This window comes from Choristoneura fumiferana, chromosome 4 (genome assembly GCF_025370935.1).
Source record: "Choristoneura fumiferana chromosome 4, NRCan_CFum_1, whole genome shotgun sequence".
In the NCBI taxonomy this organism is placed as follows: domain Eukaryota; kingdom Metazoa; phylum Arthropoda; class Insecta; order Lepidoptera; family Tortricidae; genus Choristoneura; species Choristoneura fumiferana.
In genome coordinates, this window is record NC_133475.1 from 8,051,432 (window position 1) to 8,109,870 (window position 58,439).

The window sequence follows — 58,439 nt, forward strand, 5'->3', positions numbered from 1 at the left end:
AACGTGTTCACATTGACTATCCTTTTATTAATACAGCTGTTGATTATGCCGGTCCTATTTTGATAGCGAACAGAAAGGGAAGAGGATGTCAGTTGATTAAATCCTACATATGCGTATTTGTATGCTTGGCTGTAAGGGCAGTTCACATCGAACTTGTCACCGAGTTAAGTTCACAGGCTTTCATTGCCGCCTTGAACAGATTCATTGCCCGCAGAGGCAAACCTGCCAACATTTTCTCGGACAATGCTTCTAATTTCGTAGGGACTTCTAATGAACTCGCTCGTTTATTAAAATCATCTTCGCTGGAAATAAGTAAATATGCGTCGGAGAACTCCATAAATTTTAAGTTTTCACCAGCTTACAGCCCCCATTTTAACGGTTTAGCCGAGGGTTCCGTGAAATCGATTAAGCATCATTTGAAGAGAGTATTGGCCCTTGCAAATTTAACATACGAGGAAATGAATACATTACTCGTCCAAATCGAATCAATCCTCAATTCTCGGCCTCTGACGCCTTTATCATCAGACCCCAGAGATTTAGTTCCCCTAACTCCAGCTCATTTTTTGATCGGACGAACTCTGATGATGTTGCCATCGCCTCAGGTCAACGACTCAACAGTCTCCGTTTCACGATACATGAGGACGCAGCAGTTAAAGACTCATTTCTGGAGTAGATACTATAAAGAGTACATTTCAGAACTCCAGAAGAGACAAAAATGGCACAAGGATGGCCGGCGCCTCAAACTTGGCGAGATGGTGGTTGTAAAGGACGACCGCCTGCCCCCCAACCGCTGGCTGCTCGGCCGCGTCACCGGCCTGCACCCTGGCTCCGACGGCGTGCCACGCGTCGCCGATGTGTACACCACCTCCGGGACTCTACGAAGAGCCTTTAATCGACTCTGCCCACTGCCGATTTTGGAAACTTCCGTTCCCAAGGGGGGAGCATGTTAACGCCGTATAAACTGCAAGCAAAGCGCTCGGGCATGCGACAAACACCGAGCGCCTCACTCGGCTTTACGACGTCGCACCTATCACACCTATGTACTTTTTATGTATTTTTTTATTATATACTGTAAAGTTTGAGTCAATTTTTAATCATCTCCTGATCTTCAACAAGCACCCTTGCATCGAGATTGACGCCTCAACAACGCTAATCAACCAAAAGTGGAGGTCAATATTACCGTTAATAACACTGCCAATTATAATTTGCTAGGACGCCCCCTGTTTTAGGGCCGACGCTAACTATGGGGGCACAATACATAAGCAAAAGGCAGTAGTTTGACTCAGCCTTATTCTTGAAATTTATACCTATAGTCAGTCAAAAAAGAGAAGAAATTAAAAAGTGGCAACACTGTAGTGTCCTCCTTTTTTGGTTTGACAGGGTTTGAAAGGGATGACACTACAGTGTTGCCACTTTTTAATTTCTTCTCTTTTTTGACAGACTATACAGCTTATATTGTGCTGGGGGGCTGCTACGAAATTCAAAGTTCGTATCGTTCATTCAAGGACTTTATACATGAGCCACCGTGGAACCCTTTCGGAGGAAAAGTCATTACGATTTTCCTTGTTTTTTTCTTTTTCGTCTCTTTTAAAATATGGCTTTTCTGTCCTAATTAAAAGGACAATTTCGCCAGTGTCAAAGTAAACTCTCTTTGGGACGTTGTAGGTAGGTACGGTAATTGTAGTTTTTGCAACTTGATAGTAAAATTCCAGAAACCACGTGGAGACCACATGCGCATTAAAAAATGTTAGACACGAGAGCAATATAGAATTTTGGGATCACTGTTCACTTAAGGTTAATTGCCGCATAAAACACTATCAAAATTATACTTCAACTAGCCAAAGAAACAGAAATAGGAAAATTAGATATTGTCTACATCCGATATCTTCGAATGCTACAAATCGAATCCGATATTCCTTATTAATTAATGCGATGTTACTGTGACGTTTACTTTGAAATGGTTCCATTGTGGCTCATGAATTAAAGTCCTTAACCGTCCCTCTCACTCTCGTACTAAATAATATTAGCGCCAGCGGGACGGCAAGATAGGTACGAAGTTCGAATTGTGTATTTTTTTACGAGGTATATACCTACCTACTAACTACCTAAGCTACTGCTATTTAGATAATTTTATACCTACCTACTCGCCGTTTTTGAATCTGTCAGTTTAATTATTTTTTTTCTAAAAACTGCAAAGAAAAACGGCGAAGCAAAACGAACAAGTACAAATTGTAAGTGTATATTTTTTTTTTAGAATTATTGACTTCGAAAAACTTACTATGTAATAATTTTAGGAATAGATAGATTACTAAGATATTTTAAGATACCTGTGTAAATGCGATAAACTAACTAAATAAAAAATAAATAATTTAAATTTGATTAGGTACCTACTTTGGGTTAGATTAGGCAGGTTTACTTATTTTATAAAAAAAAATCTGTGAAGCCCCTATCCTTCGAAATTATATCAAATGTTGTTGGCTGGTGGGGTAGATAGATAGATAGATAAAAAAAAATGTTTCTCCATATATACACCAGGGGCCTGACAGTTTAGTTTCATTCATCGACGTTGTAGCGCTGCCATTTGTATGATATTGTTACAATCTGTGGACCGCCGCCATTTCTTTGCTGTCATGTCCTTACCCGTCATTGTGTTTTAAACATTGAGTTGAGTGCGGGTATTCTCTTGCGTTCTCCTCCCGTTTTGGTCGAGTTGTAGTTCCATGAGTAGCCATCCTCCTCTGTTTAACAATACAATACTTTACTTGCGGTAGTGTTTAGTGCACAATTCAAGTGTTGTGTTGTTGATTGTAATTCAACAAGTGCCACTCACAAACTATTTTGCATGCCCAAAAACGACTATTTACATAATCTTTGGATGTCGTTGCTAGTACCGACTAGCCCTTATTTGCTGGCNAATAGCTCCATGTTCAAATTTTATTTAAAGAGACCCTTTATTGAATAAATGATTAAAAACACTTGGTCGTTTTATTTCATAACTTATACGAGTATGAATAAAAATTAAATTAGTACAAGACATCCGTAACTCCCATTTCTCGTAGAGCGCATCACTAGCATTGACTGGAGACTATCGATAGTGATTATATCGACCTGTGGAAAGCCCTACGACTGTCAAACAAGTACCACAGGCTGTAAAATTTAACAGCGCTACAACGTCAATAATAGGAAACAACAATAATTGACTGTCTTATCTGTAGCTAGCTACTAGTATTTATCTGTGTGGTATCTGGGCCATTCATTTCCGCCAAAGTTACTTTACGTTCAGTTTTTGATGTTTCGGTTTTAACTTTTAATTTAGTTTCATTAAAATTGTGAAAACAGAAATATCTAAACGCAATTAGTAATATCCCACTGCCTATATTTATTTAAGACGTGTATTATATGTACGATATATGTATTTATGTGTAGATGTATTTTTGTTGCGTTTTAATAGTCTGATCCACTGTTGATGCACCACCTGCTGTAAACTGGTCCTTCGAAGGAAATGTCATAAGAAAGAAGCTTCTGTTAAAAAGTTGCCTGGAAGAAATCGCTCTTAAGCGATAAGAATGATTATTGCTTACCTTGTAATTTTCTCTCTGTGTACCTGTTTTCTGTATCGCTTACTATTTCTGGTGTACAATAAAGTGTCATTGTATTGTATTGTATAATATTTTTTGAGCAATAGAGCTTTCAGTTCCTGCACTTAGTCTGCGGAGTGCTCTTTGTTAGCGTCTGTTTTTCTTGATTTAAAAAACTCGCATTATTAAGACCTGCATTTATTTAAAAAAATAACATCAGCAATTACCAGGTGTAATTTAGGTCAAACTAAATTACTATGCACAAGAGTTTTTTTTTTAATTCTCATTTATTTTATAAGCCATATTTTACAAGAGTTTTTCTAGATTTAACCTGTCCTCTCCCAGAGGCACAAATTTGTGCCCAAATTCCTTTATCCTGTTATCCTGGAAGAATGAAAGATTAATTTAGTTTAGGAACTAGTTTTTATTTTAGTTTTAAATAAGTTATTTAATCATCTTTTTTGTTAAATGTAATATTTAAGTGTAATTAATAATTCTTGGTCAAAATACCACAAACAGGACTTGTCCTGATCACGCTAAAACACACGAATTTATTCTTTGTAAATAATTATACTTTAAATGCGCGTTTAAATGCACGATCATAAAATCAAGAGCTTCGAATTTGAAGTTCGTATTATCGTGTCCCAATTACTATACTTACAAAAGGAGAGGACCATGTAAGTACTTCTAATAATGCTCTAAAACAAGTGTTGACGCAGAATAATGTCTTGAAGTCGACACAAAAAAGGTATATGCTTTCACAACGCAAGGATTACAATACAATACAATACAAAGACTCTTTATTGTACACCAGACATAGTAAGCGATACAGACAACAAATTATTAAAATTACAAGGTTAGCAATAGGCGGCCTTATCGCTAATCGCGTTAGGATTAATCTAAATGCACGTTCTCTTCTGCCTATAAGACACGGTGTGAGTTGACAAGGACAGTTACTGGATAAGGAACTATTACTTACCACCGTGTAACCGCTGGAGTGTATTATGTTATAATTTCACGCAAATTTCTCAATCCCTTAAAATTTTACTTGCTGCTAACTCTACCAATATCATATTAAGCACTTTAATAATCAAGTATTTTTACCCTCCTGTGGCGTTAAATGGTGGTCGTGTTTTATGATTGTATGTTTTACGTGTGGCATCTTCCATACCGATATAATATTATGATTGGATAGTGTCATCTGAGACCACTGATTTTCACCTATACTACCTTGGCAAATATCTTCTGCCAGGTGAGTTACTACCTACACAATTCCCTTAACTGTCTATTGTCAAGCAGCTCGCACCGTTTGTTCTAGCTTTAAGCAAGTCTCGGAGCCTTAGTATTAACATATTTAGGCTCAGCAAGACATCGCACTGCCTTTAGTCCAAAGTAACTGCGAATTACTTTATTAAGCAGCCAACGTCCTTATCTGTTTACGCAAGGGTCTGAGTAAAGTTTTAACTAGCGAAATAATGAGATGTGAACCAATTTGTGAAGTAGCAAACGTTATTCAATTCAGTATCTACTCGTAAGTTTAAAGCTACTTAGAAAATGTTAGTTAATGAGAATGTGAAATGTCTAACGTTTTTTTTCATTATTCCGTACCTCAAAAGAAATAGAAAATCATATAGGAGCACTTCGTTTTCTGTCCTTCTCTCTGTATTTTCTAAAAATGCGTGAAGGTGTAAAATTGAAATTGATTAATCAATACACAAATCCACGGCTGCTTGGAGCCGTGACAAATCGTTACAAGTGTAAGTTCACACGATTAAAAGACAGTAATATTTACTTTTATATGAAAACCGTGGGTTTTGATTTGAAATAGAACTATGAAATTTGACGAGAAAAACACGGAGTAATTTAGCCAGTGGTGGGTAAGTCCGTACGAACATCCCTTGCAAAGATTTATTATAGTGAATCTTTATTCATAGAGATTATGTTTTGGACACATTATGGACAACGACCACCTTTAAGAGGACGACAAAAATGTCAGTTACTAATTAATGAATACAAAAATTCTTCAAGTTCTAGGACTTGTACAGGAATGGTAAATTGAACTTATCCAACCATTGGATGAAATATCTAATAGGTCTGTGATTCTTAGTAAAATAACATAGAAGCGACGCGTCTTCTCGAGTACTTATACTTTTTCTTGTGATGTCTGAGAAAGCCCTTCATCCTTAAAACAAATTCTTTCATGTAATGTTTTAAACTCTTATGAGTATGACACGAGGTGCCGATAATAAATGAAGATCAAATGTGGGTAGATCTAAAAACTCCCATAAGTCAACGAACTTACACTATACTTTAGCAAAGACTTTAGTCTGTTCGTGACCACGGCTACTGCAATTCGTGCCTAGTAATATCAAGGAAATATTTCATTACGCAACGAGACATTAAGTCCCGGGATTGTTAGTGGTTATGAATCCCTTTTTCCATTCCGAACAAATGCCGGAGGTAAATGTTACTTACATTATTTACTGTAACTACTCTTCCAGGAACGTCGCTTATCTTAATTATTTCGTATTAGATTAGAGCCTTTTGTTTGCATCTAAGTTGATTTAAATAAAGCTGCTTTACTTCCGCCCCCTTGGATTAAAGTATTAGGGAACTCGTATTGTTATTGCTATCTCGTTCGTTTGCAGCTAACAATCCAGCGCTATTAACACGCAAATCAACATCAAACATGTGTTAATTTCGAAATGAATCAGGTTGAGCTAAATTTAATGTGAAGTTCTCATGTCACATGGACTACAAGTAATTTGATACACTTTATAATTATCGTGAATTCTGAAATTTTTCTTTTTATAATTATTTTTATAATGATGATTGGGATCGATTCCCAGCCCCATTGCATTGTTAGGATATTCTGCCTTTTTAAATGTTCTAAGTTTCTGTACAATTTAGAGAAATCGTAAAATAAACGGTTTTCTTGTCGAATTTTTTGAGCAGCCATTAATATTTTTTTCTGATTTTCATTATTAGTCCCAAGAGAGCAATATCGATTATTCTAGCTACAGTACTAACTAGTCCAATTTTTCCAATGATTAAGTAAACAAAAGCTTAACATGTAATATAAGTCGCTATGTTGATAGCAATTGCGAACACTTAATAACGCTTTAAGAGCTGAAGTAACTGGTTTAACATCAAAGGGGAATTACTTGCAAATTCTTCGCATTGATTTTAATTGTATCAGATTAGTGCCCAGATAATGCCATTCTAACATCGTTGGCAAACTTCGGTTCAAAAACTGGGTTATATAACTTGCAATTATGTACCTACTCGAGAGATCTTGATACTTTCGATAAGTAAAATTTTCATAACCTTTGTTCTTGTTATTGTTAATAAGAGTAGGTACGTATTTTTAACCAACGAAAAAAAAATGAGGAAGTTCTCAAGTTGACGCGTATATTAGTTTTTTTTTTAATATAGTATATGACCACATATAACTTTTTACAGAGTAGTCTAATATTGATATTTCTTTTCTTATTAAATGGGGTATGCCTTGAAATTGGTATTTTATAAACTTAGAAAAAAATACCCCAACGGTGGAAAAAAAGTATAAAATAAAAACTTATGAACGAAAAAAAAAACGCCGAAAAACTGAAAAGCAAAAAATAATAAACCTTTTTTATTCTAATAAGGTTGAAAAAATGCCTAGAGGTACCAGTTTGAAGTCGGTGCCTCAGCACGAACCAGGAGGAGTGATAGAAGCCCATCTGGTAGACGACTATTATAGTCGTATAGGTCCAGTCCTCCAGGCTAGTCTAGTACTGAGAGGCAAAACACGTCCACTGCTGAACAAAGGTCTCCCCCTTAGAACGCCACTAATGCCATAATGAACGACAACTCGCCTCTTGCATCCACCGGTTGCCCGCAATTCTCACGATGTCGTCAGTCCACCTAGTGGGAAGCCTTCCAACGCTTCGTCATCCGGTTCGCGGTCGCCACTTGAGAACTTTTCTCCCCCATCTGTTTGCCGAGCGATCTGGCCCGCCCATTGCCACTTCAACTTGCATATTTTTACAGCTATATCGGTGACTTTAGTTCTTCGACGGATTTCCGTATTCCGGATTCTATCGCGCGAAGAAACTCTAAGCATAGCTCTCTCCATAACTCGTTTCTGCTTTTATTTAGTACGCTCCGAATTATTCCGAATAGCCACGATTGACCGATTCGTCGAGCTCATGAACAATTGGTTGAATGTACTAGTTTGAGTGAAAGCGAGTCAAAAAGAAACGAATTGGTAAAAACTTAAGAAGATGACTTATTGTAAGTGCACCTTGTGCACAGAATTGCTATAGCTCTTACCATGAGTTATTTTTAGAAAGAATGGAACGTCGATTACCTATTTATACGGGGCCATATCGATGGCAAAAAGCGGAAACTTAGTAACCGCCACCTGGTAATTTTTTTTTTATTGCATATTCGGAATCAGCGAATTTTTCTGCGTCGAATGGTATGGGTTTCATAGCTCTGCGACGCTTAGAAAAAACTGACACACTGGACTGATTTATAATAAACAGTTTTTTTATGACATTTTTTGACCATTTCTACATCTAATTGATGTAAACACCAAGAAAAACAACAAATTTTTAACCAAGTAATTTGGATTTTGCATATTTCAACGAGTACGGCGGTTGCAACGATGCCGAAATTCTGTTCAGTGGCGAATACAGCGCAGCAGAGTAGTGAAAAAATGAATCAGGACACTTACTGCATTTTATCGTATAATATATTATCTATCATCGATGTTTACTGCATTTAACGTGAACTACTTTAGTAAACAAGCCATAGTTACAGCATTTGAAGCACATCGTGAATCGTGAAGTAGACACGACTTCACTTTACCGCAATTAAAATATGCGCTCACGGGGGTTTACGGTTTAGTGGTCGCATACTGCTTACTGCATACGAATCGGTCCGCTGGTGATCGCCGAGCAGGTCGTGCGTAGTGCAAATTTCGTGCGTGCAGTGTTTGAGTTTAAGGTTTAGTTCTAAAATGTTTTTGCAAAGGTTTAATCGTTATTTTTATTGTTTATTGTTGGTAATAAGCTATTTATCATCATATCAGCCTTAAGACTTCCACTGTTGGACATAGGCCTCCCACACATACCTCCAGTTACTTCGGTTGGAAGTGGTCTACATCCTCCGTGAATCCATTTGAACTAATGTCTGTGTGTGAGCGGTTGCAGAATGTGTGTGTGTGTGTGTGTGTGTGTGTGTGTGTCTAACACATTTGGTAGCATAGTGAAATCAACACTAGACATTAAGTTTTGTTTCTTTGAGAATGACCTCTGTACAGTCGAGTTCAAAAGCATCGCGTGGTGTAGAGGTGAAGGTGCTAAATGAACACACATCTTCCTGCATAGCCGTAGGTATGCATGCAGGTCGCCGTGGTGAGTAAGACAGCCGGTGAAATTACTGGCACGTGAGGTATCCCATCATGGCCTTTTCGCAACGCGTCTGCAATACCCCTGTGCAGATTTTTATGGGCGTGAAGACTACTCATTTGATCGAAATTGCCATCCAGTCGAATAAAAAAACCACATCCAAATTCGTTATGCTTATAAATGTGCACCTTATTGTCAGTGTTAGAGAGGCATGTAAAGATACACTTTTTTAAGATGTTCGCCGATGGTACTTTACACATTCTCATGTTTAGCTCTATAGATCGAATATAGGACAGATTTAAGATCAGTATCGTCAGAAAGTTCTAGTAAGTATAAAAACTTCACTTTATTATTTGACATGTATTTTTTTTTCATACATATTATCTAATGGGAATTTTTACCAGTTTGATCTAGGCTTTATAAAAATTTGCGTGCCGTTGTTATGGTAACGTCACTATTTTTTTATTATTTTCTATGTCACATAGGTTAAAATTCGCGACCCATCTGCAATACCCCTGGTGTTGCAGATGTTTATGGGCGTGGTGATTCTTACCAAATTTGCTCGTTGCCATCCGTTGGTAAAAAAAAAAAAAAGGTAAATGAAGTTGTGATTTTTTTCTTAAAATCAAAAAGTTTTTTGGCTCTGGTGTAAAGTTTGCATTTTGGTGGTTACTACGTTTCCGCTTTTTGCCATCGATATTGACTCTCATAAAATTCTTATTCCTATTTTTTATTTTACTACCCATTTGTGTTCATAATAATCACTTCATATTTTTTTTCCTCACTTTTTTATTTATAAATTTTTATTACTAATATCGGAACTCATAACAAACAGTGTTCATATATTTTTTTACTCATGTCATTACCAAGAGCACATCCTTAACTCATAATGTTGTTTTTCAGAAAATTTTCCTTCTTAAAAGACGAATATCATAATTTTCTTATTAATAATGGCATTAATAAGAAAACATTTGAACTCATAATATTGTTTTTCATAACGGTAACTACCTATTCAAAATAAGAATATTAGTATTAGTTGAAAAATATTTTCGGTCCTGGCGCTTCGCCGGTCGCTGCCGGCAAATAAGAAAAAACAGGCAAATAAGATTGTAGATTGGATAAGGTAGGATTGTAGGAGTGTGGTGCCTTAGTGTGGTGGTAGAAGGTAGAGTGGACATATCTGAGTTTGAAGTTTAGCAATCAAAATTGGATTTCGAGGAACCGATAGTTACCATTTGCTTTTTGCGAAGTTTTAAAGCAGTTCATATACCTATAACATATGATTCACAATAAGTAATTATTTTTCAATTTAACTATCTACTCATTCAAAACTTTAGGTTAGATATTTTTAATATTAAAACAACAGATAATTATCAGTGTCGTGTATTCAATTTCGGTTTTTACAGTTATACTCACTAACATTAAGTTTAATATCACAGTTGCAAAAGTAATTTACAATCCCTTTATTTTATTTACAAAATTACTTAACAAGTACCATTACAATGCTTGGCACATAAAATAACACCTAAGCAACTAACCACCATACTTTGTTACATCCATTGTTTTACCATAGAGCAAAGATAGTTGTGGTCGAGGATTTCTCTCCAGTTACGTCCACAACTCAACTCAACGATGTGGTATGAACTGGAATAGTTCTGTTATTACACAAAATTCACCCGTACAAATCTATCCTCAATTATCTGCGGCACAACAGAATCTTCCGCTTTATATTTAATTATCTCCACATTTATTTCGAGTCAGTTATATTATCAACTCGCAAAATCTGCTATGTGGTGCTAGTTTTTTCGTCGTCGCATCAAACTCTCTTTCACTTCCATTTATGACACATTTTAATCTTAGGCGTCAAGATATTACAAACCTTTCAAGTTTTTCATTATTGACTCATAAAAATATTGAAATATTCTTTAGATGCTCAGTAATGATATCAGTAAAACATTTTTAATAAGTAAGTTTCAGTAACGTTTTATTTATTTTTTACATTACACGTTTTCCTTGTCGAATCTGTCTGAGAATATAAAATGTGTTTACGTCAATCAGATATAAATTCTGTACAATTTTTTTCTTTTTCCTTAATATTATATTTTATACATGTACCACCAGCGTAACCAATATTTGTAAATTTGGGCAAAACGAAAAAAGATAATTGTAATTCAACAATAATAAAAATATTATTATGTACAACTCAGATATTATCTTAGTAGCATTAGAGACATATTTACATCCATATTAGGTATAAAAAAATTGAAATATATTGATAGCTTTTTAAACATTTCTAACATCTGCCCAACTATCTGAAAAATATGGAATAGGAGAAAACGAAGCTTGCGATTTCCAATTCCTACAAAATGGTCAATTTCACAGCCAATTACGTCATCTGCTACCTGTAACAAACAGATAAAAATGAAATATTGTATCCAATAAACCCTGTAAATCTTTTACCATTCTTTTGACGTTCAAATACAATTTTCCTCCCCTTTGTTTCACATTGGCACTTACTCTGTTTTAATGCATTGAAAATTGTAGGTAGTTCCCGGGATTAAAGATGAACGCTAAGCAATTCATTCACTAATATAACATCATTTAATAAGAAACCGAGGAACTTTCGCATTTTAATAAAAACGCTTGCGTCATGCCATACAATGACTTTTATATCATATGCACGAAATTAACTTTGCCTAGTAGCAGAGGCAGTCAGCCACAAAGTTCACGCTTAGGTACAAACATGATTAAATTTCAAAGTAAACGACGTCAAACGCAAATTGGCCGTGTTGCCAGCAAACATAAATACTATCAACGCAACCATTTGTGCTTCAAATATCCGCCGGCCGCAGGTGTTTACTATGCATAGACTGTATCGGGGTCCAAAATAATACACGTCATGTGCCAGTACTGCTGATACTGCGCCGTGAATAATACCCGCGTCGGGCGTAGTATAGAGTGAGCCCATCTGCCCTAGCGGATGTACCTACACCATATTTTGCTCTATTTTCTATTGAAATGGAACAACGAGAACGCTCACTTAATTCTAATTCTGTACTAATTCCGAGCTGAACGACTTGCTGAATAGTCCACGGCTGAATAGTTAATGCCTTACTCAATGGCAAATCCTAATGGACTATAGAGATAAATTAAGTACAATTATTCATTGCTGGAAACAAGAATAATGGAGTCATAGGCTGAATTTACGTGACGTTAATGGTGAATTCGTTAATGGAGTTGTGGAAAAGAATTCGTTGTAACATTTATTACGCGGGTTTAAAGCAATACCTAAACATTTGTGGGAATTGCGAAATATTTGTTGGTAGGTACCATCTACGCAACTTTTAATTAAACCGGAATGTTTCGGTTTTCCTTTCAATAATTTCGTAGCAGATCAACGATAACACCGTTTGTGTTTGTCTTTTTGTTTAAAATGTTGCAGAACATTCCGTAATAGGTACTATAATTAGTGAAAGATTGGCATGTTCTCATTAAAAAAAAATTGTAACTGGTTAAACTTAATTAAATGTATAATAAGATGGTTGAGATTTTGTAGCTTGGATTATTTGTAACTTCATTACCTACTCGTTCATGCTTTGACACACCCATATACTCTGCAATCACATTATGCTACAGTTTGAGTTTGTGGTAGCAATTAAGTTCCTCCCTCAGGCGTCTCGATATGCTCTGTTCAAGTATGTTATTACTTAGATTAAACATTCGCAATATGAGCCACAAATAGGTCGAAGCGATCAACTCATTATTAAAATTAACATCAAAGGTTTGTTGATGGTTTAGTACCGAATCGTCTACGAATGAAAACTTGAGATGGTAATAATAAAACACCCAATTCGCATAACGTCTATGAAGAGGCACGGCCAGATAGCACCAAGTCTAAGTATGTATGTAAAATGTCCAATGCTTAAATCGTCCGAAACGTAAATTACAATATCGCCGATAAAACTGAACGTCAAAATCGCAAAACGTCCAAAACATGTGATGTCACGTGTATCACGATGTAAAGAGATTGAGTTTACTTAATAGTTTAATTTTTGGACGCTTTGCTTTTTGTCATTCTGCTACTTGCTACTCCGATTAACTGCTTCCAATAAGATTTGATGATTTTATTTTTTGGTTGACAGCGTTTTTGACAATCTGTAGTTTGGACATTATGTTACACGAACTAATTGCTATTTTAATGTTATACGTTTTAAATGTTAGGCTAATGGGGTTTGCGTTGCAGTAAATTTTGTTACATCAACGGTTCGGTACCTACAGATTCGCTGGAAAATTTTCAAATGATAAAAAGGAAACACGAAATAAGTTGCGATATCTATAAACTTGAACTACTATAAAAAGAAGGCCACGCTTCGAGTTATTCGCTGATCCCTTGTCTCCTTGTTGAGTGCTTAATTTGTATGCTAATTATATTCTGATATTATACGGCCGCCACATCTAATCGCTGTGCTCAATCGATTTCATCTACGTAGAACAGTGTTTAAGGTTTCAATTCAATGTCCTTTATAACAGTTACGCAGTGATGATTAGTATAATTAAGGTTTTTTTAGAAAACTGCGGCTTATTTATATACAAGTTAGGCAACATTATAGTGAAAATGTGGTTCTTAGTATTTTTGTACCGTGTTACACGCCCTAACGACTAAACCAAGAACATGGTTTACATCCATAAGTGTACACGGTGTTTTATAATGTATCCGGAGTATTTAAACAATTATTTTTGGTTTTTAATTCAAAATGTAGTCAGGCTTTTGACGCGTTCCCCTTTGGGCATCGATCAATGCAAATAAACATCTATCAACCACAGTCAAACTACCTGCTTAAATATTTAGAATTAATTTAAAAACAATGTGTATTTTTTGTAAATCTTTTATTTCATATGTAGCGGAAAAATTAGCTGGAAATCAAATAATCAAATGAGCAATTAGTCTCAAAACGAAAAGTAGGCACTACACACTCACTGTAACCTTAATTTTTTGATTCACTCATTAGCTTTTTGTTTGATATTTGGTAGGAAAATAAGTCTTATATTTCCTTTCAAAACGTTAGTAAGTTCGAAGCGATATTATGCGTTTTAACGTTGTTGCTACATACATAATAATTAATGTAACGTTTAAATATGGCTTGCGGATATTGAATTAAAAAAAAATAAGGCATCGCGTTAATATTTTTTTCCCCGTGTAACATTATTTACACTTTGTTGAAAGGGAATCCAAATACCTATTGCAACTTCAGGTTTACACTTGAGGAGAGAAGGTGTATGTAATCGAAATGGAAATAAGCTCATATGAAAATTAACTTTTCATCTCTCCTGTTTAATTTTCATGAGTCGGGTGTCGGATAGTCGGGTGGAAAATTGCGTTTTCCTCTCTAGGGTGGAAAGTATTTTTTTTTAAATTCTATAATCAACGGAGTCGAAGATAATTGAGTTACTTACGTCAACAACAGTTTTTTTTTAAGTTTCGGCATGGCCATCTAGATGCACGTAGTGACCAAGGAGCATAAATATACAGGATGGTCGGTTCTCTGGAATCCCCATCGAAACGACAAAATGTCTCGCGTCTTCCTCAAAGTTAGCTGAATCGCTCTTAAAACAAAATGTATCTATTCCATACTTAAGTAATTTTAAATTCACGCATGTCTCTCCCTGTGACATCATTAAGACTTTTAGATTATATGAGTGTTAAGTCTTATCCAGTAAATGTTGAGACTCAAGACGCGGACAATATAAAGAAATTGCATTAAGTTTTTTACAGAATGTTTTTGGTGGGACTCTGGATAAGACTAGACTGAACATTCTTTATACGTTAGTGGGTACAAGTCAACGCCCAAGTCACACAATATTAACTATAATAATAAAGAAATCGCAGTAAGGAACCTTAGCCTTGGCACGACTTTGTCTAGATTTCATTACTTATTAGAGATAAACAATCAGCTCCATCGAGACTTGGCTAGTTTTTTACACAATGTTTTTGGTGGGATTTCACTTCTTTTTGTAGAAAATTTGTAAAGGTGGTAGGTCGATCTCTGATAGTTTGGTTGAACTCTTGTGTTTTCTAATCAGGGTCACCATGTACTCTAGATCTTCGATTATCCCAGTTTTTATAGTTTTCCCTTAATGTAGCTATTAAACCCTAAGTTTGTATTAAATTTCAGCTCTCTGAGTTTATGGGAAGTACTAGTTCAATTTTGATGATCATGAGTGAATGAGTGAGTGAGTGTCATAAATGCGAAACTTTGCTTTCGCTTAACTTCGGAACTAAATGACCAACAGACTTGAAATTTTGGATTTTAAGTATGTAATTATAGCTTACTGGATGACAAAAATTTCTGCGTTCTGGTCTTATCCAGAGGTTCTCAAATAGGGGCCTGAAAATGCCAGGTCAAGGGCCAGTAAAGGATGGTACGGCAGTGTTTGCTTCGCGCTCGACTTGGCGATTTGTGTACTTATGTAAATCTGGTGACAATACAATAATCTGGTAGTGACATCCTGGTTGTCCAGCGCAGGATTGTTACCGCAGTACTGTACGACTCCTCAATGGTTAATGGATCGACATTAATTTTGGTATTAAAATGGAAATGTAGTTTAGTTGGCAATGCAGTCAACGAACTTTTGCTACTGCAAGTACAGTCAGCAAAAATGTATGTTTATTTTTACAATCTTTTATTTTAGCTGACTGTACTTGCATTGTCAACTTAAATCCATTAACTTGCACAATTTGACCCGTACATTTATCACGAATAACAATGAAAAAATGTGCAGAATTCATAACATAGTTTACAGAGATTTTGATCGGATTCGATTCCTGGTTATGTATGAGAGTTAAAACAAAAAAAATGGCATTTTTATTAAATCTAAAATCGTAGCCATGGTTCCTAAGAACAGATTTCGCTATCTCTCTTAGTTTCTGACTTCTCCCCACTGACCCATTTGATTTGATCACATGTATAGCTCTTCTTTAGACGTCTACATTATTCATTTCAGTTGCTACACTTGACAGAGTTGTCATGGTCATAAGTTTCAAGATAATGAGTTTTTTATGAAAATTGAGAGGTGGTAGATCCTCTTCTTCCACGCCGTAATCTGGCGTCCGAATTTCCAATTTGTCATTAAGAGAGTGCTGCTGCCCACTCTAGCATCAGATTTCTTAGTCGCCTTTTACGACACCCCGGCTGTCAGGTGTGTCGAGCGTTTATTCCGTATGATTTTCGTGGTCACATTTTTGCTGAAATGGTGGAAGATTCTGTTATAGTTTCCAAATTATCTAGTAAAACTCTAGGACATCTAAAAATGATCAAAAATGATCATCAAATTCTACATTCAATTAAAAAAAAATTGACCACGAGAATGAGGTTGAAACGCCAGAAATTGATGGGTCGAATGCGTATTATAAATATTCACCTTTGATAAACAGCGTGGAGGTCGGGATGCACGGGAACATGAGTGTGGCGATGCGTGTGTGGTGATGCAGCGGCCGCAGCGTTGATCGCCCGTATGCGCGCGCGCAAACGCTCGTACTGCTCCGGCTGATACTGCGCCGCTATCGACACCGCTGCGCCGGAATACTGCTGTGATGATAATAATATAATTAATAAACTAAAATGCAAAAAATTATAATTGCCAGCAATGTACAGCAAAGTAAATTGACAAGTAATAATCAAAGTATCGTTCGGCTGTCATTTACACTTACTATATAATTTTGTTAGAAAGTTAACAAAGTCTGAATTTTAGTTTATTAACTAAATTAATGTCATGGTTAAGTTACAGAAATACTTTACTTTAACCTCCCTTAAAAAAAGCCTGACTACCGGTAGCACACTGTATATGCGCGTCAAGGTATGAGGAAAACAATTTGATCAGAGCGTTGGTGCCGGATCATATCAACAAGTCAAAAGGCTGGTGAAAGTAAAAATAAATGTTAATTATTCCATCAAGGAGAATGTAACTTAAAATGTTGACAGTGATGATGCCGTCATAATCATAATTAAGCCCCGGGTGTGTATATATTATATTGTAAGTGATTATTGGGAAAAAAATAAATATTATACATCACCAAACAACAAACACCAAAGTCAAACTTCCAAAAGTGAAACTTACCTAAATTGAAAATTAAATTAAAAACAAATTTTACGAACGTATATTCTCATGACGTGGAAGTACCAGGATACAAAATACCTAACCAGCATGTTATTCTAGGGTAGGGATTTAGTTAGGTTAGGTTAAGTCTAATAAATTTCAGGTGACATTATTTACTTTAGTTCAGAGGATGTATTGTCTAACGCGCTGACGTTCGCGATTGCATTCACCATCTCTTTTTCCCTTCGTCTTTTGCCGTGTGACAGAAAGAAGTGGTGAAAACGATTATGATTCATGTGTTAATAAGGCCTCAGTTCTGCCTGTCAGGTAGTTACCTTCAAAGCAGCCGCAGCCTGTTCGTGCGTGGCCCTCGTCAGATCTCTGCCATCCACGCTTAGTATCCGGTCCCCCCGATGCAGCATGCCGTACGCAGCCCCTCCCGCCGAAACCCCTGATACAAAAACCCCGCACGCATCGTCTTCGACCCCGCTGGTGGTGTCTACTTCGCCCCCTAAGCCCCCGACTATATCCATGCCGAGCCGTGACCCTGAACGGACTAATCGGACCATTCGAACGCACCTGAAAGCAGTGTTTTTTATTATCTACTAGCGAACCAGGTAGACGTTGTCCGGCCCGGAAAAGGAGCACTACATTAAATATGATAACATACCGACAGCAGCGCCTCACCTACCGGGTCCAGTTATTTTTTTCCTTATTTTCAACCATTTCCCAGTTTCGTATCACGCTAAGTTATTTAAGAGAAAAATTGTGTTCCACATTATTTCCTATTTCCAGTATATAAATACTACGATAAAAAGAAGTCATAACTGCCACAGTCTGCTCCAACAAATCAAACTTTATGTCTTTAGTTCAAGCACATCCAGTAATTTTAATCACATTCGACGCTAGTTGTAACACCAGGCATACGCGATACGCTCTTGCCAACAAAAGGGGTGCGAGTTAACGTTTTATAGTTTTTGACTTAGTGCCAAGCGATGGTAGTAATGCTGAATACGTTAGTGTGTGTGTGTAGACATGAAACGTGCGCGGAAACAAAAGAGGGTAGGTACCTACCTTGGGATTTCATTCGGCTCCTCTTCCAAAAGTTCATGAAGCGTGGAACACGAGGTGGCTTGAGTCTTGGCTGTACAAACAGAGGATTAAAGTTTTTGTTACATTAATTTAATAGTGTTGAGGGTTTCAAAGGAACAAAGAGTTATCTGAATGTTCTAGAATAACCTTTCGGGCTCTTTAAGTTTTTAAAGAAGATACTATAAATACACATTATTCTTACAAATTGACACATTTCTAAATGAGTTTTAGACAAAAATATGAACTTGATGCTACAAATTACTTAAGTAAAGAACTTTTATGTACCTTATTTTACTAATGCTTAACTAACAATCACTTTAAAATGTTCTCTCACTATAAAGTTGCAATTATAACGGATCGACTTGTCTCAAGTTATAAACAAGTTCATTTTCTTTGAAGTCGAAGCACTTTGAGCTACCCTTAAGCGGCTTATTGACACTTAGGTACATAATATATTGTATATAAGATGCTAGAATAATTTTCACGGTTATACGAATATTGCTATTTAACGAGTATAATGCTTAAGACCTCGCTCACATATTTTAATACCAATTAATTGGCTCTTACGGTTTTAAGAATTATATTATAACTCGATGTAATATAAGATAAGCTGTCAGTTAATATAATTAAAGAAACGTAATTTAATATAGAGCGTAGTTTTGCCTTTGATATCGGTTATTTTTCAATTAATTTTATATATTTTTCAAAGCATAGTCCAGTTTTCATTTCATTTTAGAACATCATGCTTGGATTCTCTTGCTTGCCTTAATAGACAGGGACACTTAGTTTGTCCCTTTGTGTACAAAAAGCACAGTAGTGTTTTAACTCTATAGGATTCAAAAATTAAAAAATACACACGCTACATGGATTTCTTTTGGTTGCTTCTACATTATCGATATTTTCACCACGGGTCTATATCGGTTCGCGTAATTATTTAAAGTAATAATGTATATCTGTCATAACTCTTTTTTCTCTGAATCCAGTTATTGTTTGGCATTATTACAAAATAAAGCTAGCCTAATGTATAAAGTTGTACACGATGTTTTTTTTTTTCATTTTTCTGAAAACCATACAAACATTAACGTTACATTATGACTTCAAAATTAAACGACTAGATACGCACTCTTTCATCATTATTACTATTAAAGCTAGAGTGCACTCACTAGAGTAGAGCGGAGCGGTTCTTGCAACCGGCGGGACAGAGCCAGCAGGCAACACGACTAGCGTCACATGCTCGCCCGTACTCCTTAACGCTGTTACTGCTTGGGCGTGAGTCGCTCCAATTAATGACGTTTCTATACCCTAGACAAAAGAAAAATAAGGTTAACTTTTATAGTCGTATAAACGACAAGTAGAATAAATATGAAGCCAGGACGAATCTAGTACCTATGCTGTTCTTATTATCTTATATGTGATTATGTTCCCTTCGTTCATTGTTTTTGAGGGGTCCATATTGGCTCATATACAATTTTTTATTCGATTATTTATAATAATACCGCTTTGTAATCATAATCATCATTTCTCCGAAAATTGTTTGTTATATAGGTTTAAAATAATTATTTTTACTACTACCTACATTGTTCATAATGGTAAATATTTCGATTTTTTTTACTCACAATGTCATTACTGAGATTTTATCTTTGCGATAATTTACCGCTGCTATCATCCCAAACTCTACCTATTTTTATAAGTACATTACTCACATCTTCATCCCTAACAGCCAATATCTTATCGCCTAGTCTCAGTCTGCCGTCATGGTGGGCCGCCCCACCGACCGCTATGTGGGAAACAAAAACGCCTCCGCCTCCCGCTGCGTCGTCCGCTCCGCCGGCTATGCCAAGGCCGAGACCCCGCGCGCCTCTCCACAGTGTCACCACCCTAGGCCGTCGGGCTCGACGTACTCTCTGTTAAAAAGAAAAACTTTTTTGGCTTACCAATGGTCACGAAGTGATAAGGCAATTACAATTATGACATTAAATGGATTTCTTTTCTATGGGATTTACCACTACGAAACCAAGTTACAATAATACCAGCATTGGTAGATTATTTCTAGTGCTGGTAAAAAACTAGTAATGTGGAAGGAATCACTAAAACTAAAACTTTTGAATTTGACAAAATCTAACCTTAATTTGGCGCAAACACAGAGAATAAGAATTTTCAACTTGAAAACTGTTATGAAATGAGTATACGAAATGAAAATCCACTCAGAATAAGTATTACATATTTTGCTTATGAACATTAAATAGGCAAGGTTTAAGAATCCCTTGTTTTCTTTGTTGATTGACGACGACTGTAAGAAGTTATTAAGTATATTAGTAGGCACAAATATTATCTCTTAATTATATGATACACTCGACTGCGTTCTATTCAAAACGAAATCGATAATCACTTAGCTTAAAACTTTAATCAATTTGTACTGCTCATCTATATTAAATCTCAAGTCGAGTTATCATGCCAGTAACTTGGCGCTAGCTGCTGTCTGTGTTTGTATTGGACATAAAGTTACTAAATTTTAGTTTTGAAACAGTTTCACTTAGCCTACGATTTTTACGTTATTTTGTTTCATATATTATATAAATGTTCGTCGATATTATTAACAGAGTACTTACTAATCTGACAATATTTCCAGCCTTTTGAAGAGCATCCACGGCCACTGCGTGAGGGGCATTCTCTACCGTGACCTCGTTCACCTGAAACAATAGCAAAAGTTGAAACTATTCATACAACTATCAAAGTAAAGATCCTTCCTTATGCATAAAATTTGCAAATTACACGATTCTAATTATTAGTGTAGGGTTGTCGCTTCACAAAAAATAGAATTTACTTATAAATCTATGGTCTTTGTTAGCTTTAAAAGCAAAAAAATAATAATGTGAGGAATTCACAATTTGCTTAAAATAGATTTACTTTATCGTTTCTAAAAGGTATGTCAATTGAAATTATTGCGATGGAATTTGCCATTGCTTGCATTGGATGCAATAAGCATAAAAATAAGTTCCAATGATTCGCCGCTACGATCGTTAATAAAAAATACTGATGATAACTTCATGGAAAATATTTTTGGTATTCCCTACATGGCTTCAAAAGTTATGTGAAAAAGTGATTACCTGATCGGAAGCATGTCGATGCTAACTACGGCTTTTAACTACCCGAGAAAAAAGTTGGAATACGTAGAGGTTTTCTATTTAATTTCCGTGCCATGAGCTCAATATTGCAAGTATACCTATCTATAAAATGTTATGTATTAATTTTCATATTGTGGGTGGATTGTGTTTTATACTATCACAATGTTGCTATTTTATTAGTTTTTGTTAGTTTTCTACTTTATGTACTTCTATACCTGCTATTTTTTTCTTTTTTACTAGCTGAATGTTAAACGTAGTATTCAAATTATAAACCTTCAAATGAAACAACACAAATTATTTCGTTACTTACTATCGTTATGAAGTATTTACTTCTTTCAAATTATGAGATCCCCGTGACCATGAATGTCAAATGTTTTGAGCTTTTCTATATTCTGTGCTTTTATTTGACTTACAATGTTCATATCGTTCATATTTTAGTTGACTTAAAATGTTATAATGTAAAGAAGTTGTCTTCATTCTTCAAATCTCACAAATTGAATTCCACCTACATCTTGCGTTTGGATCGGCTTCAAGAATGGATATGTTGATACGATATACCTAACAATTAAAGTACAGTCAACATATTTAGCATATTTAGTAACATTGGTATCTAGGCGTAGGTAACAAGCTAACTTTTAGACCACTGGTAAGTCAATAGAGCCAAGACAAAAATAAATAAAACACATTCTCTATTGCATAGGATACAAGACGTCTGCAGAAATTTTTTGTTACGTTTCTTTATTCTCCAGACAGACGTCTTGTATCCTACGAGTAAAGTAGTTTTGTGTAAAAAAAACTGCAACTCCCTAGATGCAAACAAAAAGCCAATTCTACGCTTACAAAATTGCAAGCAATAGCTAGTCCTGACAGTCTGGTGGGTTCTGTTATTTCCCCAGGGTAGTCATATCATAGCGTAGCTACTGCTGCCCCACATTTTAACCGACTTCAATAAAGGAGGAGGTTATCAATTCGGTTGTATTTTTTTTAAGTTTGTTACCTCAGAACTCCGTCATTTATGAACCGATTTGATTTTTTTTTTGCGTTCGTCTAGGAATCTCTTCAATTAGGTCCCATAAGCACCAAATGAGGATCTGATGATTGGATCTTAAGAAATCGCGGGAACTTTTCAAATGTTTTAGGGACACCTATAGTAAATTGGATATATTTATTAGTAACTCGTGCATTTGCTCTTGAAAATCATCATTTGGTGAAGTGGGAACTGATGACAAAGACCACAGTTGACCATCGGAGATACTACTCAATAAAAAGTATTTCACGGGTTGGATTTCCAGCAAAGCAAAGCAGCCAGCAGGAGTGATTGAAGCCCAATATAAAGTGCGTAGGGTGAGGTAGATGACTATAGGTCCACTCCTGCTGGCTCGTGCTGAGGCACCGACAGACTTCAGACTGGTAGAAAATGATTTTCATGGTTTTTTGCAGTCGGTTAAATTTTTTGTTAAGTATAATTTTTTTTATAGAAAAAGTTACACGAAGGGGTGACACACTTTCCCGGCCCGGATAACACTGACATGACATGGAAATACCGGCCCTGTTTTTTGTGTACTCGCCCAGAGAAACCGACAGGAGCTTCTATGGGCGTGTACACGAAAAACAGGGTCGGTATTTCCATGCCGGTATTATTCGGGCCGGGAAAGAGTGTCACCCGAAGATGCCCGAAGATGGGATGGTACCGGATCTGAAGATTCAAAAGAGTCAGATCCTCAGCGGATCCGAATCCCTTAATGACTCCTTTCAAATCTTATTGACTCCGGAGTTACTAACTCCGACTGGATCGAGCGGCTCGCCTCGCTCGTGATCGCCGTCACGCTCACTCACACTGACTCGCTCCGTCCGTCTGCTTCGCTCTCGCTCGGCTCGGATCGGATCGGCAGGGCTACTACGAAACTCGAAGTTCGTATCGTACCGTCCCTCTCGCTCTCGTATTAAATAGTATAAGTGTCAGAGGGACCGCACGACACGAACTTCGATTTTGGAGTTTCGTAGTAGCCCTGCGGATCGGATCTTGGACTTGGATCTTATTATCTATGTTTGGTTGGCCGGTTCGGTTCGAGTAGCCCTGCGGATCGATCTTGGACTTGGATCTTAAGTATTATCTATGTTTGGTTGGTCGGTTCGGTTCGGTACTCGGACTTGGACTAACGAACGAATCTTTCTCTCTTTCACGAATCTGTACTTCAGTTCAGTCAGCCACCGCAGTACCATACCGACACCGACCGACCGAACCGAGCCGGGCGGATCGGCCATAGATAAATTAATAATCGCTCGTCAATTCGGATTCAATAAGCGGATTCGGTACCGACACCGAAGCTGGATCTAGTGAGTCAGATCACTTCGCGGAGTTGAGATTACCCATGTCTCGACCTTGTCCAAACAGTTTTTTCACTTCGATTCGCCGTTAACTGCCATGTTTGTCCTTCGGCTCGACAACAAAGTTATTAACCTCTTATACGGCTACTCGAGAGGGAGACCGATGGTTTTATATTGCCACTTTACTTGATATTATTTCATGTCAAAGTATTTTTGATAGAACACAATAGATATTGGTAGTGAATATTGATTTTATTTGTAAAGTCAATAACTGAGTGAAATGGTAAATACTTATAATCCAAACCCTTTGGTTCTTCTTATCATGCTAGCAAACCTATATTAGCAGAGCTATGATGCCAGGCAATGGATATGGATATTCGTGGGCTGCAAACTTTTATCCATGTATTTTTACGATCGGCTTATTTAGACCACAACACGTGACTGGAATTAGCAGACGAGAAAAAGATCGGCGTTGTTTCTATTTTGCATTTACTGTTTCAAATTAGATACCCTTTTAGTACTATTTTAAGTAATAATAATAAAGAGTACCTAATACTGGACGGTAAAACAGTATTTTCTAACAGTATTAACTAGCTGTTGCCCATTACTGTTGCAATTTTCCTGGATAAAAATGATCTTTCACCATCTCTTACTATCCTCATCTGTACCACTACCATGAGTTTACAGTGACCGTACTCGATAGCGACGGCGTAAATTGTTTCTAGAGGCGCTGTACAAATAATTTACGCCTTCGCTATCGACTTATCGAGTACGGTCACTGTAAACTCATGATAGTGGTACTTATACCGTATAACAAAAAGAAGTGCCGAAAACGATTGTGATTTCAAGTGTGTTACACAATAAGGCCTCAGTCTGTTATTTTACCAATTATAAGAATTCGTTTTTATGGACACAGAGCACAGAGCACTGCGTTTACGGTATCATAGACAAAATTAACGGCGTAGAAAAACTAGGCTTACCTGTATTAAAATATCTCCTATTTGCAGTCTGCCATCCTTCTTCGCAGCTCCGTTTTCGGCCAGCCTCGTGATGCTGACGTCACCGCCGGTCTCTCCGCCCGCTATGCTCAGGCCGAGACCCCCCGCTCCTCGCTCCAACGTCACGTCCGAAGTCTCCCAAACAGATTCGTTATCTGAATCCGAAGGCTGTGGAAAGGTTGTTCATTGTAATATACAGCAGCCTGTGACGTCAGTGGTTAAGCTAATGATAATGGATGCGGGTGGTGCGGGTGACGGGAATGGGATTTGGAAAGCGTGCAAAAACACGTCACAAGGTATTTTGAAACAAATCTGGGACACTTTAGAGCGTTGGGTTACTTTGATTCAACACTTCTGTATGATTTATAATGGGACTATTTTATCCTTGGTGATGAAATCACGTCTCTGACTGTATTGTCGAAGTAACTCAATCGCGTACCAAGTTGTTAATGCCATAATATTTTAACGATTCCGTAATTCTGCCAAAGAAATCATCGTAAAGTTGCTTGTGACAAAAAAGTAGATTTCTCAACCTGTACTTTACCCCAAAATTATGAATATCGACCAACATGGTGGAGACATTTTGTCAATAACAATTAAAAATCTTAATTATAGATATATTTTTTAGGGTTCCGTAACCAAAGGGTGCCAACGGGACCCTATTACTGAGACTCCGCTATCTGTCTATCTGTCTGTCTGTCTGTCTATCTATCCGTCTGTCTGTCCGTCTGTCTGTCTGTCCGTCTGTCACAGGGCTCTATCTCTTAAGCCGTAAAGGTTAGACACTTGAAATTTTCACAGATTATGTATTACTGTGGCCGCTATAACAACAAATACTAAAAATAAAGTAAAGTTACAAATTAATCGTCATACAAGAAACGTGTTTATTTTCAGCGTTTTTTGGTTGCTAGACGTTTTAGCCGTTGCTAAGGCGCCCGAGTCGCCTAGCAACGACTAGCTATTTCGGTTGAATATTTACCTTTTAAGTTTGCGATTTTAATGATGTTTTATAAAAGCTTCGATAATATAATATAGTGACTGTCTGATTGTGTGGTTTATTCGTTTTTGTGCAAAATTAATAAAGCAATTTATGAACCACAATTCTCAATGAAGCCAGCAACTTTGATAAAGCGCTCGCCAAATCCACACCGTATAATCACTATGTTTACCTTTTGTTTTTTTACACTAAAAAAAACATACTAAGTATTTAACACTATTTACAAGGTTTATAATAATTTAATATTTATTCACACTAGTCGAGCTTCTTATTATTTAATTACACAACATACGAAGTCCACTGAATTTCCCGCGAATAAACCAAACTGACCTGACAGCAAATTTTTTTTTCTGCTGCTGCGCATGGCAAGAGTCTGAAGCGCTATTCAGCCTCCGAGAGGGCGACAGCCAAAGAGGATGAGAATTAAAAATTGTTTTTTATTCAAAATACTTACACCTAGTGTTTACATTTTGGTGATATGTTTTTATTAACTTGTAATGTAATGTAACTAGTTATGTTTGTTCGGGTGGAATTAATATTTTAACTTAAATTTTAAGTGGATATCTTCAACCGATTGAGCTGAAATTTTGCATGCATGTATTAATCCGATGACAATGCAATATTATTATGACGTAGAGCTGATCTGATGATGAAATAAGATGTTGGCCGACACGACTGCATCGATTTTGGTCTCATTTGATTCGCCTTGACGACTACCTACTTTGGTAACCAGGGGCAAAAAGTACCGCCAGCAAAAATGCTTGAATTAGATTTTTTTACAAAAAGCTGAAACAGGAGGTGCGGAGGAGGAGGTGCGGAACCTTTCATGCGCGAGTCGCTTGCACTCGCACTTGACCGATTTTTTTAAACAGTGCTGCAGTGTATGTTCAACACGGCATTATTAGTTTGTTTAGTTTTCTTGAAGATAGTTTTTGTCCTATTTTGTTAATTTTTCAATAGATGTCGCATTAAGATTTTTGTAGCAGCCGATACAAGCCTATCAGCTTTGAATTAAAGTCATTCCCTAAGCAACCGTCGTATTATTTACATCGGTGCGTTTGGCATTCAAACATGGTCCTTCGAAAGTGATAATTTTTCACTATAAAAATCATTGGTTATTGATAAAACATCTGTAAAAATTCTGGCGTGCATCATTTTTGGAAGTGTGTTATATTACAGTCGATGTAACAGTATTTGATTTAACAGCAATATGTTGATATAATATTAATTAAATTTACATAATGGTATTTAGGAGTACTTACGAACTAAATTTTAACGATAATACATAGAAGGTTTTTTAATGAATGTAACTAAACCTAACTCAATGCGCAAACAAATTATTAACAATCCTGTAAAGTTTATGTAACAATGGAACTACATCGAACGTTGCTATGTAGGTATTATTTGTCGTAACAGTGATAGCAATAATGTATAATTCTGTTAAAAATTTAAGCGTCTGCTTAGTCGGTTGAAATCGTTTCCGTCGCTACAAAGTTCCTAAAATTATTTTCTTAACTCCATTAGCGATATCTTACTCTACAGACACTGACCACGTTCTTTTTCCAATCTACATTTAGTTCTCTGAATTAATACTACATTATTATAGGGTATAGGCAAAATGATAACGGAGCATAAACAAGTCACCCGTAGCGTGTCACGTACACTCCGCACGCTCGGTTGACAACCCTACTCGAATAGGAAATGTTTCTGATACGTTTCGGTAGGAATGTCAAATTAATGAAAGTCATACGCGGTGAGACGTCAGTAATGTTATATTGTTGCGGGGTTTTTTTTAATAATACTACTTTATGGCTCCGGGTGCACTACGGGTAAACCGCCGCGATTTTTTACCGCGTGACTTTGTGAGTCATGGAAGGGCCGCATTGGCGGTTTTAAATTGACTTGTATAAAAAGTCACGCGGTTAAAAACCGCGGCGGTTTAGCCGTATTGCGGCCTCGGCCTATCTTCCATAGAAAAGCATCAGGCATAAAAGTTGTACCTAGTGGATTCATTGGTGATCACTCAGGCAGAAGATCTGAGGAGACAGTGCTTGCTGCTTGACCTTTTCGTAATGGATGTAATGACAAGTTAACTAAGCCAATAAGCTCACACGTAAGTAAACATTCGTTGGCGCATACACAAACAACCTCTCATCCTAAACGTAGGTATAGGTATACCTTATCCGTTTCGTCGTGGGTAAAAAAGAAATTCTTAATTTAATATTACGATATTTTGATTGCCAGTAAGCCCTGTCTGTTTTGTAAGTTTATTACTTATTAGCAAAGATTATGTGGGGTTATAGATAAAATTAAAAATCTTAACGGGAAGCCATGCACGGTTTTTTTTATTAAATTAGGTATCACTGTAAAGAAAATGGAACATAAAAAATGGATAATAGCTAACGAAAAGGAAACAAAATTAACACCTGTGCGCTGTGCAGGGTTGATACACTAAAATAATTACGAGTACAAAATACAAAAAAACACTAACGGATGTCTGGCTATGAGGAAAAATAATTTATGGCAGTGCAAGCGACAATTTGCACGCGACGCGAGCTGTTACACTGAAAAATATGTTCCAAGTACCTACCTAATTTAGGCTCTTTTGGTAACTATACTGAGCGGCAAAAAATCTGGTCCTCAAATGTATGCAATAATAGGTAATTTTGTATGTAGAGTTGGCAAAATTTTGTGCCGCTGAACGAGTATATTTTCTAGATTTGTACGTGGTCACTAAACGAATAGGTCCCAACTAATATATCTATTCTGAGGTACGATTTTTTTTTTAAGTACCTAGTGACGAAATAGTACTTAAGCGATACAAAATACTGGTACACGGAGAGAAAATTACAAGGTAAGAAATAGGCGGCCTTATCGTTGGTCTGGGTTACTAGTATTTTACAGAACAAAATGAATGTGTTAATAATAAATTGAAAATGCAGAACAGGCAGATGTTATTCCTGACTGAGGAGTGGGGACCGAAGTACGAAGCAATAAAGTTGGAAGTTTCGTGTGTACCGGAGCTATCCGAGTTGAGAAAATTTGATATCACGATGTAGAAAATAAATAACGTCATCAATTTGCAGTGCCCATGCGTCGCAGTATAGGGTCGCAAAGTAGAGGGAACAAGTTTGTAATAAATTTCTATCTTTCGAACAGTTTTTTTAGTTACTTACGTGGTAAAATGCGGTGAAAACTAAAACAACTCAACGTGAAGCGATATGGTGTTTCTTACACCATTCGATTAGTATAAATCTGCTATTTTTAAGTCAATCTATGTACCTACCTAATCAACGTGTTTAATAGTACATTGTGTCTTAAGGGCGGTAAATAAGGAATTACGAACGAGAGTCTATTAATATTTTAATATTTTCTCAAAATTGCCGATACCGCTGGCTACGCTCTTGGCAGCTAGCTCCCCGCCGCCCTCCTCCTCCGCAGCATGTGCCCGACGTGCGCGCGCTGCGCGCTGCAGGCGCTACTGCAGCACACCATGCAGTAACAAACTCATTTACCGACCTTGGGCTTCATGACAAGAAAATTAGTACGGGCAATGACTCATTTACCGACCACGGGTTTCATGACGAGCACATTAAGGTCGAGGGTTTTATTTGGGGGGTTGCAACCAAGGTAGCCTGCATGTTACGACATTGTCGACGAGTTACGAGCAAGTGTGATGAAAACCCTTAAACATTGGAGAAAAATATGTGTCAGATGATTAATTTTGCTTCAACTTGACTAATTTTGGTGATTAAATGATAAAAAATTCACTTAATTCAGATTACCTTGAAATTTTACGATCGGCCGCCGACATATATAAATAGGTACACGTTAAAGTATACCTTGACTATTTGCAACTAGTTTTTGTGTTCATTGTCTGAAATTAAAATCTCTAAAAAAAAAACAATATGCACGTTATTTCATTTACGTGTTTAATTATTACTAATTCGCTTTTAATTTTTTTTTTATCACACTTGCTCGTAAACAGTGTTGTAACATGCGGCTACCTTGGTTGCAACCCCCCAAATAAAACCCTCGACCTTAATGTGCTTGTCATGAAACCCGTGGTCGGAAAATGAGTCATTGCCCGTACTAATTTTGTTGTCATGAAGCCCAAGGTCGGTAAAACACGCACGCCATGCACATGCTGCGGAGGGGGAGGGGCGGCGGGGAGCTGGCGCTGCCAAAAGCGCAGCCAGCGGCATCGGCAATTTTTGAAAAAATATTAGTTTTTCTTTTACGAATATACATTTATACTCGCAAATGTGATGAAAAACATTGTATGTCGCACGCGACGGGCGGTACTAGAATTACGAACGTCGACTCATTATTTCTAATAGACTCTCGTTCGTAATTCCTTATTTACCGCCCTTAAGACACAATGTACTATTGTGGCATCTCACCGAAATCCTTGATTATCTTTAAGACTGACCTATGTTTCCTTATTGAATCTTTAAGCATGTTTTTTTTCAACTTATTTTTTAACATGTTTAAGCTAGTAAAAACATCTATAATATAATAATAATAATAATCCTTCTATGCCGAGTTGTATTAGTTTTCACTGGAGACGGAGAAACCTACACATGCGCATTCAATTCCTGTGTCCCATATTGCATCAACAACGAGAATATAACAGAACCTGGTGGGGAAATGAAGCGGTGGCGCTTCAAGGAACAAAAGTGTCATGGAGTCGTGATAATATTGTCAAGTGAAACCTGGTAGCTTCCTGCCGCGCGTCGGGCGGCATCCGGACTCTGCGTCTCGCGCCCGCCCTCGTAGTTCCCGACGTTTGCTGCAAATAAAAATACTTTTTTAATGATTACGTTTCAGAGTTTCGTATTCGTACAGAGCCAATGGGTTCCCGTAACTAAGACTACGCTGGTCTTTCGCTATTGAAAAAGTTTATAAAGTTTTTATTTTCTCCACCACACAGTTTATAATAGAAACTGCCTAGTTCGTAACAATATAGTCGGCAAAATACCGAAGAATTGTTTTTTTTTTGCCTCTTATTTTCAATTAGATTTTTTTCGCGTCGAGTATTAATAACTTTATGAAAAAGTTTATATTTATACACTGCTTTACTAGATTTTCAAATATTTTCACAAGTTTATTTTTAGTTTCCTTTATTAATTTTGTTAAATAATATTCATGGCCTATGGAAATTTGCACTCCGTGGTAAATCTGTTAATACTATATATTCAATCAAATCTAATTTTCTAAAAATTGTAAAAAAATAATAACACTAAAATTAATTTTATCAATAAATTAAATAACACAGAGTTTTTTTATCCCAAGAATGTGCTAAAATTCTCATGGAACGCAAATAAAATCAAAATTAAAAGGCCAATTAAATTCATCTTACCTATTGCTTTAAATCTTGAGAAATTCTCATTAACACTATAACTAACTATAGACATTCTCGATATTTCTTTTTGTCAACTAAATAAAAGCAAAGATTTTCCAGACCTTTGCAGGTGGTAGGACCTTGTGCAAGGTCCGCCCGGATTGCTACCACCATCTTGCTCGCTAATCCTGCCGTGAAGCAGCAGTGCTTGCACTGTTGTGTTTCGGCGTGGAGAGCAAGACAGCCGGTGAAATTACTGGCACTTGAGGTATCCCATCTTAGGCATCTAGGTTGGCAACACATTTGCTATCTCCCTGGTGTTGCAGGTGTCTATGGGCGGTGGCAATCTTTTACCACCAGGAGACCCACTTGTTCGTTTTCCATCCAGTCGAATAAAAAAAAAAGAAAAAAAAGACCTTTTCAAAGTGGCTGACATTTTCCAGCTCCGCCTAAAATACTAACTGATTGACCCCAAAACTGGAGCGTAGTGCTTTATTTAGCCAGCTAAAAAAAGAACGTGTTCACGCGTTGATAACGTTTTGACCTTTAGTTAAATAGAACAGGAATCAAATACAGTTCAAAGATGACGAGTTAACCATTAAGAGTCAAATGGATAAAGGTACGTTATCTTGATCGTTTGGAACTAGAGCTTTATTTCTAAAACAATAATGTCCATTACAAGTTTCGAATGGCCGTAAAGATAACGTTTGTTCACTCAACCCTTCAACTATCAGAGCCATCTTAACCGTTCAACGCACTAAAACGGTACCTCTTTAGTGTTACGTAACTGAAATCAGATATTCGTTTTATACTCACAACAATGATACAGATTAAACAAAGGCAGATGAAGTCTAAGATAAATGTATTATCGGTTTGAAGATAGTACCCTTATAAGCTCTGTGGCAGGTCTAGACTTGGTTTTAGGGGGGATAATAAATTACCTGGACTGACTGACTGATCGACTGGCTAGACTAGACATATAAGTCACAGGAATAAGATACTGTATTATACAGATATTATACAAATTCGAATCCTACGTGTACATTTTTCATTAGCAAAACTTGAATCGGATCAGAAATAGCGCAACTAAAACGAACTTAGTAACGGAAATAATACGAGTATGTATCAGTTTAATTGCTCTTCAAAATAAAAGTTCTTTGCCAACGCTGGTAACTCGAACAATATTTTGCTTTACTTTTCATTTATTCTGCCGAGGCTATGCAAATTTAACTTATGAGATCTCTCGCTACTTTTATTTGATTTCAATTACTTAGGGTAATAACTTTAACGCATTATTGAAACTGGAGGGAGCTCTATCATAAATAGGCTTCAAAAAGAGAAGAAGTTTCTCAATTTGGTTGTATTTTTGCAAGTTTTTATTTAATTTGCAATGTTTATGCCCTTAGGTCAAATTTTGCAAGTCTAATTTAACTTTTTCTAGTGATTACTGATTAGATTGACATGAAATTTGATTCTGATAATGTAGTTTGAATAACAATACAAGTACAGCCAACAAATAGCAATCAGCATGAAAGCTTAAACTTTAAATAAATAATATGTTTGATGTTATTTTGAGTCAAATGTGTGATGTGATGACAAAGACGCAGCTTGATAGAATACCAAGAAGTGGTAAAAAAATAGTTCACAAATTTTAAAACCACGGAATACTTACCTACTTACATACGGACGTTGCAAGTTAAATAAAAGCTTGTGGAATAAAGAATGCTAAAAAGTGCATTTGAATTTTTCGATAACATTCATCAGACATTTCGATCTCATAAACCAATTTACTTATAATCAAAGTCATTATAGTTAAGTTTATGAAAAGTTTATACAAATACTCAAAAATTATGTTACGCATCGTGAAAATTATGACCTTACAAATATCCTACTAATATTATGAATGTAAAAGTTTGTGAGTGAGTGAGTTAGTATGTTTGTTACTTCTTCACGCTGAAACGGCTGGACGGAGTTGGATGAAATTTGGCGAAAAGTTAGTTTATAACCTGGATTAAAACAGGATACTTTTTATCCCGATATTCCCACGGGATAGGGATAAAATCTTGAAATAACAACCGTAATATAAAGTATAATTATAATTATAGGCTAAATATAATAATAATATCGTATTGTTATCCATACTTAATATTATAAATGCGAAAGTGTGTGAGTTTTTTTTTCCTTTTTGCTGTGCAATCATAATTTGATTGCTTAGTAGCGACATCTCTTGTCTGGGTGAGCGGTTGGTTCCGAAAGAGTGTGACGTCTCTCGATGAGCGCGGAACATAGATGTCGCTAGTGCTGCTGCATAAGTAGCGTAGTAGAATTAAGCAACCTGAGATATGTATGCATAGGAAAAATTCGTGTCTAGATTCCTGTCCAGCGGTGGTGTAGGGGTTATAGCACGCAGCACCATCTTTTTCTGGTTTTTCTGTGCATCCATGTCTCAGTTTGTATTTTCGATATGTTTTCACGGGATACCCGTAAAAGTAACAAATTTGGAGTTGAAATAAAAAATACAAAAAGACTCCAAAAAACCAATCATAAATCTTTAAATCTCCTAAATTTAGATAGTTCACGTAAACTTATAAATAAATTGACCATCCAGCCAAACCCGAACAACTTTATCGAAACCTTTCGCTATTTTAAATTCAGGCCTCGTCTAGGTAAACTATTGTGAGTGACACGTATGGTAAGACGGGTCAAACTGCTATTTTGATGAAGGCAAAACGCACGGGCTTTCTCTGATTTTAGAGATAGGTATAAACCTGTCGATAAGAAGTTAAGTAGGATAAACTTATATAAAACTCACATTCCTCGGTGATCTGCAGCTCAATCTTATCCAGGTCGTCTTCATCGTCGAAGTCTGTCTGCACGGTGACGTCACGCGTGTACTGTTGCAACGTGATGACATCGAACGGCGCGCGCTCGGGGCTCGGAGCGCGTTCGCTAGGCGGCGCGTCGCGCGCGCGCCTGCACGCCGCGCAGCCGCACAGCGAACCGCGTACGCGCAACAGCCACACTAGCCCGAACAGCGCCATCCACGTTGTCATGCTGACTCCGGCACCATCACGCTAGGTTGCACTGTCACACGCCATTTTCAATTTACCGTAGCCATGTTTGTTTAGTTGCGTACGTTTTTATGTTTTGCCACTGGCATTTTAGAAGTTTTTGGCACTTCAGTTGTTAACAGCCAGGCCCATCAGATAAATAATACTTTATCTAATTCAACAAAAATAATTTTGACAGACGATTAATTTTCGGACTGTTTCATGTGGACGAACGATTTTTTTGACACTGTAAGTCCTTCAACTTTTTTATAACACTAACCGGTACTCTTAACTATACTGTTTATGTCCTAAACAGTTAACAATTTCGGAAAAAAAATCGTTCATTTGAAATACGTAGTTGGATGAATCATATTCATATATGGAAATATATTCTCGGCAAAAAGCAACGATTTCAAATAATAGTGGTATTATTTGAAATCGTAATCATAATTTCACTAGGTCAGGACATGAAACGGCCTCTATAAACATAGCATAGTTAAAGGTGTCTATAACAATATAAAGAAAAAAAAATCTTTAGACAGAAGAACAACGTTTATTTATCATTTTTAAGAAGTACCTATTAAATGGCATTGTTGTTTGCCAGCACCAAATTTGAAATTAGGTTCGGCCAAATAAAAAAAGTTTTTTTGTTACTAGCCACTAGCAAAAGGTAAGCCAAAAACTAATCAACAAATTTCAATCACTTACATCCCGGGACAGATACAATCAAAGCTATCCTCTGCTCATAGATCGCAACACCAGCTGTCTTGTACACTGTACAGTACACTGGATGCGTTACGTCTGATCACATCACATTTAAGAAAAAGTTCAATATATCAAAAACGACTCAACCGATATTAATAAAACATGTCTAAGAACCATCGCTAGAAAACCTGCTTTCAAATAAAAAAATCCGCATTCAAATCGCTCAACCCGTTTAAGAGCTACGGAGCCACAGACAAACACACACAGACACACGTAGCAGTCAAACTTATAACATACTTTCACCGTTATTTTCTTGATCTCGTTATCAACTTCGACAGATGGCGCAGTTAATTCAGAACAAATAAAAGTCCGATTTGGTTCGGTACATACTTAGGTATTTCGATTTGTAATTGGAACTTTACAGACATTGCATAAAGGTTAAGTCGTAAAATTTCTAAACTTGACATGTAAAATTCACGTGACACATAAAAGAGACAAAAACTCAGATTTTTAACTAGTTTATTTTGTTTACATATCTAGGAAAAAAAAGGAATTATTTTAGTTACGGAATTTTAAAAAGTCATAAATTAAAAACTTTTATTCTGTTTACTGCGCATGAGTAGGTATAAGAATCTTGATTCTTTTTTATTTTTTACCCCCGACGCAAAAAGAGGGGTGTTATAAGTTTGATAAACAGTAAGTCAGGTCACCAATGTCTTAGAAAAAATAAATTCATATCATAAATGACATAATGAATGTTCTCTAAAATTTACCGGAAATCAAAAATAACACGTTACATATACATAGAACCCGTGTCACTACACTGAAGACTATTATCGGGTGAGGACTGCATTAAATATAACCACAATGCTTTGAATGCATCGAGTATAATTTGCTTTAAGTTGACAAATATATCTAGTGCCATCCACGAAGACGCGTTATTTTGTAAAAATTTGACATTAATGACATGTCATAAGAACCACGGTACGCGTCACGTGAATACCTACCTATAACTAACCTATACAGCACTATTATAGCAGTAGCAGCTTGCCTTCCGTCTCACTTACCTAATTTTTTTTCTGTCAGTTGCCCTTTTGTAACATGCCATTGTCATGCAAGGAAGTCGCTCTCCATCAGGGGGGCTAACTACGAAATTATTAATATTAGCGTCACCGGATCGGCCAGGGCGGAACAATGTTAATAACTTAACTTCCAATACGGTATTTGACAACTCCTGATTTTGCCATATCTTAATATTATTATGAAAATATAGATATACAGATAGTGTTTAGCGAAGAGGAAATTTAAATCGGTTGAAAATTGGATTTATAGTGATTTTTTTAAAAATCTATATGTATACCTGTCTCTTTCTCAAACGCTTTTCTCTGTGCAGCAAGTATGGCGGTACTGGCGTGTGACGTTACATGCCAGTATGTCTTTCTCTGTCTAATCTTGAATTTCAAACCTTTATAACTTTGTTCTTTGTAGCTTAAAAATTGTTTTTCTATTCGATAACAGGCATTGTGTAGTTTTAATTTATAAAACATATACAAAATAGTCAAATACCGTATCCCCTCCCTCAATTATAAATTTTATGAAATCAACCGCTTGCAAAGGTAAAAAGTTCGAATGTATGTTTTGACGCTGATTGTTTGACAAATAAAAGCGCCAGGCGCTTGTATGTTTGGGCCATTAAACAGCATTTTGCATTCCGAGAGAGAGCTAAAATTTCCCCAACGCGTCCACTTAGACAGCTGAAAAAGGATGAGTCTGAGTTTTACTAGGATAATAGTGAAAAATGAACATAAGTTGCATTCGTGGTTCGCATTTAGATTCGTCTGTGTGGCGCGGGGGCGGGTCGCCGTACACAAGAGGGAAACTAATGGGCGTATCATGGCCGACACTGTAAGTAGTTTAAGGTCAAATTTCTAGCAAATCGTTCAGTTAAACTAAATTCAAAATGTTTCACGTAAAGCTGTTAACAGCGAAATCATGTTTCCTGTGTTGATAATAATTTTCAATGCAATTCAATTCTTCATTGCAACCATGCTGGTATTTGTTTTAAAATATCATTGCGTCACATGACCCATGATAAGTTATAGCCAGAAACATTTTAGTTTTAATTTTAGCATTTGACTTTATTGAAAAGTGGAATAACCAACAAAAGTTGGAAAACCCCCGACTTTGTCACTTCAAAGTTCAATATCTCAAAAACGGCTGAACCGATTTTGATAAATCATGTCTAAGGACCATTGCTAGAAACCCTGCTTTCAAATAATAAAAACCGCATCCAAATCGGTTCACCCGTTCAAGAGCTACGGTGCCACAGACAGACGGACACACAGACACACAAACATACAGACACACATAGCGGTCAAACTTATAACACCCCACTTTCTGCGTCGGGGGTTAAAAACAAGAAAAATCGTGTAACAGCCAATGGCCTCTCAAGTAGGTATCTTAGTTAGGTTAAACACATAATTTCTATCCCATTTCACTACCGTTTTTAGGGTTCCGGAGCCAAAATGGCAAAAACGGAACCCGGAGTTTCGCCATGTCTGTCTGTCTGTCTGTCTGTCCGTCCGCGGCTTTGCTCAGGGACTATCAATGCTAGAAAGCTGTAATTTTGCACGGATATATAAATAAACTATGCCGACAAAATGGTGGAATTAAAAATTAAAAAAAAAATTTTTAGGGTACCTCCCATAGACGTAAAGTGGGGGTGATTTTTTTTTTCTCATCCAACCCTATAGTGTGGGAAATCGTTGGATAGGTCTTTTAAAACCATTACGGGATTGCTAAAACGATTTTTCGATTCAGTGATTTTTTGCGAAATATTCAACTTTAAAGTGCAAGTTTTCATTAAAATCGAGCGTCCCCCCCTCTAAAATTTAAACCGGTGGGTGGAAAAATTTGAAAAAAATCGGGATGGTAGTAAATAGATCAAACTTTCAAGGAAAGCTATAACGGCTAAGTTTGCTTGAGTATTATTAGTAGTTTATGAGTAAATAGCAGCCTAAGGTATAAAATATACCTAAACTTGGAAGATTCCGTATAAAATACGAAATCCTTTGAAAAATATTACTTATTTTTTTCGTAATGGCTACGGAACCCTATTTTGGCGTGTCCGACACGCTCTTGGCCGGTTTTTATTTTACGCTATGTAACGTAACACAAAATAATTGAGATTCTCTGTATCTAAATAAGAGAGGCAAACACAAATAATTAAAAAAGGCGATCCAATTTGGATTTAATGGAAACTGAAACCGATCCTAATTAATTCAAAGAATTACACGCACGTTCAATGTCAAGAAAGGAATCGGAAAATCTATAAAATGATAAATTACGATAATAAATTGCCGCCCTTAGGTTATAAATGACAGTCTTTACGGTAAAAGACTATGAAAAATATCAATTCGTCACAAACGAGCGAAAATTTCTTTCCCGCGAGAATAAAATTAACATTACAAAAAATGGTGAAGTGTGACATTAACAAATCACGAGGTTCTGTACTTTTTTTTTTGGTAGAACTTTGGAATCGCACTAAAAAGGCTTATCGGATTTGGATGAAATTACAACACAGCTATTTTATTCCGATATTCTTAGTCCGTAAATATGAAATTATGTAAGATTGCGATTTAATTTTAAGGAATGCGGATAGATATTTAATTTAGTAAAGTCCGGGAATTTCAATACAAATACTTGTCCTAATAAGTCAAGCGAGCTCAGCCCCATATTTAAATCTATTTATTTAGAAACTTATCCTGATGAGAACTGAGCATAAACAGCGTCACAAATTAAAAACATGACATAAAGTAATACGTCCATATTCCATAAACGTATGTCCAAATTTAAAATCGTGTTGCAACATGCAACTACCAAGATCATAATTAAGTAAATAAATAGAAGTGGAGAGAGAGAGAGAGAGAGAGAGAGTGTATCGATGTAAGAGTTGTGCATGCTCGTACTTTAGACTGGTACAGTTGCCATCAGGTATTTCGGAGCGGCCAAGGTGGTCAAAAATATCGGAAAATGCACTCTATTATTAAGGTATTAGAGTTCATGTATCGATGTTTTTGACCACCTTGGCCGCTCCGAAATATCTGATGGCGACTGTACCTACAATTGTGTGCTAGTGGAGGTGGACATTATTTAACGTCACCGGTTACAGTAACCAATGACGTGATGAGTCACCGAATCACTGGTTTCACGTCAAGCGACAAAGTGGTGATTCTTGTAACAATCTTCTTTTGCGGTGATGCGAGTTTCGTTTCAACGTTATAGACGTCACGAACGGAACGAAACGAATGCCATGGTTTCACGTTTCACTCAAGCGACAAGTGGTGATTTTTATAACGAGCTACTTTATTTGTGGTGATGCGATTTTCGTTTCAAAGTTATAGACGTAACGAACGGAACGAAAGGCATGGAATGGAATTATAGCCGCTTACCCTTACCGCTGTAAAAGTTTGGTTTGCACCTTACATGAATTTAAATATTATTTGTATTGCAGTAAGGTACAAATTAGTTTGATGGAAGAATATTATAAAGTATCAGTTACAGTTACAGAACTTAAAGTTTAAATTAGCCGTCATGAAGTAATTCATATGTCTACAGTCAAAAATCACGCTTGTGATAAATAACGTCACAGCTCAATAGCTTATTACTAATTACGTTAAATACTCAGTTACAGTGACAGTCACAAAACGCGTCACCGCACCGCGTACGTACAATGAAAGAAACTGTTTACTAAAATCACTGGTTTTAGTAACCAGTGACGTGATTCTTGTCACCAGTTTCGTTTCGTTTCGCTCAAATCACGTAACGACCCATGCCTATGTGCTAGTAAGTAGTAATAGGGGCTATGGTATTTCCCTGTTCCATATTGGAATGTGTCTTTCGTTTTGCTATTTGTTTCGGTGACAGTAGTTATTCAAACTAGTATATTCAAGAACTCGTTCACCAAGTCCACACCGTTTAGTTTGATGCGGTTGGCGTCTGGCTCATTAATACCTAATCGGAGCTATCCAGAGTACTTTGGAGGGATTCAGTTCGGTTGCTCGCTCTCGAAATATCGTACCTACTAGATGTACCTACTGAGAGCAGAAAAGAAATGGGAATATTTAAATCTAGTAGTCTCTTGACTGCACCACTCTGCACTGCACTCGTAGTACCATGCACATACATGTACTACACATGTACATAATATGTACATATATTATATGTACATGTACTACAAAAGTATAATGTGCTCTTTAAACTCTTTGATCCTGGACTTACTAGATATTGCGCGGAAGTTGTAATGCAACTTCTGGTTTATTTTTTGTCTTGAAGACCGGCCATACTCTCAGTCGAGAAGAGCAATAAATTTTATTTTAGCAGACACTTAGCACATTATAAAGGCGAGAAAATACTCGAGAAAGGTCGATTCTCGCCCTTCTGTAACATGTTACTCCTTCTGCTTAACGCAGTAAAAGGATTTAATTTATGTTTGTTGCTTTTACCAAAACATGTGCACTTAACTTTTAAGTGAAATACTCTGTCAACATTTAAAATCCATAGAATGTTTCATAAACAAAGCTGAGAAATAAAATTGTAATGTTATTTTTTTCTTGTTCTTTGTTTAGGTTCCGTACCTAAAAAAATTAAACTCGTACAGGATCCCTATTTGCGTTCGTCCGTTTCGTCCATGATCAGTTTGCTCCAAACCTATAGTACCAACTAAGCTGAAATTTCTACGCGTACCTACCTAATTAATTTCTGTGACTAATATCTAATTGGGATGTCCCAATTTTTGAAAACATATAATAAATCAAAAACCATTTGGAGAAATAGGCTTTGTGAAGCGTTTTCAGAAATAAGATTCCAAAAATGTGATAAACTGAATTAAATAAACAAAATTTAAGTAATGACCCTCATTTGACCCCTGCAGTGTCTCTTCACAAAGGCAGTTATAAAGCAGGTCTACACTCTTAAGCAAATTGACAGTTTGAAATGTTGCAGTCCTGCTTATAATAGCAAAGAGTGACAAAGATAGAACTTTAATCACATGATGCGCACCCGGCTTTAAACAGTTGTCATTTATCGTAAAGTCCGAAATGTATACGAGTATTTCCAATGTATTTTTATAAATTAAATTATTAAAATACTACATTACAAGTAAATACAAAAGAATATTAAATATCAGATTTAAATAAAAATATCTATTTACTATCACACCATTAAACAAACATAGGAATAATCGAAGCTAAAAGAAGAGAAATAAATAAAACTATTTGTCATGGTTCATTTAGGACCCTAAGCCGTGCTTGAATTATTGTCAAATTGTAATGCCACAGATTATGTTATGTACGACCCTAGGCAATGGAACGTGGCTGTCTCACTGTGACGTCATCCAGCGTATTTCGTAAAAAAAATATAAAAAATTAAATACTCATCCAAATTCAAAAACAATGAAAATGGTATCTTAAAATATCCTATTCTTTGCAAAAATAAAAAAAAACTATAGAATTAGAAGAAAATAGATGGAAATCAAGTTTTACTACAGCCTTTTACGAGTACAATTCTAGTCCCCATAGTCACACTACTCGTAACTTGCACATACACACTGTGGCACATACGCGCACATGCCCCGTGTGTAAAATACTATAATATTGGAGGAGCATGCAAAACGTATTATTCCTCCAAGTACCACCAACTTGTTCCACCAGTGGTACCAGAAGGCATTGTTAGTTCATTTAAAAAACAAACGATATGTCCGCAAAATAAAGCCTGTGTCAATTCAGAAAATCAGTAAGATAATAATTGACTTGTATAAAAGTGGCATAGGTTAAAAAGCTTCCTGACCTTTTTTTTTGATAATTTTAAATCTGTTAATCCCACGAAACCCTAAAAGCGTGAAGGAAAAATCGCAGTATTATCAATTTTTAAATTTGTGAGAGCTTCCCGATTCGTGTCTCGTATTATTCTAAATTGTAGAAGACAGCGGTTCCCTTTAATAGTCTAAGGAAACGAAACAAAATGAGGGGGGAATCTTGAATTGCGTACTTAATAAGGGGGGAGGATAATTTTACAGACTTAACAGCACAGCGAATTTACGAATCCAGCAATTTAAAAAAGGAAGCCGAGTGTTTAGCTATTAAAAAAAAAACTGTTCGAGAATAAAATGTATGGTTCATTGAAGAATTATTACGAAGCTGCGATAATGTAATAATAGTGTAATATTTCTAGAATCGGCTTAATAAGCCCTTTCATACCACACACGATAGGTTTCAGAACATTTTTTTTTCCATACAAAAAAAAGATGACGTCATAACTCCTCTCCTTTTTTGTTTATTTTTTGTGCTACGGGTCAAATTGATTCGTATGGCATAAAGATCAATCGTTCCGATTTTCATGGTTTTAACACAATTTGCAGCTTTTTATTGAATTTCGGGGTGTACCGCTAGCACTAAGTAAAACGGAATGGCAATATTTAGGAATTGTGGGTGGAAAAATTCATGTAAGTAAGTAATTGTGACATTCAAAACTATAAGAAATGGCTGTTTAGAGGAACTGTTTCAGTTAATTCTGAGAAAAAAAATGAATGGTAGGCCTATTATTCAATTGAAATAAAGCTCCATAAATATTACATACAATGAGATGCAAAATTCACTTAAGAAATAAGAATCTTTGTAGGCACCTTGAAAATAGCAGGAAGTTGAATATAATTTACGCGCTGTTTTATACCTCGTTTATGGCAAAGCTCCAGTAATTATTGTTGACGTGAGTTGGTAATCTGTCGTTAAGTAACGCCACGTTACTGAGAATTAATTATATCATCTACTTAATTGTGTAACGCCAGGTATATGCTCCGTGATGAAAAGCAATGTAATATTAAACATACGTGCAGACGCGTGTGATAAAACCTTTTGAGAACCACAATTTCCAACCGACTAAATTGGCATTCATATAATATCTCCATAGATTGGTTTGACTTTGAATGAAAATAATGTTGATGAAGGAAAATCTATAAATAATAAATTTAGATTAAAAACACCTAAATCCAAATTAACTGCCTACATGAAAATTTAATTACCAACGTTAACGAAAAACAAATAAATTTTAACTATCTCCTCAATTGTAAAAGGCAAAAAACTATTTTAATATTAAATATCGTTATGAATAAAGGACAAATAAATTGTAACTTTAGCCAAAAGAAATAAATCTTCCAAAATTTTTATATGAAAGTCCAATATCTAACTCTAGGAACCAATTACAGTTGATGTATCTAACTCTCAATTCGTTTAAAAACTACGGTTTCTGCGATACTATTTTGTATTGAGAGTTAACAAAAGGCAAAAAAAGATGTTATGATATCATAAAATTACAGATCCACTGCAAATACTGCAATCCAAGCTCCATGCAGACTTTTTGTAATTAAAAGTAAGCAAGCTTCACGCTTATTTAAAAGGTTCAAAGCGGTTTGCTAAAACACAACGGCACAATTTCGCGTTTACATCAAATATAGGATGTGCAGGAAAAAGAGAATAAAAATGTAACGCTTTATTTGATTTCTGACAGCGAGTATCCCCCGGCGATTAGGTGGATTGTTAACTCGTTTCAAAAGCTTGCTACCGACAAATTGCACGGTTCCGACGTAAGGATTTAATTACTGCCCAAAAATAACAACGTGTAGGTACCTATGTGTATTCAAGCTCCTGGGATTAAGAGATAATTCAAATTCAAATTCAAATATTTCATTTGCTAAATAAAACAACAATGTTTACTTAGTTAAAATGGCGCAGTTGAAAGGTTTGACCGACCCCATCTAAAGTTCACACTGGATAGTAATGTCGAACTAATAATAACCTGTATAATATTTACACTAACTACCACTTTTTCTACTACTTTTTTTATGTAACCTTTTTGTTTTTCCTTTTTGTAGAATAAAGAGTATAAACAAATTACCTATCTTGAATGCTTTAGAATAATTTAACTACGAGTATCGGTGACAAACTATGCTCGTAGCATTTTCCAATTTTTTTCACGATTTTGATGTCAAACTAGCTCGCACGATGATTAATAATGGTTTTCAAAGCCTATGGAAGTCTGCTACTCCAGTGCACTCGCATGCACCTGTACACTCCTCTTGAATTGATGTAGCCGTGGGCATCATGCTGTTTCAGGCTAACATGTTAGAGTTGTTAACTAAGACTCACATTTATAAGCTTTGACAGAGGAAAAAAAGTCCAGACAAAACCGTTTCTAACGAATAGTAACGAACAACATTGAAGGGACAGTCATATTTGGTCGTTATACACGGTTGGTTGGTATAACCACTGGTGTACTTTGGTATATAAGATCGTGTTGAGATTTTTTTTGGTCGTTATATTCGATATGTCGTTATTACTGGTGTCGCTATAAACGGTTTTGATGTATTGTCATCTGTAAACTAATTTTATTTAATAACGCAGAAATAAATTCTTCACGTACAATGTACCAGCAAAGCCAATCCCATTAGCTTATTGAAGTAGCAATGGGCAGGTAGAACAGGGAGAACAAATGGACCTTGGGGCGAAATGTTCTCTTATGGAGACCGCCGATCGGCAAGCGCAGGCTAAGAACGCCCCGTCCACCAACGAGATTGACAGATGACCTGGAGGAGGGTTACAACCGTAGGCTCATGGTGGATGCAAACCGCTTACAACCGAAGCAACTGGAGGTCTATGGGGAAGGCCCATGTCCAACAGTGGACGTCCTACGGCTAATAATGATGATGATGATCTGTAATGTGCTCGAGTGAGGACAGTGTCTCATTGCATAAGCATGATCTATAGAAAACCTTTACGCAACAGAATAATGCCAAATATCAAATACCATATTTTATAAAAGGCATCGTAACGGAAAAAATAACCCTTAAAGAGAGCATTAGAGCATATTGCAGGTGGTAGAACCTTGTGCAAGGTCCGCCCGGATTGCTACCACCATCTTGCTCGCTAATGCTGCCGTGAAGCAGCAGTGCTCGCACTGTTGTGTTACGGCGTGGAGAGTAAGACAGCCGGTGAAACTACTGGCGCGTGAGGTATCCCATCTTAGGCCTCTAGGTTGGCAACGCGTCTGCAATACCCCTGGTGTTGCAGATATGTTTATGGGCGGTGGTGATCTCTTACCATCAGGAGAACCACTTGCTCGTTTTCCATCCAGTCGAATAAAAAAAAAAACAGAATTGGGTTTTTACGGACAAAGATACTTTTAGCAGGATAACTTACTAACTCGTATGCTAGACGTGGGATAATAAATTTAGATTTATTCGCTGTAGTATGCCAGACCAAATATTCTCACGGGTTTCTGGCTCTAGCTCAGCGGATTAGTGAAGATTGACTTACAAATGAACCTTGTTATACTGTAAATTTGCTGTTACTTAAAGGCTTATGACCAGCCTTTCCCGAAAGATCTCAACTAGATTTTTTTAATTAGGTAATATCTATTCTATACTTCATTGGTTTTGTTCTTTATACATAAGGTTATCATTAAAAAGGTTAATAAAATGATATGTAAAAAAAGGGTAAAGGTTACTTTAGGTTAGCATGATAACAAAATGAACTACTTGAAATATATTTTACGACTTGTATATTTATTTTGTTAGACTTAACCATAATTCGTGACGTAACAAATACATAGAAAACAATTGAATTAACTTTAGCAGGTGGTAGGACCTTGTGCAAGGTCCGCCCGGATTGCTACCACCATCTTGTTCGCTAATCCTGCCGTGATGCAGCAGTGCTTGCACTGTTGTGTTTCGGCGTGGAGAGTAAGACAGCCGGTGAAATAACTGGCACTTGAGGTATTCCATCTTAGGCCTCTAGGTTGGCAACGCATCTGCAATACCCTGGTGTTGCAGTTGTCTATGGGCGGTGGTGATTTCTTACCATCAGGAGACCCACTTGCTCGTTTGCCATCCAGTCGAATAAAAAAAAAAAAAGCTTGTCAGTTGACTCTTCTCTTTAAGAGCTGCGATGCCACAGAAAGACAACAGCCATTGGAGTCAAACTTATAATACCCCTCTTTTGCGTTAAAATAGTAGTTTATGCAACTGTGACGTAAAAAGGCCTAATTACGTACACATACATTGCTTTATCTACATCCATATATTACATTCTCTATCATGCGTTCAAGAACCATTGAGAATGACCTGCATTGCAACCAGAACTATGTCTGCCCCACGACCTGACGCCTGGTGAAACAGAAGCCCTGCCACCACTCCGGTGCAGTAATGTTGATTACGATATCGATTTCGGTATCGTTATGACCATTACGTTACTGCCGTGTTCATAATAGAATCCAATGTCGTAATGCTGGTCATTGTCCATGGTTTTTGAACTCATAATGGAGGATTTACTATATGGGTGTAGATAAACAATATTGTGTGGCAAAAAGAGCGTCAGTCGGCATCTCCGCAGTACTAATTCCCGGTTACCTTCCTAACCGTACACCGTACCGCTTTGACAAATCTATGTATCTATGTGCCAAATCTCTGTAAATCCGTAGAGACATTTTTCTTGATTGCAGTAACAAAAATAAAAACTTTTGCATTTGTAATGTTATAACTGGATGCTGTTGTGCAATAGTGTGTTAACCCTGATTAATTCTGCAATACAATGTCAACCTTCAGAAAATATTTTTTTACAGTTGACATTGTATTGCAAAACAGCATGATACTAGTACTAATATAAGTAGGATTTGATTTAAACGAAAATTGTTTACTTCAATTGATTTCGCTTTCTACGGTATCCAGAAGGGAGACAGTTGAATTTTTTTTGTATAACATCCAAACGCGTTCGAAACATATTGAGCTCTAGTGTGCTATTTTACGCTTCGTTGTACTAAACTGCAGGGCTACTACGAAACTCGAAGTTCATGTCGTATCGTCCGGCCCTCTCGCTCTCGTATTAAATAGTATAAGTGTCAGAGGGACCGCACGATACGAACTTCGAGTTTCGAGTTTTGTAGTAGCCCTTCTGTACTGAAATATAAATCACGACTTCGCTTCTTACACGTTTTAACAATGTAACACGTTGCCGTAGGAGTTCGATACTAAGAAATTTCCCGGTGATAAAAAGGTGGAGAAGGATTTATCGTTGATTTCATGTTACCCGTCAAAGTCTAAGTCAAAGTCAAAATATCTTTATTCAATTTAGGCTATAACAAGCACCTATGAATGTCAAAAAAAATCTACCACCGGTTCGGAAAAACCTCTGCTGAGAAGAATCCGGCAAGAAACTCAACGAGGTATATATATTTTTTTAAAACAGTTTTACAATATTATTAAATGATATGTATACATCACAAGTATTTAACACAACTTTATTTTTAACACAGTAGGTTCGCTATTTGAAGGGATCGCTAATGCGGATCGGAATTATTTCCAAATATCCCTGTCCATGATATAATCATTAACATTATAATACGCCTTTGATATTAATGTCTTCTTGACAATAGATCTGAATTTTGCATCCGTTTCATTTATAATATTTTTTGGAATTTTATTATAAAAACGTATGCAATTTCCCAGAAAAGACTTTTTGGTTTTAGCCAGTCTGTAAGATGGAACTTTAAGCTTCCCTGTGTTTCTAGTAGCCTTTGGCTTATCGACGTTAGTGGGAAAATCACATATGTTCTTCCTAACATACATGATTATTTCAAAAACATAAAGTGACGGCAGGGTTAGGATATCTGTTTCCTTAAAAAAAGATCTTAAAGATTCACGCGTTTTCAAATTATAAATGTGTTTATATATTATATGTTTAAATGAGCTATTTTTGTATATTTACTATTTCGGAAACTAAGAAATGGTTCGAAAGGTATTAACGAAATTTGTTATGTGAGAACTTTCGGGACGAACTATCGATCTAACTTAGGGGCTGTTTCACCATCCATTGATAAGTGTTAACTGACGGTTAAATGTGATGCCGTCTCTATTTGTTTTGTTCGAATAGACGGAGACGGCATCACATTTAACCGTCAGTTAACACTAATCAATGGATGGTAAAACAGCCCCTTAGTCTTATCAGAATTATGATATTCGCTAACCAATAGAAACGCTTCATTTACACATCTTCGCACAGCACATCTCTGGTGGAAACAGCTGAATGGAGCGAGGCGAGGTAAATGAAGCGTTTCTATTGGTTAATGGAAAACATATTTCTCGCAATACATCCTCGCACATCTCTGGTGGAAACGCTGCTTAAACGACTCGTTTTTAGAGAAAAAAATTATAACGAAATAATTATTGGAGTAGACACACTTATATTAAGAAGAGTTCTTTCTGACCACATTTTTAATTTTCATTCAATTTTTATGGAATAAACGAGAAAAACTAACAAAAATGCAACGTTGCCAGCTCAGCATGTGTAAACGCTCTTAACCAAAATACCCGGGGTACAACACCCCTGTAGTTTTTATTTTTTATCTTAATATTTCTAATTTATGATGGGCAGTTGCCGTTTTTAGATGTTTTGGTTATGCGGGGACCCTGTGGTAAATTGGAAACTACAGTTTATCGTAAGCCAACTCATACGGATCGATACTTGAGAGCAGATTCACACCACCATCCTTGTCATTTGTCTTCTTTGCCTAGAACGTTGATAAATCGAGCCTTGAATATTTGTGATCCAAAATTTGTGGATCGTGAACTGAGTCACGTGAGACAGGTTTTGGAAAGCAATGGGTACGACTGGAGGCAGTGCAACCGTGTAGTGAACGTGTCGACTCGTCAAAGACCGGTGGGAGCTGAGAGGGTTCCGGTATATTTACCGTTTATAAAAGGGGTGACGGATAAAATCGGACACTTGTTACGCCGAAGATATAGCATCAAGTCGATTTTCCGTCCTCATATGCAGCTCAGACAGTTGGTACGGTCGCCGAAGGATAAGAAGCCCCTGAGTGGTCCCGGGGTATATATGATTCCCTGTACCTGTGGCAAGAGCTATATTGGAGAGACTGGACGAAACGTTTCCACAAGGGTATCGGAGCACATACGCAGTATGAGGAAACAGGACGACAAGGGTCTGCTGTGGCCGAGCACTCAATGGACTCGGGTTCGACGCACTATATCAGATTTGATAAGGTATCTGTACTTGCGAGAGAGAAATTTTTCATTCCGCGGAAAGTGCGTGAAGCCATCGAGATTAGTCGTCGGCCGAATTTCAACCAGGATAGCGGTTGGACGGTACCTCCGAGTTGGAAAACGGTGTTAAATACTCGTGCTGCGTCATCGGTGTGTGTGAACGTACCTTTACAGAGCGATGTTGTTAGTGTTGTGTGCTACCCTACATTTGACAGTTGTAATGATGATGAAAACGCGGGTAGTTGTGTGCCGGTGTCAGTTTCGTCGGGTAGTCGCGCGAGCAGAGCGGCGGCGCGCAGTGCGCGTGTTGCAGCAGCCGCTGAGTCGCGTTGCTCCGAAGACGAAGGGCTACGGATTAGCCCGAAACATGTCGAGCTAAACTCGATTTAAGACGTGAGTTATCCGGGTCATTATATTTAATATTTCTAATTTACTTTGTTTTGCTAGCTTTAATAATTAAAAGACTTTCTGCTGAGTTTCTTGTGATATATTCTTCTAGTCAATGATGGTCTTTCCGAAAGAGCTCGGAGTAGGTGTACAAAAATGACATGTAAAAGAACCCTTTATAGAATAGGCCGCCCAATTTACTGGATAAATGTTTCGATTTTGATCAGTCCTGTAGTCTTCACAAAGTAACGTTAGAATAAGAAAGTAAGTACAAGTATAAAATTACAAATTACAGACGAAGTTGGTCGCTGAGTCAAAGTTGCATGGAATAATTCGGTTCTTTCATTTAAATGAGAACGTTTGTGCATATTCAATGGCACTGCGCGAGGCGGACTAATCTGGAATTACCAGTGAAATATTAAATCCACGTAGGTACAGTCGAGTTCATAAACTGTGAGCAAAAAATTAATCAAAAATATCTGAACACGCTTTTACGCCGTTAACAATAGAGTCGTGTTTAGATATTTTTGATCAAATTTTTGCTCACAAGTTTATGAACTCGACGGTACCACGCCTTTTCTAGATACGATACACACGAGTTACTTGTGTGGAAAACTAAAATGATGAATTGATGAGAAAGACTGGGTACCTAAGAAAAGCAAGAAAATCTTTTATTTTTTATTAGCGTATTTTTGATTGTGTCTAATTATCTCACTTGTTTGCTGTGCATTATGTTTTATAGACAACTACACTGTATTATTTGGGTTGCTCCATGAAGAATGTTTTGTGTTTACATAAATGTACAAAACACACAAAAATATCAAAATATGAAAAAGACAATTTATTTATTGAACTCATCAAGACGTTGATAACTTTCTTATTTTTCTTTATAAATGAGATTTGGTTTCACTTGTCTTTCAATATAATCAATTATATAGAAATCTTCTACAGCTCTTATTGTAACATAAAAATAGAGTAGATATCACCCCAGGATATCTTGATTAAATGCCTCCCAACGTTTTTAGGGCTCATCAAATGAATACAGCCAACTTATTAAGCCCTTTTTCTCTGGTGTAGTATTTTTTTAATGTTTGTGCACTCCGTACCTATTTTCTCTAGTATCTACCTGAGAGATATCTTTTTCTTATAAGCTCAATTTAGAAGGTCACGTAAATCTCTTTTGATGCGTTTTGGCTTTATTGTAGATTGTACAACAACAGCATATACGAACCATTTTACCCGAGGCGTTCATATAGCCACCCGAGCCGGTACGGCGAGGGTGGATAGACACATCAAGGGGAAAATGGGTTTGATGCTCGAGTTTTACACTCAGCTTTTTACTTCGATTGAGAGGAAATTAAATAGCAACAGTGCAAACAATTGTTCACTTACTAGGTACCTTTTATTTTTCATGCATTGATATAGCAATTAATTAATTAATTATATACAATTATATTTTTGTAGTTTTATTGATTTATTTTGATTGATTTGGTTGATTTTTAGTTTTACACAAAAATTATATTAATATATATATTTTTTTTGTTTGTGGCTGTTGACACCTGGTTACCTTGGTCTTAGATTCTACTTTATGCACTAGAGCATAAAAATAAATTTGATGTCGCCTAGATCCAGCATAAATACCAACTTTACGAGCATGAGAAGAGAAAAATAAGTTAGTTTATCAAGAAAATTATATGTCACTTTTCTATTACAAATTGTTGGCAGGCTGGCCATGCAGTATGCTCCGTACACGCAAGCACTCAGTCACCCACATACGGCAAATTGCGAACATTCGCCAAGTCAACTCAATTTGTCTGCGTCGCTTTAAGCCGCATTATGTACTTATACAATTGATTTTTTACACGATGAGACTGCCAATTGTAATCCCTTACCATCAGTTACCTTTAACCTCAAGTGCATTCCTGCGCTTAAACATAATTAGAAATTTTGTAACTGTCCTTTCTCGTATTTTATATTTCTCTTTGATTAGATTAATCCTAATTTTACAAAAACAAAAGTTTTGATAGAATTACTGATTAACAGATTTGTCCACGCCCAACCCAAACCCAAACCCCTGGGCGTAAAAAAACTGAAATTACGATATAGAAAAGAAACAAGGAAGTATTTCACAAAATACCCACGTAAGCAAAACCGCAAGCCCATATTTCCATACAAAACGAATCAAGGCTTATCCTCCTCTTAAACCATCGTCTCATTTATTCATGGGCCTAACTGTTAACCTAGACACTGACTTTTTATGGTTTATATTACTTTCTTCGTTTGTAATTCAAATTAATTCCAAATCACAAACCAATACACGTCACTGTAGTCTAATAAATTCGTGACACTATATACAACAATCACTGAACTTGTCTTTGAAACTTATTCCATTTTGATTACGATAAATCGCGAACGTGGGGTACAGAAGTCGACGGGACGTCTTCCCGCCCCGACCTCTAGTTTGGCACTGAATGCTCCTGATAGGGAAGGACAGTCTACGCATGCGAATGATGCTGTTCTGAATGCTTTCACCCTGACGAGTGAGCTCTCTACGAGTGTTTGATAATGAAGCTCAGCTCTTAAATGGTTTAAGAATGCTGGGGGCTACTTGGTGTAATCTGCAACGATGTGCATTCAATTTGCGAAAGTAGCTATGATAATACTTACACGTCTAGACGACGGTCTTGTCTGCCCTTGATATTTATTGAATAAGTAATTCATCTTTCTTTGATCTTTACAAATGGTTGATATTTATTCGTTAAATAACACTTCAAAATATAAAAATTGTTAAGTCGCAAAGGAGCAAATTACTTTGTTGTACTTAGTTTACTAGTTTCAGTTCATTGATATGGACCTCCGCAAAGTACCGCCTGATTCATTCAATTTTTAACATGTACTTTAATTAGCCTTTAATTTAGTAAAAACGCCTTCTAAAGTTTGACCTGCAAATGAAATAAGCTCTTTTTACTCTCTGCATCCTCGTACACGATTTACGAAGACAAATTGTACTAAATTAGTTCTTAAGCATTATGAATAATTTATGAATAATGGTAAATAAATGCTTTGTAAGATTTAACTAATACGAGCATAACATAAAATATCCTAAACACAGAGTTGGAGGATTGACGGCGATACAATTTTAGTACGAATATGAAAGTTCTTTGGTTTTATATTGGTCCACATAAATGTTGTAAAATGTCAAACTAAAAACTGCGCAACATGGAACACTGTAATAATAAATTGATAAAAAATAAACCATTATACGATCAATAGATAGTAGCGCGATTTTACTGCCAAAAATCGAGTATGTTGGCATGGAAGGAAATAATATCTTACGTAATTTTCGCATTTTTGTGAAATTTTGTCTTCATATCACCCGCGGCTTTGCTCATGTGAACATTAGATCCATAGAAATTTGAAATTTTAAAATTGTACTAAATTGCCATGTGGTTTACATGTAAGTCATTGTATACTGCATTTTTTTAAGAATTCTACTATGATCTTTTGATAGATTTCTCAAGAATTCTATCATGAAATGATTTTTAGGTTCCGTAGACAAATGGCAAAAACGAAACTTATAGTTTCGCCATGTGTTTGTCCGTCCGCTGCTTTTCTCAGGGACTATCAATGCTAGAAAGCTGTAATTTTGTACGAATATATATGTAAACCGATTAAATGTAAATATTTTTTAAAACTTTTTTAGAGTTTCCCATAAACGTAAAAGTGGGGGTTTTTTTCTAATCAACCTTGTAGGTGGGGATCGTTGGAATAGGTCTTTTGGGGGTTGCTAAAACGATTAAGATTCAGTGATTTGTTTGCAAAATTCAACTTTAAAGTAAAAATTTTCATTAAAAGCCAGTATCCCTTTCCCCCCTCTAAAGTCTAAACCGGTAGGTGAAAAATTTTGAAAAAATTCACATGGTAGTTAGTATATTACTTTCAAGGAAAACTATAACGGCTAAGTTAACTTGAGAATTATTAGTAGTTTAAGAGTAAATAGCAGCCTAAGGTATAAAATATGCCTAAACTTAGAATATTCCGTACAAAATATGAAATCCTTAGAAAAATATTACTTATTTTTTTCGTAATGGCTACGGAACCCTATTTTGGACGTGTCCGATACGCTCTTGGCCGGTTTCTTGCAGGGTTTCTACCATGATCTTCATTAACGTTAGGTACTCACGAAAAAAATTGCAGTAGATACTCAGATAGAATGACTCTTTATTGTGCATCAATAATAAGTAATACTCGTACATACAGAAAACAGCCATACATGTACAAATAGCAAATACGAGTAGTGGTCTATCAATTTTTAAACAAGTTCATATCAAATGAATATGTCGCTAAAGTCGAACTTTCAAGTTGACAGACACGTCTATTGACTTAAGTGTTTTATGACATGCAAACGATTATCAACTTTAGGGTGTAGACCACATAATATTTGGCTTATGGAGCATGATAAATTTCCAGGTATGCAATAGGCGGGCTTTTCGCTCAAGAGTGATTAGGGATCTATTCCAGACAACCTTTCCAACAGAATGAAGTTTTTTTTGCATTTATAGTCTTTTGATTTTTTGCTAGCCTTTTAGCGTAACATATATATATACAAAATAATTTTTTTAATATCAGTAGAAAAAATAGCAATCAGTAGGATAACCTCTTTCTGTAATACTAAAGAGGGTGGCGGGAATCCTTGCACTTTATTGTTACCTTCAGCACAAGTAAAACACTAACATGTTATCCAAGCTTTCTCGAAAGCAACGTGGCGTGCTGTCTTCCCGGAAGTTCAGTTACTTAACAGCATTTGACTTGTAGAGTTCCATAGTAAATACGGATAGTATCAGAAACGTATTTTGAAAACCATAATATGGTATTAAGGTAACCATAAGGTAAATATTGAAAAAGGATTGCTCTGTAAACGTACCTAGTTTATAAAACTACTTGACAAAATGATTGTCACCAAAAATATAACGTGTAAATTTATGTTTTTCAGTTTTTTTTATCTTTATACGTACCTATCTATTTTTTGGGGTTTCAAACTATATCTATTCGATACCAAATTTCATCTGTATCGGTTTAGCTGTTTAAGCATCAAGGGGTTACGGACCAGACAGATAGATAGAGACACTTTCACATGCCACTAATAAAAAATGCGAAAGTCTATTTGTTCGTTTGTTCATTTGTTTGTTACTTCATCACGTCTCAACCGCTGAACCGATTTACTTAGATGAATTCGGTACACAGATAGTTTGAGTCCCGGGGAAGGATATAGAAGTTTTTACCCGAAAATTTTATAGTTCAGCGAGATAGTGAAAATCGAATTGTACGCGGACGGAGTCGCGGTAACAGCTAGTTTAAATATAAAAAGAAAGTCAGTATTACTTTTGTAAAAAATTTAATAACATATGTAAATGTAAAATGTTATTAAACTTTAAATGGATCTGTGTAGGATTAAATGCAAAAACGAATAACATTATTATTTATTCATTTATCGAGGCAAAATAACGGTTAACAACTAAGCATATTATCGATGAAAAGTAATTGAGAGAAAGGAATTGACAAAATATGAGTATAGAGAGCAATTTAATATATACAATAAGCCGTTTATTTATTAACAATCCTTATTATAACAACAGAATAGAGATTACCTTACAACACGAACAGTTCGGTGAAGATTCAGTCCCTACGGGCGGGAGGTATTTTTTACGCGCAAACATCTGATGTAATGATACGAGTATAGTGATATAGACAGGTAAATAGCTAGAATCCAAATAGGACATGATCTTTAAATCAACTTAATATACATTAAATAATTTTTCTGCCATATCTGAAATGAATTAGAACTGAATACGGCAAATAAAGGTTTTCTAAAGATTACCACTATTGCTTTTCTTGAAAATTTTTGCTATGTGTGAGGTTCCTAATCCACGATGAGCTTGCGTGGGAACTACAGCTGAACCTCACAATTTTTGGACGACTGAATACAAAGCTTAAGGTCTCGGTTTGATATATGTAATAAAAGTTCGAGCGTTTGCTCTCGTCTTGGATGTTAATTGTCTAATTACGTATGGTATTAATATAAGTATGTTTATCTGTCGTCGTGTCGTACACATAACACAACCTTTACTTACGTTGGGAATAGATCAATTGGTGTCAATTGTTTAGTGTTATTCAATGATTTATTTTGAAAGGACGCTTAGGTAGGTATATCAAGCAGTGAGACGTTAATAAGATGATGACGTTAATAATAACTGTAGCACAGAATCGTCAGTAATAAAAATAATTCATTTATTTATTCAGACAACAACGATCTATCTTTATTAGTCGTTTAACTATGTCAGTATAGATATTGGACAAGTGATGTTTTAATTAAATGTTGCATTATAGAGCACTCGCATCTCTTACAGCTATCATCTTCAGGAGGCTGTTAGTGCTGCCACGTATTCTTGTCAGAAGCGATGCCTTTTTTCTCAAACCTTCAAACCTTCGATCTTTCAACCACACAAGGTGTATTAAGGTTACCTTAGCCCGTGCAGGCCATTGATCCAAATTTATGTGTCACCTATAATAGATTCCTGTATTGAAATTTAGAGAAACGTTGCGTAAGACGTGTGGGGCCTTGTTATGTGTGGATTTAGAATTTATTAAACATGTAACGTAAGGTCACACTAACGAAGTAAAAGGTTTGGATTCAAAAAAAAAAAAAAAATTATGATTAAAGGCTGACCAGGAATATAAAAAACCTGACGCAAGGGCAGCACTTCTACGTTTTATATTGCAACATTCTTTACACTTAGGTACTATACGATACCAACCAGTCATAATTATAGGCAACGGTGTCGGTGATGTTATTTAAAGGAATATACTTTCTAATCCCTCAGACTTTTCCCATGACAAATATTTATATACATTGTGAACTATTTTCCTTCCAAGGCTATGGATAATCTTCGGCATTTTAACGCAAAAAAAAAACACATAATAACACTTTAAAATACCACGCGCAAACAACGTTAACGTTTGTCAGCAATAGACAAATGACATTTGAACTTAGTGTTACCAGTGCAGGAAATTAGTTCTATTGGTTTTCCGCAATATGGCGAGGTCTTTTTAATTCTGGTCAGCATTTACGTTTTAACATGAGGCAATGAGGTTTATGTCATCATCATCATCAGCCGGAAGACAACCACTGTTGAACACAGGTCCTTGCATGCACCGGTTGCCCGAAATTCTCGCGATTACGTTAGTCGACCTAGCAGGAAGTCTGTCAACGCTTCACCTGCCGGTTCATTTCAGCTTGACATCTCCATGTGTGTCTAAGAAAAAGAGTTTTAACAGATGGACTGACTGATGGACAACAAAGTGATCCTATAAAGGTTTGGTACATTTTTGCCAGCTCAGGTACGGAACCGTGATAAAACTAAAGTAACTAATAACTAAACTAAACTCGTAGATACAATAATTAATTAATTATATGTCTGACGAAGACTAAAAACTCACATGAAAAAACGATAAACTTTCTTCATATTTTATGTTTGCCAACATGTCTTCTCTGAGGCGCTAACAAAACAATACCTTCAATATTCTAATCCTGGCTACTTGTACTACGTATTATCTATTCTGTGTCCTGGCATAAGGTATTTTGCAAACATGTGTTTCTAATCCCAGCATAAAGCTTTTAAATGAGAATACAAATTTCACCTGCTGTCACAACACCTCACTACATAAAGATGGAGGGGTAATAAATTTCCCCCGTGCAAGCAACGAATTTCCGAACTGAAGACACTAACGTACCAGACATATAACGACGTAAAACACAAGCTGAGGGATGAATCGTTAGCTATAAGTAATCAGGTATGCTGAAAAATTGGACCTGAAAATTTTATACTTTTGACGATGGTTACGACCTTCTGCATCTCGAACGCTGGAGGCATCCGTCACCTTGAAATTTGAAAGCGAACGCATAAATCATAAAATGCTTCAAGAAGCGATTCCGTACAGTTTTATTGGAAAATTCGTTCCAACAAAATTCTTGAATGTCCTCGTGTGCTCTAATGGGGGGGCTTAAATTCTTTCGAGAGGGAGGAAGTGAAACGAAAGAAATCGCTTCTATCTTGCAATAAGTTTTATTCGTTGAAATTGATCTAAATTGGTTGTCTGGAAGATATCTCTCTTAACGAGAGAACGCCTATTGGTGTACCTAAATAATTTTAATTTTATTTTCTTTAGCTTCTTTAATTGATTTTTGGTGTTCAATTAAGAATTCCGCATTGTACTCGTTTGATATAGCATCGAAAATATTACTAAAGGCTGACCCGAACTATAAAAACCGGCCAAGAGCGTGTCGGACTCGCCCAAATAGGTTCCGTAGCCATTACGAAAAAAAAAAAGTAATTTTCTTCTAAATTTCGTATTTTATACGGAATCTTCCAAGTTTAGGTATTTTATACCTTAGGGTGCTATTACTCTTAAACTACTAATAATTCTCAAGCAAACTTAGCCGTTATAGTTTTCCTGGAAAGTTTAATATAATTACTACATACTGATTTTTTTTTTTAAATTCCGCCGCCCGGTTTAGTTTTAGAGGGGGGACGCTCGATTTTCATGAAATTTTGCACTTTAAAGTTTAATATTTTGCAAACACATCACTGAATCGAAAAATCGTCTTAGCAAACCCTAATTATTTTAAAAACCTATCCAATACCCTACACTATAGGATTGGATGAGAAAAAAAATCACCCCTCTTTACGTATATGGAGGAAAGTACCCTAAAAAAATTTTTTTTTAAATTTATTGTACATTTTGTCGCATAGTTTACATATATACCGTGCAAAATTACAGCTATCTAGCGTTGATAGTCCTGAGCAAAGCCGCGGACGGACAGACAGACAGACAGACATGGCGAAACTATAAGGGTTCCGTTTTTGCCATTTTGGCTCCGGAACCCTAAAAATCAAAACCAATAGACTAATTTCTTGCACTGGTAACGATCTCAAATTCAATGGTGGTGCAGGGTATGGCACGCAGCAACGGAATGCAAAGGACTGGGTCGATTCCCAGCGCTGGCTCTTTTTTCTGTTTTTTTTCTGTGCATTCATGTTTCAGTCTGTATTTCTTGTATTTCACACGGGATACCGTAAAAGTAACAAATTTGGAGTTTCAATAAACAAATACTAAAATACTCCCAAAAAACCAATCTATTACAGAATAATTAATGTACTGACGTAACAACTATAAAAAA

The 58,439-nt window shown here is 36.3% G+C and overlaps 2 protein-coding genes across 11 annotated transcripts; one reads left to right on the forward strand and one right to left on the reverse strand.

Annotated features, from left to right (window-relative positions):
• The first annotated feature begins 8 nt into the window (after window positions 1–8).
• On the forward strand, window positions 9–1,087 carry LOC141427041 (uncharacterized). Its single transcript, XM_074086272.1, has one exon. It carries the CDS (start codon window positions 459–461, stop codon window positions 948–950), a length of 492 nt encoding a protein of 163 aa, XP_073942373.1. The 5' UTR covers window positions 9–458; the 3' UTR covers window positions 951–1,087.
• A 9,254-nt stretch (window positions 1,088–10,341) lies between these two features.
• LOC141427404 (discs large homolog 1-like protein) lies at window positions 10,342–51,638 on the reverse strand. Of its 10 annotated transcripts, none has more exons than XM_074086783.1 (11): window positions 51,513–51,621; window positions 33,765–34,174; window positions 30,324–30,400; window positions 24,594–24,779; window positions 20,770–20,850; window positions 19,864–20,064; window positions 19,324–19,462; window positions 18,143–18,212; window positions 17,404–17,647; window positions 16,394–16,560; window positions 10,342–11,376 (listed from the first exon to the last, which is right to left on the reverse strand). In XM_074086783.1, exons 2-11 carry the CDS (start codon window positions 34,003–34,005, stop codon window positions 11,373–11,375), a joined length of 1,410 nt encoding a protein of 469 aa, XP_073942884.1. In that variant the 5' UTR covers window positions 34,006–34,174; window positions 51,513–51,621; the 3' UTR covers window positions 10,342–11,372. The 10 variants fall into 10 exon arrangements, with proteins under 10 accessions (XP_073942884.1, XP_073942878.1, XP_073942879.1 ...); XM_074086777.1 differs by lacking the exon at window positions 10,342–11,376 and adding an exon at window positions 13,848–16,217 and having other exon boundaries at window positions 51,571–51,638; XM_074086778.1 differs by lacking the exon at window positions 10,342–11,376 and adding an exon at window positions 13,848–16,217 and having other exon boundaries at window positions 33,765–34,129; window positions 51,513–51,625.
• Window positions 51,639–58,439: the final 6,801 nt, after the last annotated feature.

Bases quoted from the DNA above. Each gene is read 5' to 3' on its own strand.
- LOC141427041 (XM_074086272.1), top strand. From the start codon at position 459: ATGAATACATTACTCGTCCAAATCGAATCAATCCTCAATTCTCGGCCT.
- LOC141427404 (XM_074086777.1), bottom strand. From the start codon at position 34,005: ATGACAACGTGGATGGCGCTGTTCGGGCTAGTGTGGCTGTTGCGCGTA. The intron at 18,213-19,323 runs GTGAGTGCACTC...CTGTTTGTACAG, and splicing joins AACCGCTCCGCTCTACTCTA to CCAAGACTCAAGCCACCTCG. The intron at 16,218-16,393 runs GTGAATATTTAT...CCACCATTTCAG, and splicing joins CTCCACGCTGTTTATCAAAG to CAAAAATGTGACCACGAAAA.